Source organism: Rhinopithecus roxellana, chromosome 14, assembly GCF_007565055.1.
Source record: "Rhinopithecus roxellana isolate Shanxi Qingling chromosome 14, ASM756505v1, whole genome shotgun sequence".
Classification (NCBI taxonomy): Eukaryota; Metazoa; Chordata; class Mammalia; order Primates; family Cercopithecidae; genus Rhinopithecus; species Rhinopithecus roxellana.
This window is the reverse complement of record NC_044562.1, coordinates 47669609-47741697: the sequence shown is the minus strand read 5'-3', so window position 1 is coordinate 47741697 and position 72089 is coordinate 47669609. Positions and strand designations below refer to the sequence as shown.

Here is a 72089-nt window from a genome sequence, read left to right as displayed (position 1 = left end):
GAAAGCCTGCATGGCTGCAGGAGGCAGTGAGAGGCAAAGCACAGTGTAGGATGAGAATGGAAAACTGGGTTAGAAAGACAATATGCAAGGTTTGTAGGCTTTTAAAGGATTAACATCTAACAAAATGAAGTGTTTCAATTTAGCATTTAGTTGACAGAATATCCTGGTGAGATTGTGAGTAAGCTAGAGGGGAAATTAGCGCCTACAAGAAATGCTTTGTGTCTCCCTTTTGGGGAGATGGTAAGTATATTTTTATGTTTAAGATATAGTTGCATTATGCTGCATGACATAGTTATTATTGTCTAAATGTGTATAGTTCAAATTTGGATGATGTGGACTCTGCTAGATAATGTGTGTTGATACCCAATGGAATAATATATAATCCCAAGGGCCATATAAATATAATACATATTGCATGTTTTAAAATATACATTGATGGTGTCATGATGTGATCAAAGATATTCAAAGTCATCTTTGCCTTTCTAAGTAAATACTTCCCTGTAACACAAGAATTAAGAGCCTAAAAACTGTATTTGCCAGACATTCTTGCAAGAAATTTTGTGGCTTAAATTCTGTCAACAAGATGCACTCTCATAAAATGTGGAAGTTTGAAAAGAAAGAGAAGTATTGTCCACCTCCAAAAGCAATGCATAAATGATGTCTTAAACTATGAACAAGACTTGAGAGCAGGTAGCTTATTTCGGAGTTCATTCAGAAGCAGAAGAGAGTGGAAAAGTGACACAAGGAAGGGAAGAAAGACAATAAAAGGACATTGACAAATGGATTACAGCTGTAGTCAACTGAGGCTCAATCCTGCTGGAAACCCTTGGAGGGATTATATAGAATATACTTCAGAATTGTTCCACTGAGGGTAAGGAGTTGCCATGTTCATCCACCAACTTCTGATTCTCAGTGGTTGAAGGTTGCTCCTGGGGCATTCACTTTCTGACACTCATGTTCTGACTTACATGCAGCATGTCTATACAGTCAGATAAAGCCCTCAGACAGACAGACATAGCTTCTGAATGCATAGGAGTTGATCCCACAAAGCTTCAAGGGGTATTTTAGAGGGACCAAGATCTATAATGAGTACAGAGCTCTTAGGACTCACTTCAGCCCTGCAGGAGGTTGAGATTATTGGCATTAACTTTGTGATTCCTGCATTTCTGGGTTTTCTAAATACCAGAGCACTTTCTTCTGATGTTTCCTGCCTCTGATTTCCAACCATGTTGTGTCTAATTTCCTGTATTAAATACCTTCTACCTAAAGTGGTTTCTGTTTTCCTGACCATACTAGCTGATATGGGCAGGATAGGAATAAAGATGTGGAGATACTCAAGAAATATTTAATACCTAAAAAAATCACCTCAATCAATAATTACATGAGGGAAAGGTGAAAGAGGAAAAATCTATAATGATTAAAGTAGAATAGAAGAAATACATTTGTTCATATTAGAGTGAGGGGCAAGGTGACGGAAACAACTATTTATCAGATATGTAAAGTCTGATGAAACTTCAAAACACTTAAATGGGAATTATGGCCGGGCGCGGTGGCTCAAGCGTGTAATCCCAGCACTTTGGGAGGCCGAGACGGGCAGATCACGAGGTCAGGAGATCGAGACCATCCTGGCTAACACGGTGAAACCCCGTCTCTACTAAAAAAAATACAAAAAACTAGCCGGGCTAGGTGGCGGGCACCTGTAGTCCCAGCTACTCGGGAGGCTGAGGCAGGAGAATGGCGTAAACCTGGGAGGCGGAGCTTGCAGTGAGCTGAGATCCGGCCACTGCACTCCAGCCTGGGCGGCAGAGCCAGACTCCGTCTCAAAAAAAAAAAAAAAAAAAAAAAAAAGGGAATTATATTTAGGAGGCAGTTTGATAGATGTATGAATCCGCATTTCAGAAGAGATGTTGGGTTGGTGTCATAGATTTAGAAATCTGAGTTCCAACAATATTTGAAACTAGGTAAGATTTCCTATGAAGACTATTTAAAACAAGAATAGATAGAAAAAATTGAAGGCACAAGTGAGGGAGTGCCTGGGGAGAAAGTTGATGAACTGTTAGTAAAACGTAAAAAAAAAAAAAAAAAAGAAAAGAAAAGAAAAGAAGCCAAGGAAAAAGAAAATTTCAAGACTGACCACAGTATCAAACAGAGCAGATCTGGGGGAAAAAAAAAACACACACACACAAAGCGAGAGAGAGATTCTAAAGTATCCTTTGAAATGGACAACGGTTAGATCATTGGTAATTGAAGCAAAAGCATTCTTAGCGGTATAATTGGAACAATGCTTGACAGAAATAGGTTGAAATTTTTAAATTTAGCTGTAACAGCAAGAGAACAGGGAAGTAACTAGAAAAAATACACATATGTGTAAATGTATGTATTATGAGTTCTATAACAAATTTTTACGTTATTCACTTACCTATCTGTATATTCAACTTCATAAAAACACTATAAATACAAATACTTATTAACTTTTTAAATATTTATTCAATATTGTTTCAGGATTTTTTGAAGACTTTATTTTACAAAAGAATCATTTTGTCTTCATTTATATCTGGGTACTCATTTTAAATGTATAAGTTTTCCTTACATTTAAGCAGTATTAAATAAAAGTTTGTTCTTTCTTACATACTCTAATTATTTTGCTTCTATGCTACTTCCATGTTGAAAGTGATAAAGCTTTTAATACACGAGAGCTGCCTCCTAGAAGCTCAGAAATGCTTGTGTTAATTGAGAATTTGTCAGTATGTTACCCCTGGATGCACGTGGATAAATCATACTGGTATTAGTAGGATTACAATAATGCAATGCAATAAGGCTTTACAGCTCTTTATTTTTAACACAATTTATGGCTTGTGGCACACAATACTACTTAAAATGTGAATTTAGAAAATCCTACACTAAGCACACTGGAAGCAGCATTTTTTTCCTGTTTTAGAATTTACATCTGCAGTACTCAAAAAATTCCATGGGACTGTCATCAATCAATAGTACTAGATTATATGCTAAACACCAGAGATACAAGGATAAGAGAGATATGCCTTAGGACTTTTTTTTCAAACCACAGCTTGACACAAATTAGAGATTTGTTAAATCAGTATTTTATATTGCACTGATGTTTCTAATGGGATGGAAAGGATGGAATGACATGGAATGGCATGGAAAATATTTGCTTTTACAAGCAAATATTACTTATTTTACATTACTTATTACAAATATAAATATTATTTCATGAAATTGAATTTCAGTTTTATATATTACTCACATAAGGATGTGTATGGTGATAGACATGCAAATAGAGCATTTCAAAGTAATAATATAAGTGCCATGATAAAAGGATATTCTAGTCATATATTAACTAGAGAAAAGGGATTTAACCCAGCCTGCAGAGACACAGGAATCTTTAAGAAGAAATAAATGCAGTATTTACCAGTTATACTCATCAACATCAGGTTATTCATTAAATAAAATCCTAAATGTATTGTGGAAGAACAATTTGAAGTGGTGCTATTGGAAATATTTTTATGCCTTATAAAATTCTGTAAAATACTGCTTAGATATTAAGACTTCACAAGCTAAAATGGCATGTCCATTAACCCCACTGAAAAATAGTTATAGCCAGTTACGGTGGCTTGTGCCTATAAATCTTAACACTTTGGGAGGCTGAGGTGGGAGGATGGCTTGAGACCAGGAGTTCAAGACCACCCTGGGCAACATAGTGAGATCCTATCTATCAAAAATAAAATAAAATTAGCAAGGCATGGTGGCTCAAGCCTGTAGTCTCTACTACTCAAGAGGCTAAGGCAGAGGATCGCCTTGAGCCCAGGAGTTTAAGGCTGCAATGAGCTATGATCACAGCCCAGATGACAGACCAAGACTTTTTCTCTAAAAAAGAAAAGAAAATTCAACAAAATACTAATATAATAATTTTTCCACAATTTTTGTTTTACAGTTCACTTTTCTTTTTTTTTTTTTTCTCTTTTTTTTCTTTTTTTGAGACAGAGTCTCTTTGTCCCCCAGGCTGGAGTACAGTGGCACAATCTCAGCATCTCAGCTCAATGCAACCTCCACCTCCCGGAGTCAAGCGATTCTTCTGCCTCAGCCTCCCAAGCAGCTGGGATTGCACCTGGCTAATTTGTACTTTTAGTAGAGACGGCGTTTCACCATGTTGGCCAGGCTGGTCTCAAACTCCTGGCCTTGGGTGATCGCCCATCTCAGCCTCCCAAAGTGTTGGGATTACAGGCATGAGCCACCACACCCAGACTAGAGTATACTTTTCAATTTATAGCTACAAATATGTCTTGAAAGAAATAATATGTGACTCCTATTTGGATTTTTTTCAAATTAACTTTTTTACTATTTAAAGTTGGTAGCTCCATATTAGGAAAAGGAAGCATATAAATACTGAATGCAGCATACGTATTTGAAACATTCACATTAGGCTTCAGAACATTTTCACCAATGTTCTGTGGAACAATGGACATATTCTATGTTTAATGGACATACTCACCTTGATTCTGTCTTTGATTTTTTTTACAATTCTGCAAGGCCTCTAAGTAATGGAATGTTACAGGTTTCAATAACCAGTTACATGGTGATGATTCCCAAGTCTATATTCAGCTCCAGGTCTGTATTTTCCAGCACTGAACAGCTCCTTTAGTATATTTCACAAATAACTCAAAATCAGCCATCTTCTAAATAAATTTATTATTTTATACCAAAAATAAGATTCCCTATGTACAGTAGAGTACATAACCAACTAAGCAGTTAGTAGCACCATCATCTAACTAGTCACTTGAGCAAGAAAGCTAGTAGTTATCTGAGATTCCCTCCTAAGACTAGAGGATTTTCCAAACTCAGTTTACCACTCCCTCTTCTTTATTCACCTTCCACTGCTTTAGTTCAACTCATCACTTACACAAATTTAGTATCCTCCCTACCTCCCATCTTTTTCTCTAACTCAACCTCTTCTCTGCTGTTAGAGTAATGTTTCTATAACAGAAATTAAACTACGTCATTCATCTACTTAAAATTCTGTAATCGTTCCTTATTTCTCATAAAATAAGATCCCTAGTATATAAGGCCCTTCTACTACCTACTATCTTGTTCTCAAAGACAGTAATTCTATCTTAACATCATTAAACTGCAGCCCAACTGTTTAACAAGCTTACTGTTAAGTAAGCCCAACTCTTTAACAAGCTTACTGTTGGTACCTGCTTTCTAGCCACAACTCCCACAACCCTTTCTGTCTCACATGATGCACATCATTTTCTAGCAGGACTAAATCATCTGCCAGTGCCAGAGGACATAAATCTATCTCAAGGTGTGAGATTTTCACAGGCTGGTCCTTTTCCTGCTATTATAGGTGTCTTTTTACAATCCATGCTCCAAGACAGTAAAATGTTTCTACATGGTTTCATGCTTTTTTTCCTATATTTTTTGGATTTTTTCCAAAATTTCCAACTTTTCAAGACAAAATTAACTGTCGCCTCTTCTGTATTCCTGTTGCCCTTTTTAGATTTATTATATTTATTAGAAGTATTTTATTAACATATAGTTTTCATTTGATTATTAAAACACTTACAATGTTGCTGTAACTACTCAGGTTTTTAACACCACCCCTAGATATTGAATCTTCAAAGTTCAGGGTTCTATTCATTTTTATATTTCCAGCATCCATCACAGTCTGGCTCCCAGGAAGTGAATTTAATAAAGGTCTGTTGAATAAATATATCAACATGAGACAAAAATAGTATCATTAAGTGATTGGTTGTTATTTTAAATGTTCTCCTCTGAAAAGACATTATGATTAGGGTGTGTGATCATTTGGCTACATCCAACTTAATCTTGGAGATGATCATTGTTGTCATATGTTTATATGCAATCAAAGCATTACGGTTATTAGGTTGCTTTTGTCTTTTCCGTATCGGAGAGACAAATTTCAACGTCGTCAGGATTTTTTTGTACACCACACCATGCACTTTGCAGCATGGAATATTCTTTTTCAATCCCTAAGAGCAAGGGGTAAGGAGGTGGATATAAGAACGGCTAATTTGGTATGAATGGATTTTGGGACAATTATGCCTCTCTCCATGGCTTGGTTAACAGGACCCTCAACATTTTGCTCATGATCCATTTATCAGACTGTAATTTCTAGTATTCACTTTCTTCCTTCATGAAAATCCAAACTGTTTATCTTTAGTTGCTTACCTTAAAAATAAAAGTTGCTCAGGCTGGGCATGGTGGCACACTCCTTTTTTGGAGGAGCATTTTGGGAGGCAAGGTGGGCAGACTGCTTGAGCCAAGGAGTTTGAGACCAGCCTGGGAAACATGGAGAAACCCCATCTCTACCAAAAAAAAAAAAAAAAAAAAAAAAATACAAAAGTTAGTCAGCCTGGTGGCATGCATCTGTGATCCCAGCTACTCAGAAGCCTGATGTGGAAGAAACACCTGAGCCTGGGAAGTCGAGGCTGCAGTGAATCGTGACCACTCCACTGCACCCCCAGCCTGGGTGATGGAGTAAGACCCTATCACTAAACAAATAAATAAACCAAAAATTTTTTAAGTTGCTAATCAAATAGGATTGGACCACCAACCCATGAGTGAGCCCAGCTAGCATTAAGTAGACCCAACCAGCCTACCCATACATTCGTAAGCAAAAAATCAGTACATGTTTTATGTCATTGCTATTTTGTGATTGCTTATTTCATAGCATTATTGTGGCAATGGATAGCTGAAACAGAATCCTAGTTCAGAAAGTCTCCAGTTAAAATATACCATTAACAGGTAGTTGTGAGAGTTTGCCAGTCCTTTAGTATCCATTTATAGCAATCTCTGGAGAGATGTAGATTTGCCTTATCTTCTCCCACTGATGGGAGACCGGGCACAGTAGGCAGTATAAAAAGAATTAGACCTGAATGTCTGGAAAGCAAAGTTTTAGCTGTGGTTGTACTACTAGGTCATAGGGGCCTTGGACAAGTTAAAATAAGATAATATTAAGATTACAGTTGTTCCCAAATCTGACTATAAAAGTACTGGAGAAGTTTTCCTGTGACATTATTTTTGACATAAATTCCCAGTAGTTCAGAAGTGGTACTAGAAAAAAACTTTTAAAAATTGGTTATCTGCAAGATTAGGGGTCTCAAATCCTCAGTTGTATTTGCAAGTTATTTTTATGGGTCATTCCAGATTATTTTTTATCACTCTTTTCTTTAGTGAGCTATTGGTATGAACAAACTTACTTAGAAAATAAGTGGTGCATTAACACCAAAAAATGAATAAAGCCCCTCTCTAATGATGAATTAACCACTCCAATGTGAAAACGTCTATGTATTTTCTAAGTAAAATGGTGTTTACAATCTACAGTCTGGTTGTGGTAAGCAGAATTCTAAGATTTCAGGTCCCTGGTATATACACACACTTCTCATTCAATCAAACACTAACCTAGGTACTAGTGTGAAAGCATTATATAGATGTAATTAAGCTCCCAAATCAGTTGACCTTAAAGTAGAAAGATTACAATCGCAGAGTCTGGCCTAATCACATGAGCCCTAAAAGGGAAACAGGTTCTTCCTGATAAAAGAGATTCAAAGCATCAGAGGACTCCATGTCAGGGAGATTATCTAATGCTGGCTTTGAATATACAGGAGGCCACAGGGCAAAGAATGCAGGTGGCCTCTAGGAGTGGAAAGCAGCCCCTAGATGACTGTCAGCAAGGAAATGTGGACCTCAGTACTACAACCACAAGAAATTAAATCTTGCCACAACCACATGAGCTCCAGACAAGAAGACAGCCAAGACAACATCTTGATTTTAGCTTTCTGGGACCTTCAGCTAAGCGGTAGTCAGACTTCTGACCTATAGAAGTATGGGAAAATGGCTGTTTCTTTAAGCAGTAAAGTTTGTGGCAATTTGTTGTACAACATTACAAACCTAACACACTAATATAAAGGTTTCTGTATTTGAATTTTGGAATTTAGGAAAGCTGAGTTCCTGGGCCCGTTACTGTAATTGATTAGATAGCCTAAAACAAGACAGTGGCTTTCCTTAATGTCTTCCCTTAGCCTGAAGAATCCCATAACAAAGCAGCTTAATATTACACAATGTAATATATTCAGAATTTAAATACCTCCTTAAAACAAATGTAGAAATAAAATATTCACTTTATTTGCTTTTCTTTTCTTACATTGTGAAGAATCCCTCCTATCTATCATAAAAATGACTTGATTTTAATTAGGAGTCTAACAAAAAAAGTAACTATGATATTCCAAAAAAAAAAACTCAGTCATCAGTTCTGACAAACACTCTATTAATAAATAATGTTATTAATATTTTATGTATTTAATTTTAATGCTTCTGAAATAATTATTGATATTACAATTTATTCTTTAAGTCTACTATTCTATAAGTAAATCTAGGTTAATCTTCTGGCAGAAACCATGGCTCTGAACTCAGTGGAAAAAAAGGAGAGAGAGAAATCTGTTCAGTTTACCTTGTAAAATACTCTGAGCAATCTCTTTAAAGCACACATACAAAAATTAGAATTTAGAATTTAGCAATTTAGAATTTCCATGATTTTCATTTAGAATTTCAGCAATTTTCATTCTTTTAATAATTGCTTCAGTGTTGATGTTATTAAAATAAAGTACCTGCATTTGCCACAATGAAGTATCAACACAAGTCATTTGTTTTACAAAAGGTATTGGCTGCCATCTCTTGGACTGTGTGAGCATTGTGCTTCAACAAGAATAAACAAATTAAACCCTCAGCCTTTGCAAAAATTTCTTCACAAAAGAAATCCAAAAAACATGTAAACAGTTGAGCAGCAAACAAATATTAATTGCATGTATTTGATTATTTCACTTAGAAATATGACTTACGTATGTGGTTAATTTTTCTCGGATGTGTTTTTGAAAGCTTTATTCAAACAGAAGGCAAATAAATGTATACATTATCCTAATTTAAGATTTTATGTTTTTATTTAAAATATTATTTGCACACTTTCACTTAATGATTTTTCCATCTTCTTCTATAGTTATGGCTACAACACTAGTCACTTCTCTCTTTAATATATGAGTTAAGATGCCAAATCTGATTCTTTTCTTCTGAACCTAATTGACAGTACAAATCCTTCAGAGATAAATAATTATGGTTTCTCACTAGAATCGAGTTTATTATTATCTTACACACCATGTGGTTGAAACTAACAGGACAAAGAGAAAGCTTAATTATTGATATAATTATTGATATAAAACTAAACTATACTCATTTTATGGAAGTTAGCGATAAAAACTCACATTTCAATCTTCTTTCCATTCATGATTCATTCTGTATGGCATCTGTACATACTTTCTTAAATTTTATAAACTAATGATTTTCTAAAAGAAGAAAGTACTTGAGGAAACTCAGTCTCTAAATTATACTTAATTTTACCTAGAAGATACCTAACGTGAAAGACTATAAAAGTTAAAACCAAAAAATATTAAAAACAAAGGCAGTTTTTCTGTCATATAAAAGGAAATTGTATCACAACCTACAAATAAGCAAATGTAAATTAATAACTGTGATTAAATGCAAACATCATACTCCCATCAGAGCTCACTGTGTATGTAAGAAGTAGAAACCTCCCTTGGCAATCAGTAGATTGCAATAACAGTGTGCAGTTTTGTAACAGAACATTTTGTTACTTTTTAAACCTTTGGGTTTCTATTTTTAGTATATTCTATTAAACAATTTGAGATGGTAAAAAGAAAACCATTTAATTGCTTCCGAGGTTATGAAAACTCCTTGGGTATCTGAAATGATCTAACTTTAAAATAATTATTATTATGTTGTTAAGTATTGAGTGCTCATGTAATTCACAATTATTTGCCTTCTCACCAGGCAGATCATCTAGGATGAAATTACAGAAAAATTAAGGAATGGTGTATCAGATATACAAGTAGTTTTGCATTCAAATTTGATTATTTAAGTAGTAAACTTCACATTGCTTAATTTCTTAATTATCCAGGAAAAAATTTTAAGTGAAATACCAAATATGTGGAAAGTAGAAAATATGTGAATACAAAGAGAATCCTAACTCTTGCCACGAAGAGAAGAACGGGGTTGATGTGCTGCTTTAGAGCGGTAAATTTGTTGTGACACCTGGTGGATATTGTTGAAAAGGCACGTGATACAGCAAAAGAAACTACTGACAGAGTAAACAGACAACCTACAGAATGGGAGAAAATATTTGCAACGTAAGCATCTTACAAATCTATAAGTAACTTATAAATAACTTAAAACAAATTTAGAAGAGAAAAATAACCCCTTAAAAAGTGGGCAAAGGACATGAAAAGACACTTCTCAAAAGAAGACATACACGCAGCCAACAAGCATATGAAGAAAAGCTCAACATCACTGGTCATTAGAGAAATACAAATCAAAACCACAATGAGATATCATCTCACACCAGTCAGATAGCTATTATTCAAAAGTCAAAAAATCACAGGTGCTGGCAAAGTTGTGGAGAAAAGGGAACACTTACACACTGTTGGAGAAAGTGTGAATTAATTCAAACATTGTGGAAAACAGTATGGCAATTCCTTAAAAGCTAAAAGGAGAACTATCATTCCACCTAGCAATCCCGTTACTGGGTATATGCCAGAGGAATATAAATCATTCTATCATAAAGACACATGCTCATTAATGTTCACTGCAGCACTATTCACAATAGCAAAGACGTGTAATCAACCTAAATGCCCATCAATAACAGATTGGATAAAGAAAATATGATACATATACACCTTGGAATACTATGTAGCCATAAAAAAAATGAGATAATGTCTTTTGGGAAAAATAGATGGAGCTGGAGGCTATTATCCTTGGCAAACTAACGCAGAAACAGAAAACCAAATACTGCATGTTCTCCATTATAAGTGGGAGCTAAATAATAAGGACTTATGAACACAAAAAAGGAAACAACAGACACTGGAGTCTACTTGACAGGACAGGGTGGGAGAAGGGGGAGAAGCAGAAAAGATAACTACTGGGTATTGGCTTAATACCTGAGTGATGAAGTAATATGCACAACAAACCCCTGTGACACGTTTACCTATATAACAAACCTTCACTTGTACCCCAAAACCCAAAATAAAAGTTAAAAAACAAAAAAGAGAAAAGGCATGTGATAGCCATGTGCAGTTAAACTCAGCAGCCAAGAGCCCCCTTTGGCTATTGAGCACTTGAGGTGCAGCCAGCCAAAAATGAAGATGTGGTGTTCAAAGACCTTGTATTTAAAAAAAATACATAATATCTAATAATGTTTTATACTGGTTACATGTTGAGATGATAATATTCTGGCTATATTTATTAAATAAAATATATTAAAATTGATTTCACCTGTTGCTTTTTTTTCCTATTTGGCTACTAAAAATTTTAAAGTTACATATATGGGTCACATTTGTGGTTTATATTTCTATTGGAGAGTGCTGTGATAGAATCTAAGGCTTAAATATTATTAAGGTAAAAAATTTCTCAGTATCTTTGTGAGAATAGGAAAAAAATGTATGTAATATATGATTAACATATGGTAGACAAAATTTTAACATGGCTTCCACTGGTCCACATCCTTTTATACCTCCCCACTGGGGTAGGCGGTTTCTGTGAATAGAATGGGATATCATTCCCTTCAATGAGGGTATATTGTATGGCAAAGGTAAAGGGATTTTTGCAGATGTAATTAAGGTTTCTAATTAGTTGACTTTGAGTTAATCAAAAGGGAGATTATGCTGGATGGGGCCTGGCCTAATCAGATGAATTCTCAAAAGACACTCAAAGCAGCAGCAGACACTCACCTATTGGCCTATAAGAAGCAAACTGCCATGTTGTAGGGAGAGCTACATGGCAAGGAATGTCAGACGGCCTCCAGGATTTGAGGAATCTGTCCTTCAGCTATAAGAAATCAAATTCTGCCAACAACCAGTGAGCTTGGAAGAGGAGGCAGGCCTCAGATGAGGCTGCAGCTCTGTCTGACAGGTTCACTGCAGCGTTGTAAGACCCAGAGCAGGTGCCCAGCTAAGCTGTGCCTGGATTCCTTACCCACAGAAACTGAGAGATAATAAGTGCATGACATTTTAAACTGCTAAGTTTGTGGTAATGTTTTGCAACAGTAGAAAACTTAGGATTTGAACTTTCTGTAACTTTATTTTTTGTGTTAGAATATCATTGGTTTTTCTTTCTTTTTTCATCTAAGACATATTCATCATAAGAAATCAAAATCAGCAATGAAAACCATAACTTTATTATAGTATATAGTTCACTATGGTATGCATTTTATCATAGCATATATGATGGAAACAGAAATAAAAACAAGGAAATCATATCAAATTTAATATAAACTTCTCAAATGAGCTGTGCTATGTAAATTATAATAGCTTCAACCTAGAGCTCTTTTGAATTTAAAGCAGTGATGCATCTTGTTATTTCTTCTTATTTAGTGCTATTTTGGCACTTAAAGTCAAGTGGCTTCTAATAGTGAAGAGATAAATGGGTACCAGTAAAAGAAAACCAGGACAAGTGAAGAGATAAAGCCAATCCCCGTGAGCTCATATACCTACTTTGGGACCTCTAAACAGATCTTCAAATGATCTAAAAATTAATCCAGTATCAGAGATTTCACTCTGCTCCCCTGAATTCCCAAAATTTATACACAGTCTTGACTCAATTTATCAAGTTGAAGATTAGTTCAAAGAGTAGTGATATACAAAATGTCATGCCCTGTAGCTTTACCAATGACTCTGGAGATGATGGCTGCAACTCTAGCTCCTTCAGTCAACTTCCTGTTCATCAGATTCACTATAATCTTCCTAGGCTCCTGAGCCTTTGCACTTACAGTTTGCTTTTCCTGGAATACATTTTTCATTGCTTGCACACCTGGAAAAGGCTACTTCTATTGTGAACTTTTCTCACTTCCTTCTGTTGTCTCCTTGTATAGCTTTGGCTTTTTCCCTCCAATTAAGTGTTTCTTCTATTCATTGACACTGACTAGGAGAACAAATGTGGCAACATGGCTTGGTATTCTTGTGATTACCTACACTGACTTCATCAGAGTCAGTGAGAGTGCCACAGGTTTGCAGTACCCAAAAAATTCTCAAATGTGTAGGCTTAAATATATGTATCCATACAGAAAGAAACAAAATCAAAAACTGCTCCTCTCTTTGCTGCTCCTGCTCCTCCTGCTGCTGCTCCTCCTCCTCCTCCTCCTCCTTCTTCTTTTGAGACAGAGTCTCACTCCTTCACCCAGGCTGGAGTACAGTGGTGTACTCACTGCAACCTCTCCTTCCCAAGTTCAAGTGATTCTCCTGTCTCAGTATCCTGAGTAGCTGGGATTACAGGCACATGCCACGACACCCGGCTAATTTTTGTATTTTTGGTAGAGACAGGTTTTCGCCATGTTGGCCAGGCTGGCCTCAAACTCCTCACCCCAGATGACCCACCCGCCTCGGCCTCCCAAAATGTTGGTAGTATTACAGGCATGAGCCACCTCACCCAGCTGTGTTTCTTCTCTTGACCAGAGATTGCAAAGATGCACACCTAGGCTTCCCTCATTTGCATGTTGTAATTATAGGGTGTTACACATCTCATTTTTGTTATACCTGCCTGTTTCTGCTGATATTAGATCAATTGATCTGTTTTCTCATATCCTTGCATTTTGGCTTCTTATTTTTGGAAGAGGCCTTTTTTCCCTTAAATTAGTTTTCACTATGTCAACAGATTTCCAAAATACTATAAAACCTACTTTTATATTAAATTAATATCTTGTTACCCTAAGGCACAGTTAGTTGTTCTTAGCACTATAGTTTCAGAACACTTCGCAAAGTTCTGTTATAGAATTTACCATGTTGTATAGTAACTACTTCATGTCTAGATCTACCATTAAATTAAGAATAGGGGCCACACCTTATTCAACATTGCATCCCTAACCTCTAGCAGGCAATAAAATAAAACAAAATAGAATATACTATCAACTTGAATTAAAACCTCAGGAAGCTTCATCAAAACATTTAAAACAAATCTGCTTATTTCCAGTAGTAAACTTCCTTCCCTCTGCAATAACCTGATTATTTCGTTGGTTGAACTAGATCTACAATGGGGTGGTATGACAAATGGGGAATTGGGGAAGTGGAGGAAGGCCTGGGTGTGAGGTTACAATGTTTCGTGTAGTCTTCCCCCTGCCCTCCACACCCCTATGCCTAATCAACTAACCACTGTCATTTTCTAAGGTTTCAGGGTCAGAACCTCTTAAACAAGTTATTTAAGAAGTTAAGAAGCTGCCAAAAACATGACTTTCTTGCAGGTGAATTTGATGTTTTAGATTATATTTGATGTTTTAGATTATAGAAATTGAAAGTGAGAGTAGGTAAAAAGAAGAATATAGTTCTTAAGGGAAAGAAAAAACTAAGACTACGCTCCTATTTTCCACAGTGAAGGTCATAAGTGTCCTTGAGGTATTTTGGTTAGCTTCACTTCTCATAACTGGTGATATTTATTTTGATAATTACAGTGTAGAAAGGTTTTTTTAAAGGGAACATTTTCTGACTCCTATATTTATCTGAGTTATTATCTTTCTATGAGCTTAGCTATTGTTTGAGCCCATCTCAGTCAAGTTTATTGGCAATTCCTGTCTATTTGCCAACAACTTAAGAAGCATTCATTTTAAACTAAAGTACACCCCAATCCTTAGATGAAATCCTGCCTCAGGTTCATAACGCCAAATCAATAGAATCATTCAAATCCAAGGTTAACTCTTATCTTGGAACCAAGCTCATTCCTATTGATTAAACTTTTATTTTTGTCTTATTATGAAGAACAAAAGGACCTTGGAAGTGGTCGCAGAAAGAAAGGTGCAATAAACAATCCATTTATGTCCTTTTGTAACATCAATTAATTCATATAATTTTGCTTTCAATTTTATTCCAAATATAATAGCATGTCTCCTTGTCTAAAAGAATTATTTTTTCCCGACTGATGGAAAGTTTTTCAAATACCAACTACTCAGTGTTGTTTAAAAAATGCTGGGGAAATAAGAGGAATGAGAATAAAACAGACAGGTAGCACATGAAACAGTTATAGCAGATTTGTATAAAATTAGAGAAAAAAAAGTTTGTGAATGCTTAAATAATTAATCTGTTTTTCTGTATGGAGAGTCCTTAAATGGCTAAAAGCAGATCAATCATTCAATCTGGCAATCCCACTCTTGGGCATCTACCCAAAGGAAAAGTCATTATATGAAAAACACACTTGCACACATATGTTTATAGCAGCACAATTCACAATTGCAAAGATATGGAACCAACCTAAATGCCTATCCACTAATGAGTGGATAAAGAAAACGTGGTATATATGCACGATGGAATACTACTCAGCCATTAAAAGGAACGAAATAATGTCTTTTGCAACAACTTAGATGGAGCTGTGGGCCAGTATTCTAAGTGAAGTAACACAGGACTGGAAACAAAAACCATATGCCCTCACTTATAAGTGGGATCTAAGCTATGAGTAAATAAAGGCATACAGAGTGACATAATGGACTTCAGAGACTCAAAAGTATGAGGGTGGGAAGGGGGCTAGGGATAAAAAGCCACACTTTAGGTATAAAGTGCACCACTCTGGTGATGGGTACACTAAAATCTCAGGATTCACCACCATATAGTTCATCCATGTAACAAAAAGCCACTTTGTACTCCAAAAGCTATTGAAAAAAAAAAACACGCTGTATACCTTAAGTAAATACAATTTTGTTTTTTAAAAAATCTGTTTTTAAAAGATTTTAGTTTACAAAACTTGGCACTAGCAAATGCTTGATGTTTTTATTCTTTCTATTTTTTCCTTGTGGACATTTTGATATCCTTTTTATTTTGTCTACGGTGATAAAAGCAAATATACAGGTAACCATAATAATAAAAGATTTATAAGAGCAAAACCAAAGTTTTTCAGAGAAGAAGAAATTCTGACTCAAGACTGCATTATCAACTCTTGCCTGAATTTCCAGCCTTCTGGTCTGCCCTACACATTTTCAGACTCATCAGCCCCTAAAAACACATGAAGCAATTCGAAACTAAAGAAACTAATTAATTAATTTTATTTCACTGGAGAACCCTCACGGATAAAATAGGTATGAATGGTATTTTCAACTATAAACAGGTATGCAAGAAATATCAAATTTCTTTTATTTTATTTAAATCAAATTAATTCCAACTCCAAGTGTCCATCACACAGGCCAGCAGGAAATTCAACCTAGGTCCTAAGAGGTCACAAGCATCCTTTCACCTTGCATTATCATGTTCTCCTTTGATATCTCATTTTCCAAGGTCACTTAGTCCCTACTATAATTTCAATAGTTGTACCCTCCAAAATTCATGTTGAAATTGAATCCGCAATGTGGCAGTGTTGACAGGTGAGTCCTTTAAGAGGTGAATGTGTCATGAGGGCTCTGCCTTCATAAATACATTAATATATTCATGAATCAATGGGTTAAAAGGTAAATGGATTAATAGGTTATCATGGGATTGGAACTTGTGGCCTTATAAGAAAAGGAAAAAAGACCTGAGCTACAATGTTAGCACATTCAGCATCCTCACCCTGTGTCACTTTGAGCCTCTGCAGAGAACCCCCACCAGTAAGAAAGCCCTCACTAGATGCAGCCCCTCAACCTTGGACTTTTCAGCCTCCACAACCATAAGAAATAAATTCCTTTTCTTTACAAATTATCCAGTTTCAAGTATTCTGTTATAAGCAACATAAAACAGACTAATACAGTCAGTCCCTAAAGGAAGACAGCTCCGCTCATCCCATGTCAAACGTCAGTGCAGGAATATTTGTCAAAGCAGGGAGTCCTGTTGCCCTGGGCCCAGGAGAAACACAAAGTTAAACCACTCAACTGTCTTGCCAGTTCCTGCGGGTACTGTCAGAGAATACAGCGTGGATCACCACTATTCTTGGTAGTTATAAAGCTCTAGTCTCAGTTTTGGGGAATTTATCTTCCCTCACTCATTTCCATCAAAGGAATTCAGCTTTCTCCTCTATCCTGAATATTTTTCAGAAGCTCTCTCCATTAAACAAAATCCAAGAAGACAAGCTATTAGCAAGTAACATCTCCTTTCTATCAAGTAATAAAAATTTGTCTTGAGAAAGAAGGAAGACAAAATTTTCTACCAGTAATGAAGGGGAGTATAAACATCAGAGGAACAAAATTCAATGTATCAAAAAATGATCATATTCAGTGGTATGTTAACCAACGAGTTCTGTGGGAAAGAGGAAGAAAAAATAACTCTAATTTGTAGGATTTGCCGTTTCCATGTTTTAAATGTTCCCATTGCAGTTGATTTTAAGCTAACCATGTGACATCACTGAGCACAGAGTTGGAAAGAGATGTGCAGTAGCACATAATTATGTAATATTTCTACTACATAGATACAATAGACATAACCTCAAGAGCATGGATAATGCTGGTATGTATTACCTTTGTTAACAATACAAAACATTTTCTTGTACATTTGAATAATTTAGTTTTTTAATAATGGCTTTTTCATGGCTGGGGCACACAATTTCTGAAAATTTATCAATCCACTTTTATGAACCAATACTAGCTACAAAAAATGTCAAAAGTCAAATGGCAAACTGCAGTACAACACTGATCTTAACCACACAATGAAAGACCACAAGCATGACTTTGATAAGAACACTTGCCATGCTCTGAATGTCTGTATTCCTCCAAAATACAGACATTTAAACCCCAAGTTGATGGTATTTAGAGGTTGGGCCTTTTGGGCAGTGATTAAGTCAGGTCTCTGCCATCATGAATGGGATTAATGCCCTTATAAAAGAGACTTCACAGAGTTTTCTTGCCCTTTCATCTCTTTTGCAATGTAAGGACAGAGCATTGTCTCTTCTGCCATGTGAGGACACAACAACAAGGCACCATCTTGAAAGCAAAGAGCAAATTCTTACCAGAGGCTGGTGCCTTGACCTTGGACTTCCCAGCCTCCAGAACTGTGAGAAATAAATTTCTGTTATAGTCTATTATGTATAAATTACCTGTCTGTGGTGTTTTGTTACAGTAGCGGCAATAGACTAAGACTACCTATGTAATGAAAATTGGCTCTGCCTCTGCAAACAAGGGAAGTAGACCTAAAGTTTTTTTTTTCACCTCTTCAGGACAGACAGACAAACCTGGCCTGCTCAAATGAGAACAGTCACCCAGGCTATGAGATCAACTCATTGCTTACCATTTATAACAGCTGCACTTAAACTTGTTCTCATGACCATTTTTTTCTGAACTCTTAAAAATATTGGGAAACCAAAGAGCTTCTGTTTATGAGAGTTAATCTCTCAATCCTTGCCATATTAGAAATTAATTCTGAAAAGTTTCATTAATATTTATTCATTTTAAAATAACAATAGTAAACCTATTAAATAGGTTGACATGTTTAGTACATTTCTATTTACATAATAGCTTATCTTATGAAAAATAACCATATTTTCCAGAAAAATAAAGTAATAAGAAAGGTAGCATTGTTTCACATTTTTTCAAACCTCTTTAATGTCTCTCTTAATAGAAAACAGCTGGAAAATGGATTAAGATAGTCTAATAGTCCATGAGGATCTGAATATTGTCCACAACCACTCAAGTGAATTTAGAAGTGGATCTTCCCCTATTCAAGCCTTCAGATAAGATCACAGCCCTCGCAACCCCTTGATTGCAGCCAGAAGTCACAGTAAGCCAAGACCAGATTTCTTTTTTCTTTTTTTTTTCTTTTGAGATTTAGTCTTTCTCTGTCGCCCAAGCTGGAGTGCAGTGGCGCAATCATGGCTCACTGCAAGCTCCACCTCCCAGATTCACACCATTCTCCTGCCTCAGACTCACGAGTAGCTGGGACTACAGGCATGCGCCACCACGTCCGGCTAATGTGTGTGTGTGTGTGTGTGTGTGTGTGTGTGTGTGTGTGTGTTTAGTAGAGGCGGGGTTTCACCATGTTAGCCAGGATTGTCTCGATTTCCTGACCTCGTGATCCGCCCACCTTGGCCTCCCAAAGTGCTGGGATTACAAGCGTGAGCCACCGCACCCAGCCAAAGACCAGATTTCTAACAGACAAAAAGTGTGAGATGATAGATGTTTGTTGTTTTAAACCAATGAGTTTCAGGGGAATTCATTACATTGCCATTAAGAACTAATACAAAAGGAATAGTTGCTCAATACTCATTTATTTATTCAATGAATGTATGGATTGAATGTGTGTGTACCAGTTACTATAAGAGGAGAGGAGAAGCAGATGTGACTCTGACATGGGCCCTCTACCCTTGAGGAACCAGTCTGATGAGGGAGATAAATAGGAAAATAGATGGCATACAATACCTATAATGCAAATATAGGGACAAATTATGTGAGACTATAAAAAGGAAAATAACTAACTCTATTTGAGAAGGCTTCACTAACCACCATCTGGAATAGCTCATAAAGGCTGAGCACGTTTAAGACTCTGGCAAGTGGCACTGATTCAATAGGAGCTGCTACTTCAGGAATCAAACCAAGGAGTCTACATATAATCATTTCTGAACCACCTACATGCAGTTATTAGATAAAGCCATGAGAGGAAATAAGATTTCTTCAGAAAAAAAGCATATGGATAAAACCCAAAACTTAAGACTCAGGCAGGTAAAATATGAGAAGACAATACTTGATTGATTTGATAATAAATATGATGTCATGCAGTGTTTGCCAGAGACGACTTTGAGGGAAAAAAAAAAGGGGGGGGCAATTGAAAAATCTTGCTGAAGGAGATCATTTTAAGAATTGTTTAAAGTATGTATAGAAAATGCTTGGCCATACAAATAAGAAAGAAAATTACTCCCCACTCCCTTTGGTAAAAATGGTGAATCACAGTTCCTACATAGTAAAAATGATGTTTTTAATATTAAGAAATTTAATATCTGAAATCAGCAAAATTGACTGTTACGTCTTGTTAATATCACAAGTTAATATCGTATGCAAAAACTGGAGTTTTTTTTTAAATAAACTTTATGGACAGAAAATATATAATTTTCTAAGTTAAAACTACAAAACAAAAATTTTTGCAGTTATAAGTTAATCACTTTTTTAAAAAAACAATTTCCCTAAGGTATATCAAGCAGAGTATCAAGAAGAAAGTTGATAAATACTGGTCAAACTGAAAACCAAACACTAGTAAAGTCTGTGCTACCTAATGATTTAAAAACCTGGACTTTGAAGTAGGAAGAGGGTCCTGGCTCTTCTACTTAAAAAGTGACTCTAGACAATTAATGTAAGCCTCAGTTTTCTAACAAAAACAGAGATTATCATAACTACACCGTCAAAACCAGGTTTTTGGAACTCATATTAGGTAAGACGTGTGAATACACCTTGAAACATTTAACTCATTATATGGTTCTTGTAGTTATCTAGGAAAAGATATCACAAATAGCCATTAAAACTATTTTTCATATTACAGCAATTTAAAAACTTACTTCTATTTAACCGACAAAAAGTGTATCTTGATTTTTAGCCTTGACATATGGCAGTAAAACACGAATTACAAATTGGATTTGCACATAAATGTCAGAAAAACTTCCCTGATTTTTCATTGGAAATGTATTCCATTTGGAGGATCTGTTACATTTCCATAGGAAGTTAATAACTTGATCAAAGTCCTGAAATAATGTTTGCTGCATTTATTTAGTCTCCTTTTACACAATGGCTTTTCCAAATCTGTGTGTGCTACTTTTGCCCTACAATGTGAAAAGGAGACCATTAACTGCAGGATACCATTTGCTATGTAGATTTTCGGGTCTTGTTTGCACTTGATATTTGAATTAATATATCCCAATTCTCCCTCCAATTTACTTGTATGTTTATTGTAGTTGGTTAAAAGAAAAAAAAACTGCAGGTAAGTCAGGTAATAAACTGTGAGTTAGCAGGCCATTTATCTTCTGTAATAAATAGGCGTCAGAAAATCGCACAGAAAATCGGGCTATATTATTCAATAAGGCATTCAGTCTTGAATCAACATGTTACTTCTTCCACACCATTCTGCAGGCCTCAATGAAGTAACAAAAATGTTTTTCCTCTAATAAAAGTAGTATATTCCTTTTTTAAAAAGTCCTTTTCTCACAAGAACACATAGAAAAGGATATATTTAAATACATCAAAAACACCAATTAGGATGATTTTCTCTAGCAGTACTCAATAGGAGATGAAAGGAAAGGAGAGAAAAGGTACTGTGGAAAGATAGATCAAAAGGAGGGAAAGATGATTTTACATTGGCTCAGAATGCATCCCAGTAAGTTCATAAGTTACTACAATCTCTGCCCCCTTACTTTTAGTCAATGACCACTTCAAAAAATAAAAAATAAAAACAGTCAACTCTTGACAGAAACTCACCTCTTCTTACATCTACCTACAAATACCTATATTTTTGTCAATTCATACTCTATTTCCTCTTATCTCACAGACACTGGTACTTTCTCCACTTTCCAAAGGAGAACACCTCTCCCCAAGGTCTCTATCTTTTCTTTTGCCTCCCTGATTGTGCTTTGTCAATAATTCAGTTACAATTTCTGCATCTAGGATGCCTTCAACTTCTCAATCTATAAACACATTCAAGCTTCCCCACCATCTTAAATGTATCTTTTCCTACTTTTTGTCATTCCCACAATCTACTTTGTTTAACTGCCAATATCCTTAAGTCATTTGTATTTACTGTTCCCACATTCTATTTGATTTTTCTACTTATTATAATACGGCTTCCATCACCACCAACTCCAATCAAGTTGATCTCATTTAAGCCACCAGTGTCCTTCTAACCACACCCAAAGGGCTTCTTCAATTGTATCAAGATCATTTTCCTGTAGCATTCGACACCATTTCTCTTCTGAAAACTCTTTCTTCTTGGTTTTCTCAACACAACTCTTTCCTTATCTCCCTTCTACTCCTTGTCTTTTCTTCTTCAGTGTCTTCATGTTAATTATCTATTACTGTGTAACAAATTATCCTAAGACTTAGTGGCTTGACACAAAAAGAATCAAATACCTAGGAATACAGCTAACCAGAGAGGTAAAAGGTCTGTACAATAAAAATTATAAAACACTGCTCAAAGAAATCAGATGTGATACAAATATATGGGAAAACATTCCACACTCATGGATAGGAAGAATCACTATCATCAAAATGGCCATACTGCACAAGCCAATATATAGATTCAATGCTATTCCTATTAAACTACCAATGACATTCATCATGGAACTAGAAAAAAACTATTTTAAAATTCATATGGAATCAAAAAAGGACCAAAATAGCCAAGGCAATCCTAAGCAAAAAGAACAAAGCTGGAAGCATCGTGTTATCCAATTTCAAACTATACTACAAGGCTACAGTAACCAAAACAGCATGGTACTTGTACAAAAACAGACACACAGACCAATGGAATAGAATGGAGAGCCCAGAAAAAAGGGTGCCTGCCTACAACCATCTGATCTTCAACAAAGCTGGTAAAAACAAGCAATGGGGAAAGGATTTCCTCTTTAATAAATGGTGCTGGGATAGCTGGCTAGCTATATGCAGAAGATCAAAACTGGACCACTTCCTTACACCATATATAAAAATTAACTCATGATGGATTAAAGACTTAAATGCAAAACCCAAAACTATAAAAACCCTAGGAGACAACAGCATTAGTCTGTTCTCATGCTGCTAATAAAGGCAGTTTATAAAGGAAGTTTATAAAGGAAAGAAGTTTAACTGACCCTCAGTTCCACATGGCTGGGGAGGACTCACAATTATGGTAGAAGGTGAATGGGGAGCAAAGTCACATTTTACATGGCAGCAGGCAAGACACCTTGTGCAGGGGAACTCCCCTTTGTAAAACCATCACGTGAGACTTACTCACTACCATGAGAACAGTATGGGCGAAACCATCCCCATGATTCAATTATCTTCATTTGGCCCCGCCCTTGACATGTGGCTATTATTTTAATTCAAGGTGAGATTTGGGTGGGGACACAGCTGAACCATATCAACAACCTAGGCAATACTGCTCTGGACATAGGACCTGCAAAGATTTCATGACAAAGACATCAAAAGCAATTGCAACAAAAGCAAAAATTGACAAATGGGATCCAACTAAACTTAAGAGCTTCTTCACAGCAAAATAAACTATACACAGAGTAAACAGAGAACCTACAGAATGGGTGAAAATATTTATAAACTATGCATTTGACATAAGTCTAATATTCAGCATCTATAAGGAACTTAAACAAATTTACAAGCAAAAACAACTACATTAAAAAATGGACAAAGGACATGAGCAGACACTTTTGAAAATAAGACATCCATGTGGCAAACAAGCATATGAACAAAGCTCAACATCACTGATCATTAGAGAAGTGCAAATCAAACCCACAATGAGGTACCATCTCACACCAGTCAGAAGGGCTTTTATTAAAAAGTCAGAAAAAAATGCTGGTGAGGTTGCAGAGAAAAGGAAATGTGTATACACTGTTGGTGGGAGTGTAAATTAGTTCCATTGTGGAAAGCAGTGTGATGATTCCTCAAAGAGCTAAAAGCAGAACTATCATTCAACCCAGCAATCCCATTACTGGGTATATACCCAAAGGAATATAAATTGTTCTACCACAAAGACACATGCATGTGAATGTTCACTGAAGCACTGTTCACAACAGCAAAGACGAGGAATCAACCTAAAAGCCCATCAGCAGCAGACAGTATAAAGACCTTGTGGTATATACACACCATAGAATACTATGGAGACATAAAAAAAGAACAAGATCGTGTCCTTTACAGGAACATGGATGGAGCTGGAGGCCATTATGTTTAGCAAACTAATGTAGGAACAGTAAACCAGATACCACATGTTTTCACTTGTAAGTGGGAGCTAAATAATGAGAACCAATAGAAATAGAGGGGAACAACAGACACTGGGCCTACTTGAGATTGGAGGGTAGGAGGAGGGAGAGAATCCAGAAAAGTAACTATCAGATACTATGCTTAGTACCTGGATGACAAAAATCTATACATCAAACCCTCATGACACGAGTTTACCTGTATAACAAACCTGCCCATGTACCCCTGAACCTAAATAAAAGTTAAAATAATTTAACAGGGCTAGGTGCCATGGTTCATGCCTGCAATCTCAGCACTTTGGGAAGCCGAGGTGGGTGGATTACCTGAGGTCAAAAGTTCAAGAACAGCTTGGCCAACATGGCGAAACCCTGTCTCTACTAAAAATATATAAATTAGCTGGGCTTGGTGGCTCAAGCCTTTAATCCCAGCTACTCAGGAGGCTGAGGCAGGAGAACCGCTTGAACATGGGAGGTGGAGGTTGCAGTGAATGGAGATTGTGCCACTGCACTCCAGCCTGGGCAACAAGCACAAAACTCCATCTCAAAAAATAATAGTAATAATAACAATTAAATAGACAATAACTTAGTAGCTTGAAACAGCAAACATTAATTACCTCAAAGTTTCTGTTGGTCAGGAATTTAGAAATGTCTTGGGGGAAAGGGAAAACACCCTTCTGGCTTAGAGTCTCTCATGAGGTTACAGTCAGATAATGTCTGGGGCTACAATAATCTAAAGCCTTGAGTGGGGCTAGAGGATTCATTTCCACAATGGTTCACCCACATGGCTGTTGGTAAAGGTCTTAGTCTGTCGCTAGCTTTTTATAGATGTCTCAGTTCCTCACTGGCTATTAGAAAGAAGCCTTGGCTCCTCACCACATGGATCTCTTCACAGGCTGCTTGAGTATACTCACAACATGACAAATAGATTTCACCAGATTGAACAGTGAGGGAGAGGGAGACAGAGAGAGTGAGTGAGAGACAGAGAAAGCTACAGTACTTTTTATGCCATAGAAATTATACACTGTTACTTCTGCTTTAATGGTATTTATTGGGAGTAAGCCATTAAATCCAGCCCAACACTAAAAAGGAGGAGAATTAAGCTCCACCTATTAAGAGTATCAATTAATTTATGAACATATTTTATACTACCACAAACTTCTACATTTTATTTCCTGAATGTTGCTGCTACTTAAGGGTCTTAACCTCTGTCCTCTTATCATCTTATTCACCCTCCCTGGGTGTTCTCAACTATTCCCATTGTTTCAATTGTCATCTATATTATAGATGAATCTAAAATCAGTTTCTAGCCTCGATCCCTTTCCCAAACCCATATTTGTATTTTCAACTGCTTATCCTACATCTTCACGTAGAAAGCCAGTACAACCTGTCCAAAACTAAACTTCTGTTTTTCTTCCCCTTTGCTCCAATTTGGCTCTTTATATCTTCAACCCAATTACCCACGTTAGAAAACATGAATCATCTTCAATTCCTACTTCTCCTTCTTACCTCTCATATCCCTTGATATGGATTTATCCCTACTGTTTATGACTTCTAAATAACTCTCAATTTATTTTCTTCTCATTATCATTACCATCTTCGTACAGGCTGTCATCATTCCTCTCCAACTCTACTGCAGTAGCCTAATAATTGATTTTCCTGTCTCGGCTCTCCCCATTCTAATTTACTTTTTGTCAGATTTTTATTGGCTAAAATATAGATCTGAGATCATATATCTCTATAAAAACCTTGAATGGCCCACCAGTAACCAGTTTAAAGAGTCCAAGCTCTTTAAAATGATATATAAGGCCCTTTAAAATCTGATCCTAATATGTTTTAGCTTCATCTTGTCAAATGTCTCAACAAATTTTCACTTGATAAATCATTGTCATTCCCTGAAAATGCCATGTACTTTCACACATTCACATATTTGCACATGCTATTTCCTCTGCCTACAATACCCACTACTCTCTGCTCTACTAGGGAAACTCCTATTTCCAGAGTTCAAACAGCACCTCTTTCACGAAGCTCTCTCTGACTTCCCTTGGTGGGAAGTCATTTCATCCACTATGGTTCCACATTATCTTGCACATACTGATGGCATATCTTTGTTAACCTATACGTCGTGAATGATTTTAGGACTGATTCAGTTTCAAACATTTTGTCTTTTTGTCTTTGTATGAACATGAATAAATGTTTCAGACTATTTTCCATTATTTAATTCAGAAAATATAATTGCTAGTGACAACTGCTGGCCCCCTCCAGGACTTACAGAATAATCTGTTGCCGGAGAAGACCTGTCTCACAGAATTTTTGAAATCTTTTCTCATTTTGTGTTGTTAATCTGCATCATTGAAGAAGGCAAAGTGCTATTTCGAGTCCACAGCACAAGTAAATATATTAGGAACGTTTTCCTTTCCATATTGCGCACTTCGTATTCCCCACTATTACAAACGCACATTCCATGATAAGCAGCTGAGGTACCATCAGGTGAACTCAAAGAAAAGGTGCCTACAAATGTATGCATACACCTAGTTAAAGACATTTATCCTTATAAGTGCCATCTATTAATTTTGTTCCTTTATTGTATAATCTTAGACTTAGGGACAAACAGCACATCACCATTATTATTGGAAAAATCCCCAGAAGTATCAGAGTGATCATTACCTCTTGGCACAGAAGCTTTTGTTAAATGCATATTCAAAATATAAGATAAATACCAAAACTATATACACTCTTATAGCACAAATGGGGCAAGAACTCTCAGTCAGCTCTAGTTCTCAGCCATCTTCTTTTTTTTTTTTTTCTTTTCCGAGACGGAGTCTCGCTCCTTGTCCAGGCTGGAGTGCAGTGGCGCAATCTCTGCTCACTGCAACCTCCCGCTCCTAGCTAGCTCAAGCTATTCTCGTGCCTCAGTCTTCCAAGTAGCTGGGATTACAGGCATGTGTCACCAGGCCTGGCTAATTTTTGTGGTTTTAGTAGAGACGGGGTATCGCCATGTTGCCCAAACTAGTCTCGAACTCCTGGGCTCAAGTGATTCACATTCGGCCCCCCAAAGTGCTGAGATTACAGGCGCGAGCCGCTGCGCCCCGGCAGCCATCACTCATTTTTAAAAGCACATTTATTGAGCTCTAAGAGACAGGTTGCATTAGGCACCTGATAAGAGCCAAGGTTCCTGCTCCCATGAAGCTTATATTCTGGGACAAGAGACACCCAAGTAAGAAATGAAGACATAAAAACACAAAGTAATTACAAATTAAGATAAATCTACAATTAAAGGAGTGAAACACGTGATGACATAGATATTAACTAGGGTCAGAGGGTAGAAGTTGTTTAGATGTAGTGGTCAGGGATAACTGTTTAGAAGAATTGCCACTTGAGCTGATATCTGTAGGATGAAAATGAGCCAGCCACATGGAGACCTGTAGGAAGAATATACCCAAAAAGGGAACAATGGCAACAATACCTTAAATACAATGTCATAATTACAAAAAAGACCCCTCAAAAATGCGTTATCAGCAGATGACAGTATCCATATACATAAGAAAAGAAATATAGGTCAATAGAATTTGAAATATACACCTGTTTGAGATAGCCATGTCTTAAATTGGATGTCCAGTATGATTCATCCTAATTTGGAATAAGTAAGTAGCCATATTTTTTAAGCCACCTCAAGGCAAAATTACCAGGCCCTGTTGATACTCTACTACCCGAAAGTTTCTTCTCCCTAGGGTCCCTGCCACAGTTGCCTCTTTTCACTTTCCTCCCTAAACTTATTTTTCTGTATTTACCTTTTAAACATTGTTCCTCACGTTTTTATTCTTTTTTGACTCTCTACAATCTTTCTCAAAGTAATCCATTCCCATTGGCCCCCATGTTCTAAACTCTTCTGAGTTTACAAGTCAAATATATACCATTGGATTTTGCCACATAAATGACCCACGAGGACCATAAATTCAGCAGAGCCAAAACTAGATATGTTATTTCTTGCCCTGGCCACACATTCCAATCATGGCCTATGTAACCTCCCTGGCACCCACATTGATCACTTGCCCATGCTTGCCACCTGGATCCTCTTCTACTTTCTGACTTCTTCCCCTCAGCTCCCACATTCAGTCACCCAACCTCTTGATTTTATATTCTCCATATTTACTGGAGTAAGTTCATTTAGAAATTAATGTATCAATGCTGGATTATTTGTTTCTTTACACTATGACCTGAATTATATAGTAGTATCCACTAATTATGTGTTTACATGTCCCAAGTACTCTAATAAGTGACTTACATGCATTGTATCATTTCATCCTTCCAATAGCTCTATTAGCTAGGAACAGTATTATTCCTCATATATAAGAAGAGTAAAGCTTACAGGTGTCCAACAATTTGCTTAAAGTCACTTATATAAGTGGAAGGGAAGAAATTTAACCCACATATTTTGACTCTAAAACATGACCTTTTATACAGTGTGCCATAAAAAAAGAAATAGAAAATTAGCTTTCATAAGAAAAAATAAGAAACTAATTTGATAGTTCTTTTAGGAACAACTTTCCCACTTCAAAGGTTTTAAGGTTCAAGGATAAATGACACTAAATCCAGCTATAAGGTAAGATGGTATTCAATCCATTAAAACAGTAGTTCTGAAATGTTTTCAGGTAGCAAATAACTGGAACTTGCAGTGTTATATGGGAAAATTTAAAATATATTAATAAACTTAATTTCACCAAAAAGACTGTAACATAAGACCATATTTTACATAAATGTCCCCACATTATTTTGAATATACAAGTTTTTCAGTCACATGAAATATATGATCCATTACTGTTTCCTTTTTTTTTAAGCTGCTAGCTGAAAAACGCTAGCAATCTACTAATTTTTTAAGAATGATTATGAGGGAAAAAAGCTTAAAATTGAAAAACATGCATATTTTTCTGTTAACTAGAAATACATCATCATTCAATTTAGTTGATCATCTTAGTCCAACCTACTGAACTCTTTCATATGAGCATAATTTGAGAACCACTGAAACAAATATTTATTAAGCACCTATATTTAAGAAAATATGCAATATGTTATGGGAAAACAGAATAAAATATCATGTCTCAGTTTACAAACTTACTGAGAAGAAAAAAATTCCTTACAGGGTTTTGATTTTGTCTTCTAAGACTATATAAATGTATGAAAAATGTTTATGCTTATTACAGGAAAATTAACTATTATAGCTATAGAATAATCAATGCAAATTAAAACCTATATATATGTATATGGGAGGTCTTCAAAGAAGTTACAAAATAGGGTGACACTATCAAATTCATATATTAGAAAATTTACTTTTGGAGTAATGCGTTGTGAAGAAATTATAATTGCTAGTGACAACTGCTGGCCCCCTCCAGGACTTCCAGAATAATCTGTTGCTGGAAAAGACCTGTCTCACAGAATTTTGTATGTATTACCATACATACTGGTATGTAACACTGGTAATACCATACATTGAAGAAATTAGATCAAGAGAAACAAGACGCACTTGCAATAGTCCAAGGAAAAATGGGGCCCTGAAATAGGATAGTGAAGTAGGAAGGAAATAATTTGAAAGAGGATCCTTAAGATGTAGAATCACTATGACTTGACTTGACTGGATTCGGAGGTTGAAAAAAGAATCAAAGATGATTCACCAAAGTTTCTAGTTATGATACCTAGATGGAAGGTAGATAGGTTTCTTTTTTTTGGGGGGGGGGGGGGTCCATGCATTTGTGCTTGTCTCATACATAAGACTCATACTTTTCATAGTCTCATACATAAGACTCATACTTTTCATAGTCTCATACATAAGACTATGAAAAGTTCTAAGGCATATAAAATTAGCGAGGGAATATGAAGGTGGGGAATAGGAAAAGCTGGCCTAAAATGAGGAGTAAGAACTGAAATAACAGAAGATAAAAAGCAGATGTTATAGGCTGAGGAAGAGGTGGAATCCCTTATACTGCATTTAGAAAGACATAAAAAGCCATTAGAAAACTATTACTAGGGAAATGACATGGTTGATTTAAATCATTGTTAATAATTTCAGTGTCAATGAGGCAAAAAATATTTGGAAATCATACATCTTGGTTTCTTGACAAATGCCATAATAACTATTATCATAATGGCACCAAGAAATATTTCAAATAGAAACAAGAATTCACCCACTTAAGTCACCCACTTAAGAAAATTTTGTGTCAGTGTAGGCTGGAGTGAAAGTTTACAGTATTGAAATTCAAACTGACAAGGTAAAAGACATTTTATATGCTTTACTGAAACATTGGCAAATCTTTTGTAATATCTTAATTCAGAGGGAAAAAAAGTATTAAAGGAGACTGACTACCTGTCAGAATTTTGAAGCATTCACTATTTAAATCAAAATATTTCCTAATATGTACTGCTTCAACCCATAAAACAGATCAACAATTTATATGGCAAAATTAGTCCTGTCCTTATGACAAAAATGTACTTAGATAAACTAGTAGTCTTGTCTCTGCCCACCACCCATAGCATAGTTTGGTCTGTTATCAATCAGAGTCTGTCTTAGTTTACTGGGGCTGCAATAACAAAGTACCACAGACCGGGTGGCTTAAAAAACAGAAATTTATTTTCTCATAGTTTTGGGGGCTAGTACTGTGAGATCAAGGTGTCAGCAGATTTGGTTTCTTCTGAGGCTTCTCTCTTGGCTTGCAGACATACCTTCTAGCTATGTCTTCAAATGTGTTCATGGAAATATTCCTCACAGAATCTATAGGAAGCTTGGAAAATCAGGGTTGGAAAACAAAAGAAGCAAGAAATAATAGCAAAGAATGAAGTAAGGACATGTATGGATCTTGCCACACTGGCCTGCCGCCACTGGGACTGGTAATACCGTACATGCATTCTAATGCCCTGAAAAATTCCTACACTTTGAGTCTTTCTCATTTTCTTGAGATTAAAAGCCCTAGGCATAGGGCTTCCTTCCTATACAGAAGGACATTAGAATGCTGGATAGCAAACAATAATTTCTATTCAGTACAAAATCTACTGCCTTAATCTATTACATCTGATACATTCCAATAGATGTAAAGTTATCCAAATGGCTATATCCAAGGCAGTAAATTAACAGCCTGTCTACCAAATCAAAGCAGTCAGGTTTGGCAGTTTTTCTTTTAGGTCTTTTTTTTTTTTTTTTTTTTTTTTTTGTAGAAGGAAGGGCTTTATTCAGCTGGGAGCATCGGCAAGCTACCGTCTCAAAATCCGAGCTCCCCGAGTGTCTTTTAGGTCTTTTATGGTGGGTATTTACCTCAGGTTTAACACTGTTCCCACAGCTTCCTAATGTATTTCACTCATCCTGATGCTCAAGTTTATAGCCCTGCTTTCTTGGGTATTTGAATTGTAACCCTTGGACTATGCCTTCTAAGCACTGTTTTGTGAAAGTTTCGTTTGAATTGTAAGGTCAATAAAAATAGCAGTAGAAAACATAAAATTCCCAGCACTGCTCCCATTTGCTATTTGAGACCAGGAAAAACCATTTACCTTATTTCAAAAACTAGTGAATTCAATGAGTTGGACTTTATTTCTAAAATGTATGAAGAAATAATGTATGAGGGAGAGTGCTATGAGAACATGTACTATATTCAGAAATATATATTTTCCATTTGAGGCGAGAAAGGATCTTTGTTCTCTACCAGGGCCACACTTCGGAGGAAAAAAACGAAAGCAAAGGTCACAAGGAGGCAGAGGAAGCTATGAACCACCAAACTGGAGCCATTATCATAACATTATGAGATTCTTGATTCTTTGTAACTTCCCCGTATTTGTTACTTATAATTCATTCGCCTCATAATAATCAGTACAATTACTCAAAATCAAAGGCCCAAAGGGTATCTTTGGGCACTAAAAGTAGGAAGTTAAGACAACTACAATCCATATGCAAACAAAGTCTCAAAGGAGATGATCTCCAAATAATCAAATGGATTATAATACTAAGTAAAGAGGGAGCTGGCTGCATCCCTTCATCCTCTGACAAGAACCATGACAATTACAAAAAATAAAGATGAAAATATGTAAAAGAGGGGGGAACCCATTAACCTGCAATAGGCACCCAAATGAAAAAAATTGTGTCTACACACACCTATCATTCTCGACACAATTCTTTTTAGTAGCTATCCCATTTCTTCTACACACACACGCACACACACCATACTTGGGGTTCCTTGACATTATCTTATGTAGAAAATTACTAAGTAAATAATCAATTTGACTAAGTAGGGGGGCTTATCATTTTCTCCCTATTCGAATTAATGAAAAAGACAAAGAACTTTTGTCTATAAAGATGATTCTTGGTTCCACAATGCTTCTTAACAGAAATAAACAATAATCATTTTTTAAAATAACAGCTAAGCATTGTACATTTAAAAAAATAGTATTTTGGTTTGTACAAGTATCAATGGGTCCCATCCATCATTCAAGTACCTTTTCAAACAGGATCTAAGTTTGTAATGTTAGGTAATAGGCATATAGGCTGAAGCCAGACTGCCAAGATTACAATTTCTGGCTCTGTCCTTAGTATAACTTTGGGTATCTTTCTTCCTTTCTCTGCTTCATCTATAAAACGAAAACAGTAACAATTCCCACCTAAGTGTCAAATAGTATGTGTAATGTGCCAAGCAATTTCTGGAGCTACCAAGTGGTTACTTTCACATTATAAAGGGATTTTTAGGAATCACCTAGGCACTCCCCTAAAGTCTCACAATAACTTAATACAGTACTTCTAAGGAGTTCAAGTGCCTCCTTATCTGGGACGCCATCTCAGATGCTCTTCAAATGAAAGTTAACTTTTTCCATTTTTTTCATAATCCTTCACAGGAATCTGAAGTACACTGCACTCACGGGCCATTCTGCTCCGCCTCTCCAAGGAACAAGAAGGTAACTGAGTAACGTGGTCACGGAGCAACCCCGAGTCCCTGCGGCTGCTCAGTAGTCACTCAGGATGGGGATGGTACAGGGGACCATTAACTGGGCCGGCAGGACAAGTTTCCAGGTGAGGCGACGACGGACAAGAGTCGCCCCCATGGTAAGCGAAAGTTGACTGAGAGGAAGCACAAACGCATGGACTCAACCAGCTCGCCCAGATTCATTCTCAGTCCTGTTTCCATCTGGAAAGGGCCTATCGGATGCGCGACATCACGTGTGACGCGTAGTCATTTTCCCACGTCTCGTCCCTGCCCCCTCCTTGTCGGACTCGGTGGATGCGCACGCGCAGCTTCGCTTCCGGGAGCCGCTCCTCGCTACCCACTATGCTCTGCGACATCGACCTGTCGCAAAGGCCGCGTTTGCGGGGCGAATGAGCGACTCGCTTTCCGTGCGGTGCTGCGAGTGAGGCCCCCGTCCTCCTCCTCCTGCCTCAGGGCCAGAACCCCTGACAGTATTCAGCTGCGCTTAAGTCTGGCCGGTGTCATCTGTCTCCGCAATGCCCCCGAAGAAACAGGCTCAGGCCGGGGGCAGCAAAAAGGCGGAGCAAAAAAAGAAGGAGAAGATTATCGAAGTGAGTACGCACCCCTCCCCCACTCACGCCGCGAGCCCTCTGGAAAGCCACTTCCCCGCTCCGGGCTTCCCTGGGAGCCGGCTCTCTTCCTCGGGCCACGTGTTCCTCCCTTAAGGTTTGTGTGGCCCACTGTCCCTTCTCCAGCCCCTGATGACGCTAGCTGTCTCTCATTACTATAGTGACGTTGCTGGCGCCCCCGCACCTGGGCTTTGCCTCTCCGCCCACACGCCCGTGTTCACCCACCCATGCACCCGGGTGCTAAATGACCCCTCGGGACTGCCACAGGGTTTTATCCTTCGCTAGTCCTCTCAGAATTGAGGTGGTTTTCCTGGGTTATGTGTGAAGAAATTCGCTGAACGGTCTTGGGCCAGCGTCTTTCTGGAAGACCGACTCATGACGAGTCTTTGTGTTCCTTATTTCTTTACCCGTCACCCAGGGGCGGTACTGTGCTTTCGAACCAACAAATTACTACTTGGTGGCTTTTTCGATCCACCTCTGAACTGTTTGAAGTCCCATAAAGAGTGGAAGGACTTTCCATCACAACCCAGGGTCTTGAACGCAGCGCTTGATACTTGTATTCTGAATTGGATTAAATAGAATAACACCTTAAAAGAGATTAAGTTTCAGTGTCACTAATTGTGTGACACTGTTTGAGATACATGTATGTATGTGTATATATACGTATATATGTATACATAAATGTGTGTGTGTGTATGTATATATTCGTTTAACACATTGAGCCTGTAGCCCTTTAGTGGCCAAGGAACCCTATTGACGTTCTTACATGTTCTGCACTTGTTTTCCAACAACTGAATTGTGAGTTCTTAAAAGATGAACCATGTTTGACATTACATAAACATACCATACAGACCCCAACGAGGTATTTCTTCCCTCGATTTCTGCTAGTAACCCTCCTCATAATTAAATAGGACCTCTTGTACGTTGAATATAATTAGAAAAAGCCATGACCATTTTACCGCATAAGGTGTAAAGTCCGCTCATTGAATTTAAGAAAATGCTTAAGAATTTTGGTATCCTTGGCCAAGTTCCAACTTTGAAGCAGAACTGGTGTTCTTATTGCTAATTTGTGCAGTTTAAAACTGTCATGAAGTACTATAGCCAGACCCTTACAAACAAAACATTACCTTCATATCTGTGTTTTCTATTCCCTTGTTTGAACAACCTGGATTCGTGGCACTTAGGTAAATTTCAGAGGTTTCTGATCGGATGGCATTCACTTTTATGAAAACCAAGTACCTTTTAGGGATGTTGTTTTCCTTGAGATTGGACCATGGTACAAAAGTAAGACTTCCATTGAAATTAAATGTTCCGCAACAATTTAAACAATTTAAATTATACTTTATGCATTGTAGGGCTTTATATCTAATTGTTTTATTTTTAATTAGTAGAACTAGTATTTTTATTTTAAGGAATTACGTGTGAAAGTTGTTTATAGTATCCCTCAACTTTTAAAATGATGCTTTTGTTATGATTCTAGTCATCTTGTGACAGTTATTTTTTAGGTAAAGAGAAAGCAATTTTAGTTTCAATAATGAAGATATCGCCAAAGAGAAATGCAAAATAAGACAACTGCACTTTTTAACTAAAAATACACTAACAAAGTGTTGAAATTAAGCCTGATCCTGTGTTTTCCACATTTAATATAATGTTTTTTAATTTATTTTTTGTTGAGGTATAACTTATGTAAAATAAAATGTACAGGTTCTAGATGTGTAGTTCTATGTGTTTGAGGAATTTATTCATCCAGGTAACTGCCACCCTAATTAAGACTTGAAACATTTCCATCACCCCACTAAATTTGTTTTGTGCCTCTATTTAATTCTTTCCACTCGTGCAGCCACTAAATTTTTTGACAGGATAGATTAGTTTTTACCACTCTAGGAATTCATATAAATTACACAGTAGGTAGCCTTTGTGTCCTTCTTTTTGCTTTCACACCACGCAGCGTTTCTGAGCTCTATCCATGTTGTGTATACTTCTAGTATGTTCCTTATTGCTGGAAAGTATTCTTTTGTATGAGAATCATTACAATATGTCACCTTTTGTGTTTAGTGTCTCTCTCTACTTGGAAGAGCCAAAAGATATTATAATTGACGCTTGAAGAACAAACTTAGGATTCCAAATTGGGTTAGAGGCAGTGTTGGTTAAAATCTTGGCAGCCAGAATGAATTATTTTGTGGCTAATGGAGTCATCTGTAGGGACCTCAACCTTGGGGCATACGCTGAGTTGGCATGAGAGTGTCCAATCATCTGTATACATTAGAGCTACAGGATAGGCATCATTAGGAGATCCAGGTGCTGTGCCTGTGTTTCTCTGGGAAGGACTGGTCTTGACTACACCCTCAGGTAATTGCAATTGTTGAGCTTCTTGCTTTTGCTGAATATGCTTGCATTTTGCTTTCTTGTGTTTTGTACTATCATTCTTTAACCTAACCTGCAGTACCGTTGGACATATGTCTTTGAGGCCATTTCTTTCTGAAGACTGAGATTTGGGTATGGGTTCTTAGTGAACAAGATGTTCAGATCTTCTGCTTGTTTCTCAGTGATCATAGTTTGTTTCCTTTGAAATGTCTCTGCTTGCCTTTAAGAAGGTCCTCCTAGCCTGACATCTTGTAATCTAGATGTTCTTTTATGTTCCGGTCCAGGGACCTGATGAGCTTTTTCAAAAAATATTGCAATAAAGTTTGTCAGACTCATGTGCAACATTGATATTTGCTACTACTGGAGAAGTACAACAATATTTTGAATTGTAGTGTTAAGTTAGAGCATTTGTGAAATTAGATTTATAGAGACTATTCTGTTAATCCAGCCTGGTTAGGAAATGATGTAGTCTGCTTCATTATACAGGCAACTTTTTTTTTAAACTTCCCTAAAAGCCTAGTACGTCTCAGTGACTTTTCCAAGAAGGTAATTGATCTCTGTGGCTGTTATAATTTTGGAGGGGGAAATACTACTTTTTTATAGTCTATTTTGACATATAAAGACTGATACTTATTTCAGAATCTGGTTAACTTTGGGAGGTTTTATAGCTGTATGACCTGAAATTCTAAATTGCTCAAAATTAAGTTAACTAAAACATGTATTTTTAAACAGCATTTTTCAATAGACTTGCAAATAATGGTTGCCCTACCTACCTCTTTCCTCTTCTGTACCTGTTCTGCTGCCACCTCTGTGGACCCTCACTGTGGAAAAATCAGCATGCAGGTTTTGGGAACACTAAGGAAGTAAAAAAACAGATAGCACTAGCTTTGGAGTCAGAGACCTGGGTTTGAGTCCCATGTTTCAAATTACTAGCTCTATATTTTTAGACAAGTTACAAAATCTAACTGGACTGCAATTCTCATCTGCAAAATGCAGCTAGTTCCCGTGAGTTAAATGAGATAATGTATGTAAAGTGCCTGCCATATGGTGTATATATTCAGTAAATGGCAGCTATTATTATTGCCTATTTTGATAGTGTATTCTAAATAAAAACTGGGGGAAATAATCAGACCGATCTGCACTGTTTATACAGTGCTTAGTTCCTGCCCATTTTTAAATACTGCCTCCATTTTTTTATTTGCCACTTCAAATGCCCCAAAACTTTATGAATTCATTTGTATTATTAATACTTTCTGAAATGAATATGTCAAACAGGATTATGGTTCTGTTAGAAATTAGCACATTAGTCCGAAATGGCATATGCCATTTGCTTTCTTACAACTAAAATTTAGTGACAAATGGAGTCAGCATTGAGCAATAGAAAGTTTGAATATGGAAAGAGGGAAATAATCTTGGGCTTAGGGCAAGCAAATAAAAGATACCCAGCTAAGAACTTGTATCAGCAAGGAAATAGTAATAGGGTCCTATAGAGACAGGATCCAAGTATTGTGAAGGATGGAGCAAGAGAAATTGGTTGCCAGTGTAGAACAGCTGCCAACAGCCAAAATCAAATGTTGATTACTTGAAGGTGGATTAACCTGTTGCGTAATATATATTGCATGGATGGACAACAAAAATACATTAGTGCATGTGGGAAAAACTAATGAGGTAAAACAGTGACAGCCTCTGCCTACCCGAATGTCCCAAGAGGTGAACTCCCATTATCTTGGAACACTATTCAGCATAGACCTGCCCTTCCACTGCTTCCCTTTTCCAAACATCTTACTTAGGGAGTGGACGCTGGCCCGTAAAAGGAATGGGATTACCTACGGATGGGATGGGAGGTTTTTTTGTTTTTTTTTTTTTTTTTTTTTTTTTAATTATACTTTAAGTTCTAGGGTACATGTGGATAAGAGAAGCCTGGAATTCACTGAGTGTTAAGGCTCTTGGAGCCTCAGGAAGTTGTCCTTTTCTTACTACCCACTTTCTAGACTCCTCTGTATTCATTTCCCAAGTTGTCTTCTGAAACACACATAAACACAAAGTTCCTTTACTATCACATTAACTTTTGAGACCTTATTAATCCAATGAGGACCATTATTCCCCTAGTTTTATTTTAACTGTGGTTTGGGTTGACTGTAACCTTCTTTTTTTCTACCTTATAATTCAGATTAATCTTTAGATAAGGCTCTGTCCTAAACTCAGGAGGAAGCCTTTTGAACTTCTCCAAATTGCAAATCACTCTGTTTTCAAGAGGTGCTATTGGTATCTCACATCTGCAGTGTGATATTTAGAAAGCTTATTGAGCACCAGCCAGCTCAATAACTTAACAAGGTGTCTCTGGGAAGTAGTTTATTCAAAACTGTAGAAAGAACAAGGAATTTGCTTGGAGTCAAATATACCTAGGTTCAAATATCATCTGTGACTTAATAGTTAACATTTACTGGGCCAGACAAGGGTCTCAGTGTTTTGGGGAGAAGGAGAGAAGAGAAACAAGCCAACTACAAGTGATAAATATACTGGCTCCTTTAATTCTCTCAGTGGGATACATATTGTTACCCTTTTTACAGTTTTTAAAACATGCATAGAGATTAAATAACTTGCTCAAGTTTACTAACCTGGCAAGTAACTATGCCAGGGATTCTTACACAGGAAGTCTGCCTTTAGAGTCCTTGCTGTCCACCACTGTCTCTCTGAGGTAAATCTTTTAACTTGCACAACAACCCTAAGTGAGACTCACGTTACAAATAAGAAACTGTGGCAAAGAGGGTAATTTACCCAGCTCTGTTTGGGATTAAAATTTGGGCAGTCTGTCTCCAAAGTTTATACTTCTAAATCTTTGCACTATACAGCCAGCCCCTTATTAATGACTTAACTTCAAATGAATTTATCATTTCTGAGTTTCTGTGTATCATAGAATTGTTGAGAGGGTTCAATAAAGTATATATTCAAGGGTTATGTTTATGTTTAGTGAATGCTAGATGAATAAGTAGTCCACTTTCTCTGTGGAAAAATGTTAGTTTCTGAGCTCTAACTTAGAGGTGAACACAACTCACTTACTATCTCTTTAAACTGGTCATTTTTGTGCCAGAGCAGTATAATGAAACCTGAATTCTTTTTTTCTTCTGGGATCTGGAATTTATACACCTTTACCAGTAACTGCCATTGTGAGTACTTTCTTTTCTTACTGGCCAGGTCCCCTTAGGGGACTTTTTTTCTTTCCTAAGTCTATCTGGCAGTATCTACTTTGCTATTTGGCCTTATTTATTCATTGTTTCTTCTCCGTAATTACAGATGGAGCATGGGTTGAACCCGTTTATTTTCTCTAGCAGAGCACCTGTAGATGCTCTTTAATCCTGATCGTATTTTTTTCTAGAGCCTCCTCTGCCTCCCGTGAGAGCTCACTTTTTGTAAAGGAAAAGTACGGCATTTTATACTTAGTTGCTGCACTGTGTTCATCTGTATATATCACATTATCTTGACCATCTTTCTTCAAATTGAATTGAGTGTTAAACTTTCTTTATAGAAACAAGGGAAGCCATCCATACAAGTCTCAGTGCAGAGACATCCAACTTGTTTGTGTGCTTCCTACCTTTTTTCATACACATAGGCTGTAAAAAATTCATGTAGAATTTTGTATAATACCATGTTGGGATGTTAAATCATGAAACAAGCATTTAAGTAGAGGAAAGCAAAGTTTTGGTATATGGAGATAGATGTCATTAATAAAGAGATATTTCCCAATGAGAGATAACCATTTAGAAGCAAAACCCTCTGTACTTTTTTGTTTTAAGACTTGAAAGGTCTTTTACTGATTTTGAGGTTGCTGTAAACATTATGTCATGTTGGATGTTTTTAAATACTAATTGTTTCAATACTATTGTTTTCTATTTCTAGCTTGTCCACATGGTGATATTTTGTTTCTATAATACTTTCTACTCATTATTACTTTTTCCTTTCCCTTAGAAATAATAGCAAAATAAAGGCTATAAAATGGCCACTTAATTTGTTTCATACTAAATGCACTCAGAAGGTCTCAGATTACTTTGAGAAGACCTTTTTGCCTCTTCCTCTCTTAAACCACCCATAAACAAGAGAATGAGAAAGAAGTACAAATTCTATTTTGAAATTAGAAGACATCTCTAATCTTGAACCTTAACATATGAAGATTGGCAGTGGATGGATGAGTTGGTAACTGACTTAGAGCAGAGCGGTTATGTCTGAGTGCCTGTCTAGGAGTGTGCCAGTAAAAATCAAGTGCATTTCCTCTGCAAAACTATGAAAAAAACCTCAAAAATGGGAAGCACTAGGTAATACAGAAGGCAAGAGACTGAAAACTAGAAGTTAAAAGTGTTAGGAGTAATTAATAATCCTTACCTACTACAACTCAGCCAAGTGACTACCTCTGCAAGAAACAGGAGGTGTCTTCTTGGAGGTAGGGGGTGGCCGGGAACAGGCCTCTCTGCTTTCAGAACACTAAGCGCAGAGGATGTGGGATGTGAGCCTGAAAATGGAAGCTAGTAAATCTGTATGGTAAACTGAGACCCCTTCTACCTACTCTCTTCTCCTGTTTACAGTTAACTTACTACCCTCCCAGCTAGAGGATCTTTCTCCAGAGATTCAGAAAAGACCCAGAAAAAAAATATTTCAGATATTAGCATTTGGTTATTTCTTGTCACGCATTCACCTTAAGGAGAAGCTCACTAGTCAATCCTGCTTTATGGGTTTCTTAGGGCTGCTGTAACATGACTATAAACCGGGTCACTTAAAACAACAGAAATTTATTCTCTCAGAGATCTGGAGGCTAAAAGTCAGAAATTAGTATCAGCAGGGCCATGCTCCCTCCTCTGAAGACTCTAGGGAATAATTCTTCCTTGCCTTTTCCTAGTTTCTGGTGGCATCTGGCAATCCTTGGCCTTCTTTGGGTTATATAGCAGTGTTACTCCAGTCTGTCTGCCTCTGTCTTCACATTTCCTTCTCTGTGTGTCTGTGTGGTCCTTATTAAGGCACCAGTTACTGGATCTAGGTCCTACCTTAATCTAGTACTGATATCATCTTAACTCATCACATCTGTGAAGACCTACATCCAAATAAAATCAAATTTAAGGTCAAGTGGACTTGAATTTTGGGGGGCATTCCAAAATTCAGCCCACTACAGACCTACTGCCCCCTTCCACACACACACTTACTCATACTTGTGCAATGGCTTCTAAATGTTTTTGTACTGCATACTTATTTTTTTATATAATTTTCTCCCCCCAACCCCATACTGCATACTAACTAAATATGAGTAGATAGCCAGGGATCACCATTAGTGCTTAGCACATAATGAGCATTCCATAAGTGATAACTGCTGTTATATTGAATGTTACCAAGTTACTGTATTAATATTCCAGATTTAAAGAAAATGTTGCTTTTAGTTTAATACTTTCAGTATTTCCATTTTAGCAATAACTAGGAATGTATACATTTCAGTAGTTTGATTCAATTTATTAATTTATTTTTGAGAGGATAACATATATTAACTAAAAAACCAGTCCAGAACTGAGTGTATCTTCCTCTTATGTAGTAGTCCCAAACGTGTTCAGTATTGTGTAGCCTCTCAAGATACTCTGAGTAAAAATGGATTCTGCTGCAAAGGAAGATTTGGAGGTGCTGCATATTATATTCCCTCTGATAAGGGCTGTAAGATACCTTGTGCTTCAGAATTAAGAATCCTTTTAATCAAGCGTTTTCCTAAATGTATTTAACTATAGGTCTTCTTATCCCGGTAACTTTGCACATCCCATAGAACTGATAATCCAAAACAGGCTTTAGAAAAAGCTTCATAGAATAACAGGTTTAATGATGATAATGGTGAGTACGTATTGAATTGTAAAGAATCTGGGTGATGATTAAAGGTCATATATTGCCTTGACTTGATGTTGCGTGTTTTTCATGTTTTTATATTAGTTAAGAATAATTATCAATAAATAAAAGAATAATTTTTAGGTATCATTAGAGGAAATATATGGTAACATAAATTGCTAAGATATTTCTGTGCTTTTTCTCATGTAGGACAAAACTTTTGGTTTGAAGAATAAGAAAGGAGCAAAGCAACAGAAGTTTATCAAGGCTGTCACACATCAAGTTAAATTTGGTCAACAAAATCCACGTCAGGTAAGTAATTTAAATTTCCATATCTTTTTATGAATGTAATATTAATACAGCCTCTGTTTCAGATAAAATGTCTAGTATTATTATATAATTGTATTTCAAAACAGAATCCTACTCGAAACGTTTTTGCATCTTGGCCTTCCTTACCAGCAGTACCTCTTGGATGTTGTCTAAGCCATTGTGATATAGCTCTCATTTATTCTAATAATGACTGCATGCTATTCTACAGTACAGGTGTGTTATATTCATCCATTTCACTATTCATAAGTGATCACTTTGTTTCCAGCTTTCTGACGCTAAGACTACCTCTAGAAGAAATACAGGAGTTCTTACATGTGTTTGTGCTTTTATTTCTGTGGCATAAATTGTCTGGTAACAGACTCCAGATCAAGGGAAATGGATTTCTAATTTTAATATTATAAATTTGCCAGATCACTTTCCATAGAGGCTGTAGTACTTCACATTTTCATTTGTAGTACATGAGCAATAGATACTAACGTTCTTTTTAATGTATTCCAATCTGATAAGTATAAAGTGATATCTTATTGTTAGATTGTTTCTCTCGCTACTAGAGAGTGTCTTTTGTATACATATTAGCTGTTTGAGTTTGCACTTCTTTGACTTGCCTATTGAAATTATTTGCTTTATTGGTTGTCTTTTTCTTGTCAATTTATGAGATACCTTTTGTCTACATTGCAGATATTTGATGATATTTCAATTATGTTTTGCCATGCACCAATTTTTAACTTACATGTGTATATAGAGTTTAATATTGCCAGTTACATTGCTAGCTTTTTAAAAATATGGTTAAAAGGTCTCCCCTGTCACTGGATTCTGTGTTTTTCCTAGATCATTTCTAATTATTTTATTTTTATAGTCTATATTTCATCATATAAATTTATTTTATATATCTTAAAGTTCTCACTCTGTTGTCCAGGCAGGAATACAATGGTGTGATCTTGGCTCACTGTGGCCTCCGCCTCCTGGGTTCAAGCCATCCGCCCACCTCATCCTCCTAAGTAGCTGGGACTACAGGCGCATGACACCACACCTAGCTAATTTTTGTGTTTTTTGTAGAGGAAGGATTTCACCATGTCACCCAGGCTGGCCTCACAATCTGCCTGCCTTGGCCTCCCGAAGTGCTGGGATTACAGACATGAACCACCACGCCCAGACTAAGTTTGTTTTCTTTTAGATGAATAGCTGCTTACACCAGCATTATTTATCCCACTGAAATACCACTATTGACCTAGTCATAGTCATACGTTGTTTAGTGATGTGAATACAATCTGAGAAATGTGTCGTTAGGTGATTTAGTCATTGTGCAAATAATATAGCGTGTACTTACACAAACCTAGATATTACAGCCTACTACACACCTAGGCTGTATGATATAGCCTGTTGCTCCAAGGCTTCTAACTTATAAAACATGTTACCGTACTGAATACTGTAGGCAGTTGTAACACATTAGTAATGATTCATGTATCTGAACATAGAAAGATAGAGTAAAAATATGGTATTAATAACCTTACGGGATTACTGTCATGTGTGGTCCATCATTGACCTAAACGTCATAATGCTGTGCTTGACTGTACATTAAAGTCTCAAGGCAAGTCTTTTCCCCAAAATGGTATACCTTTTCTATTTTTCCTGGTTGTTCTTAGGCATTTGTTCTTTCCTATGAATTTTAAAATGAGTTGATCCATTGGCAACTCGTTTGAAAAAAATATAGCCCCTTTTTCTTCAGGTTCTTTAGACTTCTCACTTGTAAAGATTTCATAGACATGGATCTGTATTTTTTAAAGTACATTTTTTCCACCATTTCTATATCCTTTTCATTAACTTCTGGAAACACATTTTTGTAATGTAGGAGAGAAGAAAGAATTTCTCATGTGTTTACAGATTTTTTAAAAATATGCTAATATGTATTTGTGAGATAAATAAATTTCTCTTGCTCATGCTGTCTACAAATCAGTGACCCAACACTTTCCTTTCACATCCGTTTTCCCAGCTTGATTCTAGAATCTAAAACTATTGTTCTTCCAAACTGCTAACTTAATAGCCTGGTTTAAAAAAAATTAATGTCTAGACCATGGCTGGGTGCAATGGCTCCCGCCTGTAATCCCAGCACTTTGGGAGACCACGGCAGGCAGATCAGCTGAGACCTTGCAGTCAGATAGACTTGGGTGTGAATCTTCCTATCTTTTTTGTTACATGATCCTTAAATAGCAACCCTGGTCTTTGTATGTATTGTGGAAGTGCAGTTATTCCTTGTTGGATTCTTCTGGTGGTTAAATAAGAAAATAATGTAAATTTTCTGGTGAATATAGATATCAATATGTAAGAAGAACTCACTTTCTTCACTTAGCCCCTTTTTCAATCCTGTTTCCTCTTCCCCAACTTTTTCTTCTAGTGGGAAGTGTTTTGAGTGGTAATACTAGGATTCATAAACCTGGGAAAGTTATTAAATTTGTGTGCTGGTAGTTAGCTTTGATAGTATATTTAATATTATAGTTTTGATACTTGCGTGGATAACTGGACTTTTATCTGTGAACGCGGGGTACCTACCCATCATATATAACATCGGAAATGAGCAGTAGTGCTGCTCTTAGAGCTGGACAGGAGGTATCCTGGTCTAGGCCCTGTGATATATGTGTCTTCTCCAGACCGCTGTCTCCCCTCAGGTAAGGAGTCACTGAAGCCAAGGGGATGTACCTACCCAGATTTTGCAACACCTCTTCCTACAACAATCTGACCCTGGTTTATCTGCCTGCAAAGGCCTCTCCCCCATGCCCATCTCTGTCTAGGTACATTGTGCTACCAATATGTCTGAGGTAGCCAAAACAACAGCGTATGCTAAGGGTTTGAACAGAGCCTGCATCCATATCCTTTCCTTCCTTCCTGCACCTTTACCTCTCCCTACACCCAAAGTGGAATGAAACGGAGTGGGAAGAGGAGGAAAAAGAGCCCGGGACTGACTCTTGTGTTACTGCTGTGCTTCAGCGTGGAACTCCATGGAGTCTGAGCATTTTAAATTTGAACCTGTCCTTCCAGGTCATAAAGGATATTTGTGAAGTAGGATTATAGACCACATTTTATTCATCATGAACGTGATTTCTAGTTTTAAACATTTAGATAAATGGCTTGTAGGCCTCCATTGTATTCTTGCTCTGGCCCCACAAATGTTTGAGATGGGCCTGATGAGCAAAGAATACTTCTATTAAAAATAAAGCGACTTAAATTTTTTCTTTCAAAACATTTTTTCTGTTTAAACACATCCACCATATAGGGTCACATTCAGCATTTGGGATGCCTTTGACCTAATTATAGCGTTTGGCCATTCCTTTCTTAAAATTTCCTCTTTCTTGAACATATTTTGTCCTGGTTTTCTATCTGCTGCTTTGATGTTTCTAGGTCTTTTTGGGGGGCTTTTTAGGTTCTTATGTCCCATATCATGTTGATTTTCTTCAAGGAAGTGTCCTTTGCTCTTGCCACATTTTTATGCTGTCCTTGAGTAATATACCCAAAGTTTTAATTGTTATCTGTAAGCCGCTATTTCTAAAGTCTTTATCTCAAAGCAGACCCTCTGATTTCAGTGGAATCAATATGCATGTCTATCTGCCTTCAAAAGATCTCCACTCAGATGCTCTGTAAGCATCTTGCATTCTGTATGTCTGAAACTAAGCTCATCTTCACCTCTTACCCTGAAACCTGTTCCTCCTGTATTCCCTGTCTTGTTTAACAGCACTAACCATATACATGATAATCCTAGATTCCTCCCCCTTTATACTTCATGTTCAGTCACAGTCCTATCAGCTCTGTCTCCTTTTCTCCATCCTCACCAGTAATGCTCATTTTAAGCTCTTGTGTTTTCTTGTGTGCAGCAGTTGCAACAGGCCTTTATTCTTGGATTCCCAATCTATCCTCCACAAAACTTGCTCTCTTGATATTTTATAAAATGTGACCTGATCTTGTTACTGGCTTACTTTAAACAATTGAGTGGAACTCTATTCAATCTACTGATACAATCTAAGCATCTCATTGATGTTTTTCATACTTTGCCCCTCTAGTCCCTGTAACTTTGCATTGGCTGGCTCTTTCTGTATTTCTTTCCTTGCCCATCAAGAATAATTCATTTATAAGGTTATTGGCTCAATTTAATTTTTTCAGGTATATGGGCATTCTTTGTTCCCAGAGCACCATATATTATGTTACAGTTGTTGACATGTCTGTCATCCTGCTAGATTCTGAGCTTCTTTAAATAAGCATCTTTGTCTTTTCATTGTATTCTCTGTCATCTAACATAGGACCTGACATATAAATGTTTGGATGAATCCTCTAATCATATTAGGTATGTAAATCGTGTGCCTGGAACTATATTATATGTCATGTTTTGTTTTGAGTTGTTTTGTTTAATATCCTACATTGACCTAACCCAGTGTTTTTCCATGAGGGCACTATATAGGTTTTTGGGGTAGTATAATTCATTATCATGTGGGACTGTACATTTCAGGAGGTTTGTTTCTCTGATTTTCAAAATGAACCTGTACATTTCTGGGGAGTGGGTTGTTTTCACAGAAGAATATTGCAGGTGAAAAGTATTTGCTAAAAATGCTGGGCATGTAGTAAATGCTTAATAAATGCTTGTTGCTGTAAGCTTTTGCTTTTAACTAGGCATGGTACCATCATTACAATTTTGTTTAATAGTTTAACCACAACATTGAGTAGACACTGTAAGGCCATTATAATACTGATGTTAAAAGGTAAAGACTGTAAATATGCAAGTGTCTTGTTATGTTAATGCTAACTGTGCAGTAAAAACAATTTTGTAAATAATCAAATTTACATTTTAAACCTGGCAATATTATAGGTAGCACAGAGTGAAGCTGAAAAGAAATTGAAGAAGGATGACAAGAAGAAAGAATTGCAGGAGCTAAATGAGCTGTTCAAGCCTGTAGTTGCTGCTCAAAAAATAAGTAAAGGTAAACTTTAAATTTCAGAAGTGTGTTTTTTATCAAATGTAGTTTATGCTAAAAACTGTTTATTTTGATGTTATTTTCTTTAGATAATAAGACAGTTGTGTCTGCAATGAAAATATTAGTCCCTTCATCAAAATTACCTATGTCAGTGGGTTGCTTATGGTTCCTCTGTATATGTTCACATCTGTGTCATTGTATAGCTGAACTGCAGCCATGCGCCCCACACTTAAGGCAAAATTAGTAATTTAACAGACTGCTAATTGATTTATAACATTCAGTCTTTGGTAGTAGCCAAGGCAAAGCCATAGTTGAATAAATTGTATGTCCCAAGTTTTTGGCACTGTTCTGCCATGTATGTAAGTATGTTCATTCCTTTTTTGCCTCTTTTTTTTTTTTTTTTTTTTTTTTTTTTTTTGAAGTGGAGTCTTGCTCTGTCATCAGGCTGGAGTGCGGTGGCACCATCTCGGTTCACTGCAACCTCCAACTCTCTGGTTCAAGCTATTCTCCTGCCTCAGCCTCCTGAGTAGCTGGGATTACAGGCACACACTAACATGCCCAGCTAGTTTTTGTATTTTTAGTAGAGACGGGGTTTCATCATGTTGGCCAGGATGGTCTCGATTTCCTGACCTCATGATCTATCTGCCTCGGCCTCCCAAAGTGCTGGAATTACAGGTGCAAGCCACCATGCCTGGCCTCCTGTTTTGCCTCTTGCCCTATTGACATCAACTAGACAAAGCCTGTGGAATATTCTATGTTCTTGTTTGGTTTCCCACTCTCTGCCACCTTTTATAGTCAGAATAAAAGAAACAAAAGTAGACATAAAATGCTACAAAAAGAACTTTAAAGAAATGTCTTGCTAATCACCCATAAGTGCCGTTTTCCTTTCACATCAGTGAATGGAAAATAAGTTAACCAAAATTAATCATATTTCAGGTAGAATCTATATTTTACAGTCTGGCAGGTTATAATACAAATACCATATGCCATTTGACATAGGTGCAGATCCCAAGTCTGTGGTATGTGCATTCTTCAAGCAAGGACAGTGTACTAAAGGAGATAAGTGTAAGTTCTCTCATGACTTGACTCTGGAGAGAAAATGTGAAAAGCGAAGTGTTTACATTGATGCAAGAGATGAAGAACTTGAAAAAGGTAATTTTTTTTAAAACATTATCTTAAAAATAAATGTTTAATACTTTTGGTTTGTTACTAAGTTATTTATTAAGTTGAAGAACATTTCAATTTTAATAGACTGTGTTTATAAAGAGTAATTAATTGGGTTTATTACGTTTTATAAAATCTGAAAATTACCATAATATACCCTTTAAGTAAATGAAGATACTTTAAAAAACAGTGATTTATTTTGGATTTGTCTGTCACCCTTTCCTTCAGTACTACCTTCTCAATTTGTCCAAAGTACTTAGGAAGCTTTGGTGAATAATATTTTTTTTTTTTTTTGAGACAGAGTCTTGGCTCTGTCACCCAGACTGGAGTGCAGTGGCATGATCTCAGCTCACTGCAGCCTCCATCTCCCAGGTTCAAGCAATTCTTCTGCCTCAGCCTTCCGAGTAGCTGGGTCTACAGGTCCACGCCTCCACACCCAACTAATGTTTATATTTTTAGTAGAGATGGGGTTTCACCATGTTGGCCAGGATGGTCTTGATCTCCTGACCTCATGATCCACCCACCCTGGCCTCTCAAAGTGCTGGGATTATAGGTGTGAGCCACTGTTCTGGCCTTGGTAAATAATCTTAAAACTATTTATTTCTGCCTTTGGTGTTTTAAGAAAACCATGAGGCCAGGAGCAGCAGCTCATGCCTATAATTCCAGCACTTTGGGAGGCCAAGGCAGCAAGAATCACTTGAGCCCAAGAGTTCAAGACCAGCATAGGCAACATAATGAGACCCCATCTCTACAAAAAAATAGAAAAATTAGCCAGGCATTGTGGTGCATACTTGTAGTCCCAGCTACTTGGGAGGCTGAGGCAGGAGGAATTGATCGAGCTCAGTCAATCAAGGCTGATTGAGGGAGGTCAAGGGCTTCAGTAGGCTGTCATCATGCCATCACACTCCTTCCTGAGCAACAGTGAGAACCTGTCTCAACAAAAAGAAAAGAAAAAGAAAAATGTGTTAAGCCATGAGTCTTATAACACATCATTCATGTCTAAGGAGATACGTGTTGTGGGAGTAGTAGATAAAATTACAGTATTTAATCTTCATTTCTTTATTTAGATACTATGGATAATTGGGATGAGAAAAAGCTGGAAGAAGTAGTGAACAAGAAGCACGGTGAGGCGGAAAAGAAAAAACCAAAAACTCAAATAGTATGTCCTTTTCTTGAATTGAGTTGCTGTGATATTTATCATTAGGGAGAATTATGTGGCAAGGTATTTGCTGCTATTTTCTATTAGATTATTCTGTAAGTTACTGGAAATTTTGATTTCATCAAGATAAGGTACATGAAGCTTTATTTTTGGAGTTTACAAGTTAGATTTTATAGATTCATGTTCAGAAATAGCTGAACAAGAATAAAACTATGTTACTGAAGTCCTTTAAATGCCTTTTTTATTTTTATTATTATTATTTTTTTTGAGACAGAGTCTCACTCTGCCGCCCAGGCTGGAGTGTAGTGGTGTTGTCTCGGCTCACTGCAAGCTCCGCCTCCCAGGTTCACGCCATTCTCCTGCCTTAGCCTCCCAAGTAGCTGGGACTACAGGCGCCTGCCACCACGGCTGGCTAATTTTTTCTATTTTTTAGTAGAGGCGGGGTTTCACAGTGTTAGCCAGGATGGTCTCGATCTCCTGACCTCGCGATCCACCCGCCTCGGCCTCCCAGAATGCTGGGATTACAGGTGTGAGCCACCGCGCCCAGCCTTAAATGCCATTTTCTGAGGTGAACTTTCTCAAATATGGATAAACAAAATTACATATCCAGACAAAAATCCCTATTTTTTTTTTGCATAGAGTGGAAAGAGGCCTGTTAAACTAACCCACTTAATAATTTATTTAGTTTCAATAGGGATAAATTTTTAAATTTTAAGGTTTAAAATATTACTACATATGAATTCCAGAATGAATTTTTGGTAGGTAGTGGCTCTAATTCCAGGAAATGTACCATTAAAAATTGGTTCTTTATATCTCAAACTTTGCATTTATGTCTATATTTATAGTGTAGTTACAGTGAAAAGTCTTGCTGTGCTAGAAAAATTCTAAATACTACATTAATACACATATGTTTGTTGTAGGGGGCGGATACTGTTTGTTAATTTTCTCTTACTTGCAAAGCTTATTACTTGAGGCTTAAATACAATTGTATCTTCCATCCATGTTGTGAAGGGTCACTCTCTTTTGTGTTCCTTTCGTACCTTGCTCCTGTATACTGCTTATGATTCGTTTTTATTTAGGAAAGATCAAACCAAAGAAATTCATTTATTCTATTTATTTATTTTTTATTTTATTTTTGAGACAGAGTTTTGCTCTTGTTGTCCAAGCTGGAGTGCAATGGCACGATCTTAGCTCACTGAAACCTCTGCTTCCCGGGTTCAAGAGATTCTCCTGCATCAGCCTCCCCAGTAGCTGGCATTACAGGCGTGTGCCACTATGCCCAGCTATTTTTTGTATTTTTAGTAGGAGTTTCACCATGTTAGCCAGGCTGGTCTTGAACTCCTGACCTCAATAGGTGATCTGCCTGCCTCAGCCTGCCAAAGTGCTGGGATTATAGGTGTGAGCCGCCATGCCCAGCCTGATTTTATTTTTTTATAGCCAATTGTATATTCTGATTTGGAGGTGTATATTTATAAAGGGTAACTGAAGTCACTTTTGTATGATTTGGAATTTAGAACAAATGAAAATTTTGTATAGCTTCCCCTTTAAGGGAATTTGTCATTGTTTTAGGTATTTTAAGATAAACATATGTTGCATTTCCTCAGAGAATAGAAGCTAGACAGAGCACCCTTATGTACAGAAATGAATAGAATGTACTTGTGTAATAGAACATACTTGTGTGTATACTTGTTCCATATACTTAGGCATTTACCTTGGAAATGGCCTACACTGAGCCACCGCTTGTGAATAATATTGTCTCTATAGGTGTGCAAGCATTTCCTTGAAGCTATTGAAAACAACAAGTATGGCTGGTTTTGGGTATGCCCTGGAGGGGGTGATATTTGCATGTATCGTCATGCACTTCCTCCTGGATTTGTGTTGAAAAAAGATAAAAAGAAAGAAGAGAAAGAAGATGAAATTTCATTAGAAGATCTAATTGAGAGAGAGGTAACTAATATCCTTTTCCTACCATAAAAACTGAAAGCAGTATTTATTGTGAAATTCTAATACTTACCACTTGGGGGCAATAGCCTTTTATGAAAGGAAAAAATATATATATTGTGATCTATTTCCAAAGTTGCCCTACTTTAATTATTCTTGTATATGTAAAATGTTAACCTAGCGATAAACATGAGCCAATCATGACATTAATTTTAGGATTGTGAAACAATTTTTTAAGTACTAGCTACTGGCTTATCAAATTGTTTCTATAAGGTTGAGTTACTAAAAATGCTTAGTTCTCAGATGGATTGAATTTTTGTAGTTTTAGATTTTTTGCCCTGTTACCTTTTGTTTTTCACTAGTATTTTAGTTATTAGCATATGTATGGAAGAAGACCACACTCTAGTTTTTAAATTACATGTTTTATCAGCTCTGGACTCAAAACACTCACTCTGTTTATAGAAGGGAATAAGTCTGAAGAGGATATTCAGCACTTGTCTTTGGCTTAGTACAAAACACAGTTTTTATTCTATGAAAATTTTGAGGTTATTAGAAACATTAGATTTAGGGTTGCATATTAAAAACTATATCCATTTTGCCTTATTATTCAGTGTCTCACTCAGTATATAACGTACTATAATAGAAAATATAGACTTCAGAGTCAGGTATATTTGAGATGGTTTGTGTACTGGTTCTGACACTTGTTAGCTATTCATCTTTGGTAAATTCCCCGTTACCCTTTGTTCACTTATTTGTGGGGATCCGTGCATTAGCATGTATAAAGCATTTAATACCAGGGAGGTGTTCAGCAAATTATTTGTTCTATATATTTATTATTTGATTATTGGCCCTGAGGAGCAGGTGTTTTTTGTTTGTTTAGTTTTATATCAGCTTATTCAAATGTAATATATTCAGGATAGTCATGGGCAAGGAATTAATCACATTAAGAGAAAACTGCTACTAAGCACTATTTGAGGTGAATTCTGTGGAAAAAAAAAATTAACTCTTTATTGTTGCAGCGTTCTGCCCTAGGTCCAAATGTTACCAAAATCACTCTAGAATCTTTTCTTGCCTGGAAGAAAAGGAAAAGACAAGAAAAGATTGATAAACTTGAACAAGATATGGAAAGAAGGAAAGCTGACTTCAAAGCAGGGAAAGCACTAGTGGTATGTCTCAGACTCACCCAAACTGGTTCTTTATTCTTCCATTTTTAATTTTCTGTGTCGTGCAAGATTTTGTCCCTGTTTCATCAATGACAAGGAATGTTTAGGTTTTTGACCTGGGTTGATATCTTTGTGTGTCTGAATAGATCAGTGGTCGTGAAGTGTTTGAATTTCGTCCTGAACTGGTCAATGATGATGATGAGGAAGCAGATGATACCCGCTACACCCAGGGAACAGGTGGTGATGAGGTAAGAGGAAGCTTTGTGCCTCATCTCCTTACGTTAATTGAAAGAAACAATAAATAATACCGCAACATGGTTAAGAGCCACCAACATCAGAGCCACAGTGCCTGGGTTCAAATCCTTACTCCAGCCATGGGAAATTACTCTAGGCCTCCACCCTCATCTGTAATGCGGACATAATGAATCTACATCATAGGGAGTTTGTGAGAATTAAATGAGTTCATGAATTAGTAGTTCTTTATTCAGCTTAGAATAGTGCCTAGTAGGTGGTTGAGTGCTGTATGTATTACCTATAAAAAGTATGTTTTGTCCTCCCTCTAAAAGAAAAAGAGTAATTTTTGTTTAATATTTTATGCTTAAAGTTATGGGACAAGTGCACTAATTTAAAACTACATTGTAGGGAGCATGAGACAATAGCACAGTCATTTGGTTGTTGACAGATTTAGTAATAACAGATAAGTTACTGTTCATTTTTTGTATACTTACAAAATTCTGGCCTCTGGGTTGAAAGAAAAAAATCATACTCTATGTATAAAAATGTGATGGCAGAGGAAGAAGTTTCATATACCACCTTGATATTCTTTTTAAAAGAAACTCAGAAAAAATAATTTTGACAATAGATCTTTTGTTTTTGTTTTTTATAGAGACTAGGTCTGGCTTTGTTGCCCAGGCTGGTCTCAAACTCCTAAGCCCAGGTGATCCTCCAGCTCGACCTCCCAAAGTGTTGGGATTACAGTGAGCGTCCACACCTGGCCAGTAATTGGTCTTTTGTTTTCACTTGGATTAGTGATAATTTTGGCTAATTAAGATAAATATCAGGAGTAAAAGAAAACTGTTCTTATTTGTAACAACTTTCTTTTCTATATGTTGTTAAAGGTTGATGATTCAGTGAGTGTAAATGACATAGATTTAAGCCTGTACATCCCAAGAGATGTAGATGAAACAGGTATTACTGTAGCCAGTCTTGAAAGATTCAGCACATATACTTCAGATAAAGATGGTAAGTATGCTAACTTTTGCCTAATTTTAAGAACTAGGAAATTATCTATAGGGGGGTTATACCAGACTTGGCAAACTTAGATGTGTGCAGGTACCAGACTAGTAACATAAATGTGTGGTTTGACCATATATAAAAAGAGTAATAAATAGTGAAAGGCCAGACATGAGCAGCTGGGTATATATTAAAATCATTAATGGAAACTAGAAGGAGACATAAATGAGCTTGGAGTTAAAGTCAATGAGTTCACTTTGAGACCTCACGAGTTTGAGATTTTTTGTTTATCAAAAGTGTACTGTCTGGGATATTGTATAGACATGAACACCTTGCAAAACATCAGTGTTTTGGGGTAGGTAAAAGAAGAAATGCTAAGGAAAGACATTGAGAAGGTCAGAGAAAAATTAAGAAACAAGTTTCCAAAGAAGCAAGTAAGATGAAAAAGAATATAAATAAGTTATAGTTGTAATTGGTTATAGGAATAAGGTGCCAGTTTCATTGAGACTGCAGTGATAACATTGAGAAGAAAAATGAATGCAGTCCTCGCTCTCTTAATGTTTAGAGGGAAGACATGGTCATGGAAGGGCTTTTTAGGATATGGAAAACGTAAATGTATCTGTAGGTCAGAGGGAGAGGATCTGGTAAGGAGGAAAAGTTGCTGATAAAAGATTAGTTATAGAAGCAAGACATGAAAGTATAAATAATGAGTTAGGTATGAGAATGGAGGGAAGGCTATCTAGGATTGTTGGTATAATTTATGTCTAATTGTGCCTTGAGTTAGGTACTTAAAGAAAGGGGTAAAAGTTTGGGAGAAAACGGCAGAAGAAATGCCCATTAAGGCAAAAGCTGAGACAGAAAAGGCTGAACCTTACTTTTACAATAAAAGCACACAAACTATAACTTGAAGAAACAGCTTGCCCTCCCAAGATCTGAGAGTGTTAGCAAACCACTGTCTTGCCCGTGTTCAGATTGGCTTGCTCTTTGTAGAAGTAGGGGCTTTGGTGACAGTAGGCACAACTGCAAATAATTCAGAGATTATAAAATTCCCAAGACTTTGTCTTCAGAGATGTTTGAAATAGCTAAAATCTAAATTAGGCTGTTAAAAAATGTCTGTGTAAATGTTGATGGCATTGAACAAGAAAAGGCAGCATTTTTTTTTCTCTGTTATTTATAATCTATAAGGAAAAGTAGCTGTGTATAGCACTGGTTTTTCTTAACAATTTGATTACACAATGAAGATTTTCTGCTGTCACAATCGCAGCATTACAACAGCGTGATTTAAATACTATTTGCAAAACCAAAAGCCAAGTAACTGCTTATATTACAAACATTTTTTTGGTTTCCATAACCATTTATTCAAATAAAATATATTATGGAAATTGACTATTTAAAATCTAATTGCTAGGTTATGTCGGGAACACAGAGGTGTAGAAGATTGATCCTGTCCTTAAATGTATAAACCATTAAGCAGTCAAATGTCTACAGTGAAAACAGTATTTTATACTAGGTATAGATAATTGGCACAAATAAGCTCAGAAAAGAATGATCAGTTCTTGCTGGAGTAATTCTAGGGAAATGGCTTTCATGGAGAAAAGGAAAAGAGGAAGTGTATCAGTCTGTGTTGTCTGTTACTAATGTAGAATGTTGTTTTCTGCTTCTATGCCTTACTGATTCCAGTTTTTATTTTTAGAAAACAAATTAAGTGAAGCTTCTGGAGGTAGGGCTGAAAATGGTGAAAGAAGTGACTTGGAAGAGGACAACGAAAGGGAGGGACCAGAAAATGGAGCCATTGATGCTGTTCCTGTTGATGAAAATCTTTTCACTGGAGAGGATTTGGATGAACTAGAAGAAGAATTAAATACACTTGATTTAGAAGAATGACATCAAACAAGTCGCTGAAAAAATTTAGTCAGCTCAGCATGAGTTGAAATTGACTACATTAATTTCTTTCCACCTAGAATCAACAGGATGTTTATTTCCTATGCTGATTCTGGAGGAGTTAACCTCCTGCGAAAAAGGAATATTGTCCCTACGTCTTCTCTTCTGACTTTGGCTACATCTCATAGTAAGTTCAGAGTAGTTCATGATAAATTGAAAATATAATGGTCATTGCAGAAAATGATTGATTGTTGTAACTGTCCACCCAAGTAAGAAATGTATCTGCTTTTCCATCTTTGGTTTTCATTTGGGCATGTGCTATTACCAGAAACAACAAACTTACATTTAAAATACCCTTCATTTGACACAGTTTTTAATGAGTGATTTAATTTCCTTTGTATTTGTATGTTTAGAAGACTGCCTAAAACATCAGCACTGTACTTCATAAAGAAAACTGCATATGCAGATTCAGTATTGTATATCTTTGGACAATTAGATGGACATTTAAAATGGAACTTCTTATATCTGACAGGATCAGCTACAATGCCCTGTGTTAAATTGTTTAAAAGTTTTCCCTTTTCTTTTTTGCCAATAAAGTTGTAAATAAAGACCATCATACATTAAAATCCAAATATGGGCCTTTTTTTAAGTTTTTCTATGAAAAATTTAACATTTCTAGCTAATAGTATCACATAAGGCATTGTTTCTTAATATTTACTGCAGAAGCATCTAGAGTACTTGACAGTACTACAATGAGTTTAATAACACAAATACTAAGCTTCCAAAAGACTATAGGTGATGTTATATGAAAGAGTAACTTCGGAATTGATACAACATCAACCTAATTAAATATTACCTGCAGTTGAATCAAGTACTGCTTAAGAATCATTGTTGAGATCCATGGTGTTAAAATAGTACATACTAATGTAAGTATAAACAAATTCACCAGAAAACTTTGGGCTGAGGGTCTTTGGCACTAAGATCCCCTGAAAAATTAGGGTGATAATACATTTAAAATAGACACAATTTGCTCATGACATATTTAATACTAGCTGCACCTTTTGTATTGTTATGTTGTGTATTTTCAAATAACATGCTGCTTTTGTTATTTGCGAATATAAATGGATTCTAAGACAACTAAGATAACAGCACCAAAATGTCAGGTGAGCTGGGCCCTAATCTCATTTCTGCCTTAGATAAATTATATGATTTTTAAATCTCTGAATCTTCATTTCTTTATTTGCATATTAAAGTTAAGACTCAATGATCTGGCCAGGCATAGTGGCTCATACCTATAATCCCAGCACTTTGGGAGACTAAGGCAGGCAGATCACTTGAGGTCAGGAGTTCAAGACCAGCCTGGCCAACATGGCAAAACCCCATCTCTACTAAAAATACAAAAATTATCCGGCATGGTGGTGCCTGCCTGTAATCCCAGCTACTCAAGAGGCTGAGGCAAGGGAATTGCCTGAACCCGGGAGGCAGAGGTTGCAGTGAGCCAAGATCACACCACTGCACTCCAGCCTGGGCAACAGAGCAAGACTCCATCTCACACAAACCAAAAAAAAAGACTCAGCGATCCCTAACATACTTCTAAGTTGTGAAGCCTAAGAAATTCATGATTGCAAATCTTGTCAAATGATAAATTCAAAGTTGATAAAGAAATTGACTTCCTAGATGTTTAGTACTAGTACTATATAACTGACAGTTTTTAAATACAGAACATCAGGAGCCAAGTTTATTTCCCGACTACAATGAAAGTGTACTTAAATACTTCATATATATTTTTTATATATTTTTTAAAAAGCTTGAGTTTTAAAGTTTATGTTCATGAAAGATTTGTTCCATTGTTTTGTAAAAGTTTAAATGGTACTTACTGCAGTATTTAATAATGAAACATTTTCAGAATAGTCTAAAGAGCTTAAACCTTTTTTCTATTTTGAAGTCATCTAAAACATTTTCTAAGAATTTATCTTATAAATAAAAGTTAAAATCCATTTACTTTAGACCAAGCTTTTCCAACCTGAAGCCATGTGCCACATACCGCCCAGAATGGCTTTGAATGTGGCGCAACACAAATTCGTAAACTTAATTAAAACGAGTTTTTTTTTAATCTCAGCTATCGCTAGTGTTAGTTTATTTTATGTGTGGCCCAAGAAAGTTCTTCCAATGTGGCCCAGGGAGGTCAAAAGATTGGACACCCTTGCTTTCGACCTTAAGTTTGGGGGCTTTTTTTTTTAACCTATATATAAAGTAGGGCCATATAAACAAAAGAATGCTGAAAGATTTTAGGTGTGTTTCAAACATTACTATCTTACAGCAAATAATGTGATCTCAAAAGTCAAGGTGTTTTTTAGTAAGCATATCGATATAAAGCAAAATGGTTCAATGTGGAGGTAATTTTTTATACCTACAAGTCTTTAGTTACTGGGTGGCCTTCCTCTATCTTGCCTTGAAATTTCTTCCATTATTAAGACAATACATGCACAGAGAATGTCAAAAGTATTTTAATCTGAGAGAATCAGAGTGCAAAATTTAATCTGCTTCTAAAATTATAGTACATTTCAGAGGTTTATAGAAATAATTTTTGTATTTTCAATGTAGTTACTCAATATTGGTACAGTTAATTTGAAATTGGCTCTACTTTTCAAACCCATTTGTATATAAATAACCATTACAGCCTATAGTGATCCCATGTTTGCCAGAGTCTTTCTAATTCAAAATACAGTCATGTGTCACATAACAAAAGTTTCAGTTGCCTCTGCACTACATGTGCAAAGGGTTCCCATAAGATTATAGTACCTGTATTTTTATGTTAACCTTTTCTATATTTAGATACACAAATACTTACAATTGTGTTATAATTGCCTGCAGTATTCAGTACAGTAATATGCTGTACAGGTTTGCAGCCTAGGAAAATAGGTTATTTCATATAGCCTATTGGCAGGTGTGGTAGATGGTAGACTATACCCTCTAGGTTTGTATAACTATGATGTTCACACAACTGATATCACCTAACTATGCATTTCTCAGAACATATCCCTTAGTTAAGCGGTGCATGACTGAAGTTACATTGTGAATTTTACCTTATCTTTGCACAGATGGTTTATCAGATGCTGTAAGCCCATCATACATGGACCGATATAAATGGTATAATTGTACAGTACATTTTTAATGTGTATTATTCAGCGCTGACCATTAAATGATTCAGAATGTGATAGCAGTGAGATTACAGGATCAGATCATTAAGAAAACATTCCATCTATCAGGTTTTAACACATAAAGTGGACAAAGGGAACTTACGGCAGACATTCATACAGATAATTAGTAGTAGTATTATATGAGTTATCTTGTTCTGGGTAGTTAACTTTGTATAAAGAACTTTCAGAATCACAGACGAGATTTCTCCCTATGTTAAGTATAAGACTGTGATACTGATACATATATATCCACATACACTATTATGTTAATGCTTCTAGGTACTTAGCACACCATTCATATCATATGAACTCAGATATATGTTGTAATAAATTCATTTCAAGGAATACCAGATGAGAGGATAAACTACCAAAATCTTGTGTTTGGGGTTTTTGTCTCTTTTTTTAAGCATATGTCTTACTGATGATAGGTAGGTTCTCTGAGAACAAAGATAACACTTTAGTTTTCAATTGTAGAAATTACTGGAAGCTGAACTCTAACTAGAATTTGACAACATCTGCAAAATTTTATAATATCTCTAGAAACAAACCCAAATGAAATAATAGTACAGAATGTATTTTCACATTTTCTCCTTTTAATGTTGTATTTTTTTATTGTTACTCTTTGTTAATATCGAAAGAAGAGAAAAGGAGATTAGTTTTCATCAATTTCATTAATATTGTGTGCTTTGCCACATGTACAGCACTTGTATTGGGCACTATAGATAGCATGAACTGTATGACAGTTTAAGACATGGTCTCAGCCTGATTTGAGTATACATTTTAGAATGAGAAAATCACAACTATACAAGGCAGAACTAGTAAGTTCCTGACCATTAACAAAGATGCCTTTTCAATTAGACTTTCCAGTATTTTATATTCAGTTTCATTGAGTTTTTTTTTTTTTTTTTAATGAAGATTTTCTTTGTGAAGATAGTGTGATGGACATTTTTCAGACAAAGGTGGTTATTTTACACTCATTCCCCAGAGACATACATTTCTGTTACAGCTGATCTGGTTTTCAAACGTAAAATTAACTTGTCCTTATGGGACTTAAGTATCAAGACTTAGTTTCCTTATTCCTATGTAGTTAGCCTTATATTGTAAACCAAAAGACAATGAAATACTACTTTTTTTGCCAGTTAATCTCCAGGGTGTTTTCAAAGGACCATATATCAGCTTCATTCCAAATGTGTTTCATTCCACCTGTGACTCCTTTAAACTATATTTTTATCTAAGTTTTAGGAAACTATATTTCAGTGACAAAGGTCATCAATATGACTTAAGAATTTTTTATGTTACCATATTTGATGATTATGTATTTTGAATTACCTTTTTACAGCATGTATGGAAATATATCAGAGAATGTATAATTAAAAGAATTTAAAATCTCTCAAGTTAGAAGTATAGTATATAATATAGTAATTATGTGGATCACTTCATGATTGTGCATTATTGTATATATTGGACATATTTCACTTAAAAGAAATTTTATGCGTGAGAAGTGGAATCCAGTGTGTTAGGAATCTTCATCTGTGAATTTTTACACTGTGCTGAATAGGTACTGAAAGTAAAAATTTTAGTAACTAATCTGCCAGGTGCAATCACATGTGCCTGTAGTTCCAGGTATTCTGGATTCAAAGGCAGAAGAATCACTTGGTCCCAGGAGTTTGAGCCTGCAGTGCACTGTGATTGCTTCTGTGACCAGCCACTGCACTCCAACCTTAGTGAGACCTTATCTCTTTAAAAAAAGCAGGGAAGGGGATGATTAAATCTTCTTTGATAATTAATTTTGAGAATATTTGATTGAAAAACTAGATAATTTGTGGAGATACGCTGTCTGTCAGTTCTATACAGACTAACTACATTGGTGATTCACTCCATGGATCATTTTCTTCAGATACGTTGGGAATTATTATCTATTCCTACACTTAGGGCACTAATGACTCACCACAGAAGGAAAAGAAAAAATTTAATTTACTTATAAAAAACTTTTTTGATTGAATAGATAATTGTGTATATTTGTGGTTAATTATTTTACACTCTGGACCTATTTCTACCCCTGTAGGGAAGAAACTTAATCACTGATATCTTCAGCCTGTCAGATACCACTGATATATCTTCAGTCTAGTTTTAAGAAAACCTAGGACTAAGAAGAATTATATAATCAAGTTCAAGCTAATCATGGCCATTTTTTAATTACCTGACCTTTTTTAATACTTTTTCCCAGAGCAACCTTCTAAATGGAAGGGCAAAGCCTCAACTATCTACAATGCAGCTTTTAAGGACTCTTAGATGCATGAAATGCCTTATGTACAGGAGATTCCATCTATGCCTTGACACCCACACCACTCCCACCCCTGTTCCTCTTCCAAGAAGGTTTTTGGCAGCAAATAATTCTCTTTATTTAATTATTATATTTAAATATTTTTATATATTCACATTAGGGATAACAACTAAGAAAATTATTTAATTGGCAGGTTGATTAGGTACTTGTTGACTGATGACATGTGTAACAGTCCAAATGGTATGATAGGTGAAGCCAGTGCAGTAGCACATGCCTGTCATCCCAGCACTTTGGGATTGCTTGAGCCCAAGACTTCGAGGTTGCAGTGAGCCATGATTGCATCACTGCACTCCAGTGCACTCCAGCCTGGGTGACAGTGTGAGACTCCATCTCAAGAAAAAAAAAATTGTATAAAGGGTGAAGGTTTACCCTTTATTAAAAAAATGAAAGCAGAATCAATATTAGAAGAGACAGAAGTATTAACACAGATGAGTTGTCTATAAGAAGGTGAGAAAAAGTGAGCTACCACCTCATAATGTTTAAAAGGCTGCAGGGGTATTCACAGGAACATAGTTGTATAGCATGCTAATGATTATATACCTCTGTGTACATATACAGCATGCTACTGCACAAAAATAATACTATCTAAAAATACAGGAATGCAAGGAACAAGTGAATATCATTTAAAGAATCAGTTCTCTTGATAATCCCTTTGCACAAAATCAAAGGTTTCTCCTGGGAAGTACATAAATGCACTTTTCATTCTTTACATGTGAGTGTCATGTGCATGGAAAAGAAAGGGAGAATCTCAAAGACTTCTATAGCTAGAGATGACAAAATATTCTTGATATTGAATAATCATGTTGAATGCCTTTTAAATCTCTCGAATGCATTAATGTAAAATATAACACTTTTAAAAGGTAGCACAGTTCCCTTCCACACAGAGGTAGCTGACCTCCCTCTTTCAAAATTGCAGAATATGACTCACCAGAGAGGCATGTGGCAATTAATTTCAATCAACTATTGCTAATAAGGGATAAACTACAATAAAATCCTCAAAATTAAGAGCCAAATATTCCTTGTTCAGATGTTGTTCCCCCTCCACCAGTTTGATTATGTAATCTGTACAATTATACGAAGAAATACAAGATTAAATAAGGTGAACTTCTGTTGAAGAGAGAATACCAGATACTACACTTCTTTTGCTGATTTTTTAGAAATACTGAGTTTGAATTTTCAAAGGAATGAATTTTAGCATAAGATAGCCATACCAAAAAAGTGCTTTGTCATTTCAACAAGCACCTCAAATTTGTCATGTTAAACTACAAGTGCTATGAAAGTACAGTATAGAATATAATTTTTATTATGTTTAGAAAAGTATACTTATTAAAAAGTCATTTTTAATCTTTTTACTGCATACTTAAATGTTCCAAAAATGATTTTCAGAGCATTACTGGACATTTTAATTAAAAAGAACTAGTTAGTATGAGGAGATAGAGACAATGATAAATATCTACTACTACTCCCTGCCCCCAGCAAAAAAAGTGCCATTCAGGGAGTAGGAAACAGCAAAAGTGGAATTTAAGTTTTCCTGAATGGATTTAACCTGTTAGCATTTAAAAATAGTATTTTTGTGGTCAATCATCTTAAGCTTGTCTTTATTTTATCTATATGTACATAGTTTTTATTAGAAATAACACGCATTAAAATTTAACAAACTTTGTATGCTGCCTAGAACTGTACTAGTTTATTGGAAGTCAAATACAAATATAATTGTGTTAAGGTTTCAATAAGATTCTTAAATGTATAATGTAACGTATTACTGCTCATTCTTCTTAAACAGAATTGCCTGCTGCTAACAGTTTTGAAAAGATTGTCCATCTTTTTCATCTCTTCCCTTTGATAGCTGAAGATCAGAAGACCAAATGCAAAATTCACTGTCAGAACTTGTCCAGAGGCAAACAGTAAAAGCATAGGAAAAATATTAAAGTGAGCCAATAGGATTTCAGAGGCCTACACAACAAACAAGGGCGGCTAACAGGTTTATACTTGCACTGACATTTTTATATCTGACTTAATTGCATAAGTAAATGAGAATCAACATACTTGACTGTAGAAATGAGAATGAGCCCTCTATGAGAAACAGAACAATATTTTGGATTTGTTTGGCAACGGTTTTTACGTGGAAATTTTGGCCAGTTTTAAGTGAAATATATTTTTCTTTTTCAAAATGGGAGCTTATATGGTGACTTATTAACATCTAAAAATGTAAAACAAACCAAATTTCAAAGAGGTAAATTGAGAGATATGTTTGATTAATTCCTCTGGTAAAACAAAACAGCTTTTGATAGATCTTTACTAAACTTTTTAAACAGCTTTAAGGTATATTTGACACAATAAACTATACATATTCAAAGTGTACAATTTGGTGTTTGACAAATGTATTTACCTGTGAAATCGTAACAAGATATAATCTACATATTCATCCTTCCCAAAAGATTTCTTAGGTTCCTTTGTAATCCTTTCCTCCCCAAACACCAACCACCCACCAACTCCAGACAAGCACTGGTGACCATAGATTAGTTTATAGTTTTTTAATGATTTTATGTAAATGGAATCATATAATATATACTTTTCATTTTACTTTTACTCAGCATAATTATTTGGAGATTTATCTATGTTATTGTAGATATCAGTACATTCCTGTAAATTGCTTAGTAATAGTATTTTGTATGGATCTGGCACTATCCATTCACTTGTTGATGGACTTGTGTTGTTTCCAATTTGGAGTTATTACAAATAAAGTTAATATGAATATTCACATAGAAATCTTTGTATGAACATACGGTTTCATTTCTTTTGGGTAAATTGTAGGAGTGGAATGTCTGATTCATATGTTTTTTACAAAGTGGTTGTGCTATTTTATATTCCCAACAGCAGTTTGTAAGAGTTACAGGCTGGGTGCAGTGGCTCATGCCTGTAATCTCAGCACTTTGGGAGGCTGAGGTGAGTGGATCACATGAAGCCAGGAGTTCTAGACCCGCCTGGCCAACATGACAAAACCCCATTTCTACCAAAAATACAAAAAATTAGCCAAGTGTGGTGGCACAACTGTAATCCCAGCTACTCCGGGTGGGGCTGAGACATGACAATCACTTTAATTAGGAGGTGGAGTTTGCAGTGAGACAAGATTGCACCACTGCACTCCAGCCTCAGCAACAGAGTGAGACCCTGTGTCAAAAAAAGTTCCAATTGTTCCACATCCTCAGGAACACTTGATCTGGTCAGTTTTAATTTAGATCTGTAATCCATTGGGGTTAAATTTTGTATGTAATCACAGTTTGGATCAAAGTTCACTTTTTTCCTTGTGTTAATCCAATTGTTCTATAACCATTTGTTGAAAGGACTATCCTACATTATCTTTGCACCTTTGTCAAAGTCAATAGTGCTTTGTTTTTTTTTTTTTAATTCTGTTTTGATTCATTTTTCTATTTGTCCATCTTTACACTAACGTAAGTCTTGAAATCTGATGGAATGAGTCCTTAACTTTCTTAATCCTTTTCAGAGTGACTTTGGCTCTTCTAGATTCTTTGCATTTTAGTGTACACTTTAGAATCAGCTATTGATTTCTACCAAAAGAAACTACAAGAATTTTTATTGAGTTTGCGTTAAGTCTGTAGATCAGATTTATGGAGTTGACATCTGATATAGTTTGGCTGTGTTGCCACCCAAAATCTCGTCTTGTAATCTCCATAATCCCCACGTGTCAAGGGAGAGAACAGATGGAGGTAATTGAATAATGGGGCAGTTTCCTCCATGCTGTTCTTGTGATAGTGAGTGAGTTCTCATGCGCTCTGATGGTTTTATGAGGGGCTCTTCCCTCATCGCTGGGCACTTCTTCCTGCCACCCTGTGAAGAAGGTAACTTGTTTCCCCTTTGCCATCTGCCAGAATTGTAAGTTTCCTAAGGCTCCCAAGCCATGCTGAACTGTGAGTCAATTAAATCTCTTTCCTTTATAAATTACCCAGTCTGAGGCAGTTCTTTATAGCAGTATGAAAACGGACTAATACAATGTCTCAATGTTAATATTGAGCCTTGTGACCCATATGTATATTCATGTATTTAGGTCTTTTAAAATCACTCCAGCAATAAATGGTTTTTTAAGTTTCAGTTCACAATTGTTTGTTGTTAGTATATGGAAATACAGTTGACTTTCGCATTTTAATTTTATCATGCTACCTTGCTAAACTCACTTATTCTAGTAACTTTTTTGTTGATTTCACAAGATTGTCTTCTACATAGACAATCATGACCTCTGTAAATAAAGATGGTTTTCTTTCTTTCCAATCTGAATACATTTTATTTCTTTTTCTTATGTTATTGCATGAGTCAGCGAACTTATAGACAGTTTTATTCTTTATGCACTGTGTATACCTGCTTTCATGCTACAATGGCAGAGTTGAGTAGTTGCACAGAGACTGACAGAAAAAGTTGGTCAAACTCTGCCTTACTGTGCTGGTGATGAGAGCAAACATTCTTGCCTTGTTTGTGATCTTAAGTGGAAAGCATTCAGTCTTGCATGATTAAGTAATGACAGCTGTATATCATAAATGCACTGAGGAAGTTTTTTTTTCTGTTCCTAGTTTACTGAGACTCAGTGGGGGGTTGCTTTGTATTTTGTTTTAATCAAGAATGGATTTTGGATTTTGTCAAATCTTTTTCTGACTCTATTGAGGTGATCAAATGGTTTTTTTAAAAAACTTACTAATATGGTGAAAACAGCCTGAATTCCTAGGATAAACCCCACTTGAGCCTGATACATTTTCTTTTTATATATTGTTGGATTTGATTTGAAGAAATTTAGCGTACTTGTTTCTATGTTCATAATTGATGAATTAATCTGTACTTTTTGTATCAGGATAATGCTGTTGAAACCAGCTCTGTAGTCCCATAGACAGTTATTTTTGGTTAAACATAGAAGTTAACCCTTCTGCTGTTAAAGCTTGCAACTTATATAGGTTGGTGCAAAAGTAATTGTCAACTTTTGATCAACCCAAAGAACCAGCTTTTGGTTTCACTGATTTTTCTGTATAAATTTGCTGTTTTGCTGATTTCCCCTCTAATCTTTATTTCTTCTCCTTACTTGGGGTTTAATTTGCTTTTTGTTCCTTAACCTAGAAGTTGAGGTTATTGATTTGATCCTTTTTCTAAAATAGGCATTGAGAACTACAGAACCCCCAACTAATTCCTCACAGCTAGATCCTCATGTTTACCCAGGTAGCTTCTGTTTTTAGTCAACACTACTTTTGACAGAAATAGCTTTGCTAATATTGAGAAAGTTAAGGTTTAAGACAACCTGAAAAGAATAGTCTGATTTTTTTCTAACAAGATTCTTTTTTAATGGCCCAGATGAATGATATTTTAAGCATTTGAGTAGAAATTCTTTATATATGAATGGCTGCTGTAATACAAATGTCAAGAACTGTAGGAGAAATTAATAAAAAGGTCTGTTGAATTGCATAGTGTTTTTGTTGTAATACATGTTTCCTTTGACTTCACTGTTAAAAAGATGTATGTGTATTTAAAGTGATTCCATTAAACAAGAAAGATTCCCCCAAATATATTGCTCTTATGTTGAAGCCACAGTAACTACTAACAAATCATTTAAAACCCTATAGAACTTTACAGGGGCTGAAATATTCAATGGATGACCTTCTCAGAAAAGATACAGATATATCATTATGTCTCATTTTTATTTTCATGTGTTCAGATTAAAACTATTGCTTTAAATTGGATATTAGAACTCAAGAAATGCTGAGACATATTTGACCACTTTTGTTTCCTTGGTTCATTTGCGTGTCCACACACTGAAGACTACCGTAAAAACAGGAAAAACATTTTGAAATGACAACTTGTTCAAAATCTAAACTTTAAAAACTAAGCTCTAGAAATTCAGGGAATATGATAAGATGACATTCTGTTTTGCCTCAAGCCCTGAACAGATCATTGGTATAATCATTTAGCTAATGTCAAACAAGTGTCTGGCAAGATTTTCGCTAGAGTCAGCTGTCAACTCTCGACAGCTTATCACTGAACTAACAAGCTTCTCATGGTGACCATATTAAAAATTATCAGTTTTACATTTGAAAGACCCAGTGTCAACCTGGAAAAAATTGCTTGCATTGATGAGTAATAAATTCTGCATTTTGCACATTCTCACAACTGCATGAATTCATTTCACAATGTTGGCAAAGAATCTGAATTCTTAACTCTAGTATACATACATATTTCTCTTCCAAGCAGGTATTAAAAACACATTGTCTGCTTCTCAGAGAGTTATAGTTGAGTTGCTGCACTATGTCTTTTTGACAGTAGTTTTAAGGTTTGGAATATATTGGAGTTGCTTGAAAAGATTCATTATCCTGCTCTATTAATGTAACCCCAGTGGGCTGAACCATTTGCATTCAGATACATGGGGAAATATGTAGTCTACTTTAAAACTTTTTCCACTGAAAAAAAAGAATTTTGTTAAATGAGGGGAAAAAAAATAGGTAAATAATTGCAAAGTCAGTGTTTTCTGTTGAACTGTAGTAAATTATGGATGTTATTGATACTTACGGAAGCATCAAAGTTATTTTAAAAAGAGAGACAAGCACAGTAAGCATGCCAGTACTCCTACTGCTTAATTTCAGCTTCCCAGATAGTTAAGTGAAGTTTTGTTTTGGATGTGCTTCCATACGACTTTGTTTTCTGGGCAGAAGAATATGAATTTGCTTTATACAATTTTAATTTTTTTTTTTTTTTAGATGGAGTCTTGCTCTGTCACCCAGGCTGGAGTGCAGTGGCGCAGTCTTGGCTCACTGCAACCTCTGCCTCCTGGGTTCAAGCAATTCTCGTTCCTTAGCCTCCCGAGTAGCTGGGACTACAGGCACGCAGCACCGTGCCTGGCTAATTTTTGTATTTTTAGTAAAGATGGGGTTTCGCCACGTTGGCCAGGCTAGTCTCAAACTCCTGGCCTCAAGCGACCCACCTACCTCAGCTTCCCCAAAGTGCTGGCGTGAGCCACCGAGTCTGGCCTGAAATTTTTAAATGCACTTTTTTTCTCATTCACAGCAGCCGTTAAATTCAAAATGCTGTTTTACATAGAGAAATTCCATATAGTAATTTTAAGGTGTACTTTGCCTTTCCTGGAGAGTTACATCTCTATATAAATGAAACTGTAAGTCATAGGCTTTCACATGTGAACACTAAGTGACTTGGCAGTGTACTATGTGGTTGTGAATACACTGATAAAACCAAGATAAATTCTGTTTTTCAGTCTTTATGTCATCACTGACGAGGGAGAACCCTCAGCTTGACAGTCTAAGGCACGTTATGTGGGAAACAATAGCATTATTACAGATGTGCTGATGTACAGGAAAGTGACAGAAAATGGAGACACTTGAGTGGCCCACATCACTTACTGCTGTATTTACCTTCTTGTATCAATCCATCTAGTCTTGAACTCAGATTACACGTATAACATGACCCTCAGGAGTTCACATTCACAGGAAAAATGGTGATGAAAATGCCATGAAATGATAAGCAGGAAGCACATTGTGAAGTTGCCCTTTCGTATCCTGGCCAGCTCCTGTCAAACACAGCATTCCATGTGGGCCATTGGTAATTTTCACTGGCTCAAGATGATTAAGTAATTATAGAACTGTCTTTAACCTCATTTGGTATTTACACTTTGAGGGTTTTTCTAAAGAAGTGTTCCTTTTCCTCCGGACCTCTTTGCCATCTTTGATTATTCTCTATCCTTTGGCAGTCTCACTTACTTTCATGATTTAAATAATCACTTCCATATGAACAACTGTATCTTCAGCCTCACATGTCCAGTAAGCTACTGCACAGCTCAACATGAATATCCGCCAGTTCTTCAGATTCCAAACTAAAGTCGTTATTTTCTTCCCGAAATCTTTTCCTCCTTTTTCCCCTTTCTTTTTTCCCTATTATTGAGATTTTATTATCCAACCAAGTGGACTAAAAAATATCTATTGGTTGTTTTGCCAGACCAAGATTTCTCCCACATCTGTCCTCTTTTCTATTCATATGGCCACTATCCTATATTACTCAGGCTGTCATCTCCTTTTCATAATTAGTCACATGTAATATATCTTAAAAACTGAAACCTTTTTTGAGTGTGGAAGGGACACTATGGAGAGTGAAGAAAACTCTTTTAGTACTTATATTAACTGGTATACATTGGAACTGTCCTTTGCAAACTTGGGCATATGGTCACTGTACTTGTAATTAATTTAACCTGTTTCCTTTCCTTCCTGTAACTGATCCATCCAAGGCATTGCCAGATTTATCTTCTTAAGCATAGTTTTAATCATGAGGTCTCCCACTCCATAATTCTTTAATGGCTCTAAATTGCCTATCAAATACATCTAAATATTTAGGCCTGATCTTCAAACTCTTCTTTGGTGGCCCCATTTTCCCTCTCCTACCTTCTTATTTCTTTAGTCAAGTAACTCACAATGTAATGCTTAACTTTTTTGATCCTGAGTTACCTCATTAGTGAGGAAGGGATTAAAATGTCTCTTCCTCAGTTGTGAAGCTGTAATTATATCTAGAGAAAGTAGGTTGGTATATAAGTACTTAGCAGCAAGTACTTAGTACATAGGCACTGAGGTATTAGTAGCTATTGTCACATACACTGTGGAGTTGTTTATTTGTTTGTTTTGCTTTGTTTTGTTTTCTGAGACAGACTCATTCCGTCACCTGGAGTGCAGTGGCACAATTACACCTCAGTGCAACCTCCTAGTCCCGGATTCAAGCGATTCTCGTGCCTCAGTCTCCCGAGTAGCTGGGATTACAGGCACTTGCCACCACACCCAGCTAATTTTTGTATTTTTAGTAGAGATGTGCTTTCGCTATGTTGGTCAGGCTGGTCTCAAACTCCTGGCCTCAAGTCATCCGCCCTCCTTGGCCTCCCAAAATGCTGAGATTACAGACATGAACCACTGCGCCAAGCCCATACACTGTAGTTTTCTATGCCTTTTCTATGGGTTCCTACTTCATGAAATATCCCTTTTGACAGTGTTCACATTCCTAAATCCTTCCTATCCTTGAATGTTTTGAAGATCTGTTCCCATGAAGACTTTGATTCCCCGAAACTGGGGATTCAGAATTCACATGGCAATTAAGAATCTGTTTCTCTACCTTGTTTATGTGTGTATCTTGGCTCTTATAATAAGAATGTTGTTTTCTTGAGAGTAGGAACTCTGTCATTCTTTGATGGTGCCCTCTTCCTTAGTGCTGTACATTTAGGCAAAGAATATTTGTTAACTTTTTTTAGTTTTTTAATTAATATTTTTAATATTTGTTAAATTTTTTCATTAAAGGGACCATTCCTTTGGAAATATTAAGACTCTGAGACTTATGGTACTGCCTTTGCCAAATATAGTATATCCATACAGTAAAATACTACACAGCTGTTTACAAGAATGAGAAAAGATTTTTCCATGTACTGACAAAGATGACCATGATGTTCTGTTTAGTGCTTTTTTTTTTTTTTTTTTTGGCTGGTGACGGAGTCTCGCTCTGTCTCCCAGGGTTGAGTGCAGTGGCACCATCTCCGCTCACTGCAACCTCCACCTCTGGGTTCAAACAATTCTGCTGCCTCAGCCTCCCGAGTAGCTGGGACTACAGGCGCACGCCGCCACACCCAGCTAATTTTTTGTATTTTAGTAAAGATAGGGTTTCACCGTGTTACCCAGGCTGTTCTCAAACTCCTGAACTCAGGCAATCCGCCTGCCTCGGCCTCCCAAAGTGCTAGGATTACAGGCGTGAGCCACTGCACCCGCCCTTTTTTTAAAGATAAGTATGGCTGGGTGTGGTGGCTCACACCCGTAATCCCAGCATTTTGGGAGGCCAAGGCAAGAGGATCACTTGAGGCCAGAAGTTTGAGACCAGTCTGGGTAATGTACTGAGAACTTGTCTCTGAAAAAAAAAGAAAACAAAAAAGCCAGACGTGGTGGTTCATGCCTGTGGTACCAGCTACTTGGGAGACTGAGGCAGGAGGATCACTTGAGTCCAGGAATTTAAGGTTACAATGTGTTGAATGCACCTCTGCATGCCAGCCTTGGCAACAGAGCAAGATCCCTGTCCCACCTCCCCCCAAAATAAATAAATAAATAAATAAATAAATAAATAAATAAATAAGCCTATATGAGAATCATATGCATGTGTGACTGGGTGCAGTGGCTCACACCTGTTATCCCAGCACTTCGGAGGCTGAAGCAGGAGGTTCACTAGAGCTCAGGAGTTCAAGACCTGCCTGGGCAACGTAGAGCTCATCTCTACAAAAAAATAAACAAAATAAGCCAGGGCTTATTTTGGTCCCAGCTATTCAGGAAGCTGAGGTTGGAGGATCGCTTGAGCCTGGGAGGTCCAAGCTACATTGAGCCAAGATTGCACCACTGCACTCAAGCTAGGTGAGTGTATAGTGTGTATGTGTGTATGTAATGAAAAAAGATCTAGAAGTTATAGGCCTGTTAACAGTAGTCATCTTTGGTGTTTGTAGGGCGGAAGAGGCGTAACTACAGAGAATTTGATTTTCATGTTTTTGCTGTTGTTTTTAAATGGTAAAAGACACCTAACAAATTTACCACCTTAACCATTCCTAAACGTACTGTTCAGTAGTGTTAAGTATTTTCACGTTGTTGTGCAACAGATCTCTAGAACTTTTTCATCGTGCAAAATTGAAACTCAAAACTCATAAAACCCTAATTTTTCTCCTCCCCCCAATCCCTTGGCAACTATCTTTCTACTTTTCATTGCTATGATTTTGACTACATTAGATACTTCACATAAGTGGAATAATACAGTATTTGTCCTTTTGTGACTGGCTTGTTTTGCCAGTATAATGTCCTTGAGGTTCATCCACGTTGTTGTATGTGACAGTATTTCCCTCTTTTTAAAGGCTGCATGGTATTTCATTGCTTGTATATACCATGTTTTCTCTATTCACTCATCTCTCCTACATTTGGATTGCTTCAAACTCTTGGCTATTGCTGCAGTGAACATGAGTGTGCAAATTTCTCTTTAAG

The 72089-nt window shown here is 36.4% G+C and overlaps 1 protein-coding gene and 1 long non-coding RNA gene across 2 annotated transcripts; one reads left to right on the top strand and one right to left on the bottom strand.

The window, feature by feature from the left end:
• Positions 1–4545: 4545 nt before the first annotated feature.
• LOC115893215 lies at positions 4546–6243 on the bottom strand. The gene is made up of 3 exons (XR_004053190.1): positions 6211–6243; positions 5585–5717; positions 4546–4654 (listed from the first exon to the last, which is right to left on the bottom strand). It is a non-coding gene; the product is annotated as an uncharacterized LOC115893215 (long non-coding RNA).
• Positions 6244–33140: 26897 nt separating this feature from the next.
• ZC3H15 (zinc finger CCCH-type containing 15) lies at positions 33141–56138 on the top strand. The gene is made up of 10 exons (XM_010370305.1): positions 33141–33451; positions 41891–41992; positions 46860–46971; positions 47965–48117; positions 49197–49288; positions 51053–51235; positions 52249–52395; positions 52539–52640; positions 53511–53634; positions 55319–56138. The coding sequence occupies exons 1-10, from the start codon at positions 33377–33379 to the stop codon at positions 55507–55509; spliced, it is 1281 nt and encodes a 426-aa protein (XP_010368607.1). The 5' UTR covers positions 33141–33376; the 3' UTR covers positions 55510–56138.
• The last annotated feature ends 15951 nt before the right edge of the window (positions 56139–72089 follow it).

Coding starts and splice junctions, on each gene's coding strand:
- ZC3H15 (XM_010370305.1), top strand. CDS start 33,377: ATGCCCCCGAAGAAACAGGCTCAGGCCGGGGGCAGCAAAAAGGCGGAG. Junction 49,289..51,052: donor AAAAACCAAAAACTCAAATA/GTATGTCCTTTT, acceptor TTGTCTCTATAG/GTGTGCAAGCATTTCCTTGA. Junction 51,236..52,248: donor AAGATCTAATTGAGAGAGAG/GTAACTAATATC, acceptor TTATTGTTGCAG/CGTTCTGCCCTAGGTCCAAA.